This window comes from Cibotium barometz, chromosome 17, assembly GCF_041138505.1.
Source record: "Cibotium barometz isolate CiBa-2024 chromosome 17, ASM4113850v1, whole genome shotgun sequence".
NCBI lineage: Eukaryota > Viridiplantae > Streptophyta > Polypodiopsida > Cyatheales > Cibotiaceae > Cibotium > Cibotium barometz.
In genome coordinates this window covers 25750801-25822889 of record NC_141062.1, presented here as the reverse complement: position 1 = coordinate 25822889, position 72089 = coordinate 25750801, and positions in this window count along the sequence as shown.

The window sequence follows — 72089 nt, the reverse complement described above, 5'->3', positions numbered from 1 at the left end:
CTTTTATAATAAAAATTTCCATTATGCATCTTTCTATGCATAGAAAGTAAACTCAATGAAAACAACACTTTTATAATAAAACTTTCCATGCATCTTTCTATGCATAGAAATTGATTTTTATACTTAATATCCTTGATATCCATGAATATTCATAGGTGAATATGTACATGGAGTAAATTAGAATATTTCTTTTAGAAGTTTTATCAATTTGTTTGTTAATGATTCTAGGATAAAGAAAGGCTGAATTGTAAGGAAGAGAAGGGGGTGGCCTTTTCATCAAGGCATAGCATCAGAATTTAATTTAATCAACTATAAAAAACAAGAAGATTAAGAAAACCATAGATTTAAAATTCAAAAGTAAGAAGAATTTAGCTTACATAGAGTTTGTAAGCTTTCCTTTGGCTTGAGTGATTGATGGTTCTACTCTTGTTTGGATTAAGAGTGGCCACCAATTACTTTGGAGAAGATTAAGCCAAAAACAATTGAATTATCAAGAAAATTCAATGCAATTGGCTCTGGGTAGGAGTAGAGTAACAGTGCATAAACACTATTAACCTTTTACAAAGGGGAAGGCTTCTACGTATAGGAAAAAATGAGCCTCTAACCAAGAAAACTGATTCTAGATATTTCCAGATCAATTTGGTCAATTTTTGACCATTTTTGGGTCAAATTAGCTTACTTTTTGGATCTAGTTGAAACAGGAGAGAGGAGAGATAAAAATATCTCATTATTTATGAGTTTTAAACTCCTCCACACATGTGAAATAGGAACCTCCATCATGAGGGGAGATCCCCACAGTGAGGTGTCGAAAATGCATCATTTCCTCTAAATATCTCTTCTTTTTTAACTAATAAACCTTGTCCTTAGTCAACTCTTCATCTTATGTGAGTATTTACTCATTTTTGGGAGATTTTCTTCGTTGAAGATGAGAAAGATCAACAACCGGATCCATATAAAAGAGCCATGGACTCATCCGTTGAGGACTAGCAAGGTCAATCAACCAGATCCATGCCCAAATTCAGAAAACAACTCTTACTTCTTGTTTCAATATCTTTCGTGACACACGCATGGGTATCGTCGGCGACTGTACCCTCTAGGATCCTTCGTAGGTGACCTAGTGCTTCACTCATAGGCCGCTTCTTGGTCCCTCATCCACTGTACCAGAAGCTCACCATTTTAATCCAACCAAGGCTGGTAAAGACCTACGCGAGACGTCCTCCAGTGACTCTCTGTCAGTTGTTGTAACTTTATCAGATTAGGTCTCCATGACCTTATTCACAAGACGGTCAAAATGCTTCCCAAGCATTCTTGACATAAAATAGTCATTTAAAAACAAGTCATAAAAATAGTTTCTATAACAAACTCTCGTCTTTCCATATTGTTCCACATCAATTCTCATTTATTTCATATTTATTCCCATATTCATCACATCATTTTCCATTTCATCACATCATTTTCCATTTCATCACATCTTTTCTCATTTATCTGCCTCAGATCTCATCCACTCGCATCTACCCATATCCACATCTCATCACATCACATTCATTCACATCTCATCTCCATTCAAACCACATCACATTCATTCACATCTCATCTCCATTCAAACCACATCACATTCACTCACATCACATCTCATTCATGTTACCTCACATCTATCCTGATTCACATCCCATCACATTCACATTCATTCATATCCATCACATTCACATTCATTCATATCCATCACATTCACTTTCATTCATATCCATCACATTCACATTCATTCAGTACACCCCTAGGCTGCACTGATGAACACCCAGTACGAGACCATACTGCGAGTCCATACGGCCACTCTATGCGAGACTATGTAGTAGCTGCAAACCTAGCATTAGCTTGCATATTGTGTAGAAGCTATTGCTTGACTGTACTTGCTGTACATGTAACCATGCCCGACTGTACTTACTGTACTTGTAGCCATGCCTTAGAGCCCTCACCGCCTTCCTCACATAGCACCCCCTAAACAGCCATCTCTTAGACGTCCTTTTTTCAGTCACCCCACCGTTGTGAGGAGAGGGTGTCCTTAACTCTTCACCCCCTTGCCCCGTGTGAAGGGTCTTACAGCCCTCACCCCCTTCAAGTAAAGCGTTTTTGCCCTTAGGGACATCTCACAATCCCCCCCCATTTGCATAGACTTTAATAAGAGGTTTTTGAGCTTAGAGGAGGCTCACACGTTGCGATTTGTCACTCATAGAGTGAGAAAATGATCTCGAAATCGAGATCCACGAAGCATAGTGATCACAGCGTCAAGCACTACAAGGCGGTGATCAAGATGGCCCCATCCTGGAAACGCCAAAATGTCACCTCGGGAGACGCATGCAACAATCAGACTAGAGAAAATGCTCCTAATGCGACTCCAATCCTCTTGTTTGCAAGCTCCACAAGGGAATCGTGGCCAGGCTTGGTCATCATTTAAAAGGAGTTTTTAATTATTCTTTAATATTAATATCAATAAATCAAGAAAGAAGATGTGATTTTTTTCATTGAAAAATGTTAGAAATTCTAGGAATCTATTATTTGAAATGATGTTGTATTTTGTAATCAATAGTTAGTATTGAAATTGATATTTTTAAGAAAAAGAGTACAGGTATTTTCTCCTTGCTTGGACACTAACTCCGTTTCCATGCTTGTGTAGCCAAGCGGTGTCGTTAGCAAGGCCCGGAGTCAGCCCATGGTATCTCTCATACCATTAGGAGGATGAGGTTCGCCAATTGAGGTGAGTGATTGTGATGCCGCCTAGTTTTGAGGGCCCAAGTTAATGCGGTGAATAAGCACACCCTAGTACATAGACATCCCTCTGAGGGGCGGCAGGATCGAGCGATGGAGCCTCAGCAGCCAGCTTGAGTCCTCGTCGCTAGATACCGATGACGAGGTGTATAGTCCCGTAGGGTTTGCCCAGTATGTAGAGGCTCGAAGGCCGAATTCTAGATCATCGGCAGTATAAAGGAAACGAATAAGAGAGTCGGTTTGTTGGCTTGTATGGAATTGATTCTTGTAGAAAATTTTTTTTAATATATATCTTGTCTTTGGCATTATTATACTGTGAAAAGAGGCTGTTTTAACGAACCTTGTGAAAGGGCCGTAATTAAGAAACATGTTTATTTATGTGTCAAACAGTATGGTAGGATTAATTAGAAAACAAATTGACGCATGAGTAGAGTGGAAAGTGGGAGGATGGAATGCCTCGATGACGACGACGACACCATTCTACGGACAGGTGGACCCGATTCTTTCCAACAAATTAAAGGCCTATGCTAGATAAATAGGTTCTCGGGTAACTCTATTCTAGAAGACTAGGCCAACAGCTGTGCCTTGCATGGATGAGAAAAAATGCGTTTTCTCTAGGAATCAAGATTAGTAGTTTCCCGAATTATGATTTACATTGTGGAAGATATTGGAGCAAGGAGTAAGAGTCGTTTTCTAAATTCGGGCATGGATCTGGTTGATTGACCTTGCTGGTCCTCAACAGATGAGTCCATGGCTCTTTTATATGGATCTGTTGGTTGATCTTGCTGATCTTTGACGGAGATTCCATTTTGATTTTTATAAGTGAATATATTGCCGGGTACTGTGAGCTAGGAACTTTTGAAAAGGCCCCTGAGTGGACATGTGGTCAGCATTTTGGTTGCCAATGATGCCATAAGTACACCGATGAAGGAAAAATTAGAAATTAGGATTCAACCGGATATTTTGGAAGATTATGATCAATGATACTATAGTTTCATTAAAAGATTGTTTTAAAGACACCTCAATCTGTGAAAAAGGCAATTTCATATTCGGTGTATAAGTGGTGTGACTAGTTTTAAGTTTGCATGAATATTCGGCTAGGGGGCCTGGAAACTCTTTTCCATTGTACCCGGGACAAAACCTAACCAAATTCTTAAATGGATCCCATCACTATAGTGGTTGGGCGGTTGGCTAACCCACGGGAGGACTAGATGGGGTTAGGCTTTGGACTGATGGATCCCATCACTACAGTGGTTGGGCGGTTGGCTAACCCACGGGAGGACTGGATGGGGTTAGGCTTTGGACTGATGGATCCCTAATATGAGACTCAATTCTATTATGGTACGATAGATGAAGTAAATCGCGAATAAAAATTGTTCTATTGAAAAGAGTCAACGGCGGCTGTGTCTCTCAATGAGGAAAAAAGCGTTGGTCTCTATGATCCAAGTGCAAGTCTTCTCCTTGATCTGACTATGGGAACTTACGAGTTCGGTCAGGTTAGTTCAATAAGTTAAGACTCTTGACTACATTAGAGTAAAAATATCCTGGAGGAATCGCCTATGCTTTTCGGGGAAGAAAAGACTAATCCCTTGGTTTTGGAAGAACCGAGGGATTAGTCTCTTGTCCGAAAATACGTGGGGAGGCCTTGAGTGAAGGACCCTGCCCCGCGCAAGAAGTGCTACTTCCGCTACTAGCACTCCAGGATTCGTTGCGCGGAGGAGACATGGATCTTTTAGCTGGTATTATCAAAGCAAATTGGCTTAAGTGAATCAGCCGAGAAGCCAAAAATGTCAAAAATTTATGAAGTAATAACAGTAAAAAAATAAAAATGTGTGATGAAATACAAATTGATATTCAAACTGAATTTCATAATTTAGTAATTGGGTCTTCAGATGGAAGTACCACAATTGCATGGAATCCCTGACTTGCTTGAGGCCTATACATGATGGTATTTACCTTATAATTCCAAGGATCGTGACTACCCGTATATATCGATGGTATAACTGCAGCACTTTACTAGCAGTATATATGAGTAAATCTAAGACCTTGAAATTATAAGCAAAAAATGCTATTTAGATGATAAACTCGAATGTGGTTGTTATGATTTTAAAATTCTGGTTGAGAACTGATGAGAGTTGAATTGGATTCTGATTGAAAAAAAGATGATTCCTGAATTTTGGTTGAAAAGCGATAAGCTGAGCAAAACCACAATGAGGATGAATGGGATGAGTCCCTGTGATGATGTTCGTAACCGGAATGACGATAATGATTTCAGCAAATCACTATGAGATTAGTGGATTATGCTGACAGATTGCTACTTAACACTTGACCCAGTGGATCAAGTTAAGGGATGACAAATTAAAAACCTATATAATTGAAATTCCCATATGGAGGAATGTTCAGATGGAAATTTTGTCTAATGGACCATTATTGTGTTGAGGATATGAATGATATGATGTGAAAGAAGTTTTATCCTGATGATGAGTTCTATATAAGGGATCTTTATCCCAGTATTCTGTTTGGTTCACCAGACTGTAAGGAACCCTAGAATCAGTTGGATCTTAAGGGAAAGAGTTGTCCTCTAGTTTGCGAGATGAGGACATCTCGCATGTTTTAAGTGGGGTAGGATGTAAGATTCCTCCCTCCAGCTGTGAAGGTGTCCAGGTGTAAGAACCTCCCCTTTTGATCTTATAATTATTCCCCTCTTTGAAATAAAAGAAAGATCCTATTTTACCTTGTTTTGGCCTGGAGAGAGAAAATGTCTAGAGGGAGGTAATTTAAAATTAAGATATTTATGGATATAAAAATTATCCTAGTGTCTAAAATGATTTTCCCTGAAATAAATTGGAATTAATTGAAAATAGGTATAAAGGACCTTAGCCTAAGGGTTCAGATTTTTAGAAAATTTTGGGTTATGGTTCAATTAAGGTTCCTATGGACCAATAAGATTAATCCAAATGTAGGGACGAGATAAATTGAAGAATAAAAGAAAAACCCTCCCAAAAATGAGTAAATGCTCACATAAGATGAAGAGTGGACTAAGGACCAAAGAAAACAATAAAAAAACTAATTTTTGACACCTTAGTGTGGGGATCTCTCCTCATGAAGTAGGTACCTTTTTTCTCATCATTACCTTTAAATTTTAATTAATAAAATGAGATATTTTTATCTCTCCTCTCTCCTATTTCAAAACTAGATCCAAAAAGTAAGCTGAACTGACCCAAAAATGGTTTAAAATTGACCAAACTCATGTGGAAAATTCTAGAATCAGTTTGCTTGGTTAGAGGCTCAATTTTTTCTATAAATAGAAGCCTCCCCCTTTGTAAAAGCTTAATGGTGTTTATGCACTGTTACTCTGCTCCTATCCTGAGCCATCTGTCCTGAGCCATCTACATTGAATTTTTTAATAATTTAATTATTTTTGGCCTAATCCTCTCCAAAGTGAATTGGTGGCCACTCTTACTTCAAACAAGAGTAGAACCCTCAATCCTTGAAGCCAAAGAAGAGCTTACAAGATCCATGTAAGCTAATTTTCTTACTTGTTTAATAAAGAGTCTATGGTTTTCTTAATTTTTATGTTTTGCAGATGTTGAATTAAATTCAAATGCTATGCCTTTGATAAAAAGGCCACCCCCTTCTCCTCTTTACATTCCAACCTTTCTCAATTCTAGAAAGACTAACTAAAGGATTAATTAAACTCTTTTTATTGTTTATTGTCTTAAATTTTAAAAATTGAGTAGATTAGAGTTCTATAAATCTATTTTGGGTGAATTTAAGCTAAATAAATAATGATAAAAATGAGAAATGGTCAGCCATACAAAGGAGGTTATGGTAAAATTTTTCATAATTTTGTGGAAAAGAAAGTTTATTTTTATGTTATTCCAAAAGAGTAATTCCCACCATTTTTGCATCTAAAAGAAATATTCTAATTACTCCATGTACATATTCGCCTATGAATATGCTTGGATATCATTGATATTAATTATTAAAATAAAGAATGATAAAAATGAGAAATGATCAGCCATACAAAGGAGGTTATGGTAAAATTTTCTAGAATTTTGTGGAAAAGAAAGTTTGTTTTTATGTTATTCCAAAAGAGTAATTTCCACCATTTCTGCATCTAAAAGAAATATTCTAATTACTCCACATACATATTCACCTATGAATATGAATGGATATCACTGATATTAATTATTAAATTTGATTTTTATGCATAGAAAGATGCATAAAGGAATTTTTTAAATTACAAAAGTGTTATTCTCATTAAAATTGATTTTTACGCATAGAAAGATGCATAAAGGAATTTTTTTTATTACAAAAGTGTTATTCTCATTAAATTTGATTTTTATGCATGCAAAGATGCATAAAGAATTTTTTTTAATTACAAAAGTGTTATTCTCATTAAAATTTGAATTTTATGCATAGAAAGATGCATAAAGAAATTTTTTTAATTACAAAAGTGTTTTTCTCATTAAAATTGATTTTTATGCATAGAAAGATGCATGAAGGAATTTTTAAATTACAAAAGTGTTTTTCTCAATAAAGTTGATTTTTATGCATAGAAAGATGCATAAAGGAAATTTTTTTAATGATAAAAGTGTTATTCTCATTAAATTTAATTTCTATGCATAGAAAGATGCATAATGGAAAATTTTATTATAAAAGTGCTATTTTTATTAAATTTAATTTCTATGCATAGAAAGATGCATAATGGAATCTTTTTTATTATAAAAGTGTTATTTTCATTAAATGTGATTTTTATGCATATAAAGATGCATAAAGGATTTTTTTTATTACAAAAGTGTTATTCTCATTAAATTTGATTTTTATGCATAGAAAGATGCATAAAGGATATTTGTAATTACAAAAGTGTTATTCTCATTAATTTTGATTTTTATGCATAGAAAGATACATAAAGGAAATTTGTTTATTACAAAAGTGTTATTCTCATTAAATTTGATTTTTATGTAGAGAAAGATGCATAAAGGAGTTTTTTTTATTACAAAAGTGTTCTTCTCATTAAAATTGATTTTTATGCATAGAAAGATGCATAAAGGAATTTTTTAATTACAAAAGTGTTATTCTCATTAAGTTTGATTTTTATGCATAGAAAGATGCATAAAAAAGGAATTTGTTTTATTATCAAAGTGTTATTCTCATTAAATTTGATTTTTATGCATAGAAAGATGCATAAAAGAATGTTTTTTTTATAAAAGTGTTATTTTTATAAAAATTGATTTTTATACATAAATAGATGCATAAAGAAATTTCTTTTTATTTTAAAAGTGTTATTCCTATTAAAATTGATTTTATGCATAAATAGATACATAAAAAGATTTTTTTAATAAAAGAGTTATTCCCTTTAAAGTTGATTTTTATGCATAAATAGATGCATAAAGAATTTTTATATCAAAATTAGAATTCTCTTAAATTCTATGAGTATTTGATAAATGAATAATTAAATACTCTAAGAGAGAAATTTCTATCATTTTATATTCACACGGATTGTAAAAAGAGAATTCAAGAAATCTATCGAGATTGAAATGTTTAGATAAATGATTAATCTATTTCTCATTGGAATTTGTAACTAATTTAGAAATCAGTTAAGTGAATATTCAAAGAAATAAATTCAGTAAAATAGTAACTGAATGATCTAACCTTTTCGAGAAAGATAGATCAGGAAAAATCTTATCCGACTCGAACCCTAAATTAGACTATGACCAAGACCAAACTCTTTCGTCAGTTTTGAGGAAAGAAGATGTGACCAGTTTTGAGGAAAGAAGATGTGACCAGTTTAGAAAAATACACTCAAAACTCCCGCCTAATCTGAAACTAAGTTTAAGACCCTTCAAATTGATCTGTGGATCAAGGTTAAAGAATTCAAGGAATTCTGGTATGAAATTCAGAACTCCGATCGAGATGTTTTGGGGATACTGATTCCAGAAATACTCCTTGTATTCAAAAGAAAATCAAACTTAAACCTTGCATAGAAATGAGATGTGATGTGAATAGATGTGATGAGATGTGAATGAATGGATGGATATGGATGTGTATGTGAAGAATGGATGTGAATGTGTATGTGAAGAATGGATGTGGATGTGTATGTGAAGAATGAATGTGGATGAGTATGTGAAAGAATGGATGTGGATGTGTATGTGAAAGAATGTGATGTGACATGAATATGTGTAAATGTGAAGTGATAGATATGAATGTATGGATAGATGTGAGCAGTCGTACATGTGAACGATGAGATGAGATGTGTACGAATGAGATGAGATGTGTATGAATGAGATATGATGTGGATAGAAGTGATGTGATATAATGTGGATAGAATGCATGTGATGGGATGGTTATGAGAATGAATGTGGTGGATATGAATGAATAAATGTGATGGATATGAATGAATGTGATGTGATGGATGTAAATGGATGTGATTTAAATGAATGTGATGGACGTGAATAGATGTGATGTGATGTGAATCGAGATGTGAGTGAATGAAAGGTGATGTAAACTGGGATAGATGTGATATGTGATGTGAATGAATATGATGTGAAGAGATGTGGATATGGGTAGATGTGAAGAGATGTGGATATGGGTAGATGTGCGAGTGGATGAGATCTGATTACGGATAAATGAGAAAAGATGTGATGACTAGATGGAAAATGATGTGATGAGAATGGAAAATGATGTGATGAGAATGGAAATACTTATGAAATAAATGAGGATTAATGTGGAAAGACGATATTTGTTATAGAAATTGTATTTATGACCTGTTGTGAATGAGGTCGTGGAGACCTAGCTGATAAAGTTGCAACAGTTGACAGAGAGTCAGCGGAGGACGTCTCGCGTAGCAAGATCGTCGGCCGAGGTCTTGACCAACATCGGTTCGATTTAAATGGTGAGCTTCATTAGGACCTCAATGGAAGGCTCCTTGGGCCCTTTTATTTGGCAGTTTAAGGGAGTCAAACCTTTTCTCTTAAGAAGAAACATTTTCTAATTAGAAGCTTCAAAACGGCTACTTTATTCGAATTTGAATTTTGGGGGAAAATGGAATTTAAAATCTAGCGGATAAAACCATATCATGTAACATATCTATGGAAAGCTCTTGATGCGTAGATCACGGATCTATAATCTCCGCTCAGATCGGAGCTTGTATGTAGAAGTTATGGAGGTCCGAAAATTGTAAAATTGCCCCCCCCCCCCTTTGGAAAAAAAGTGCACCCTTTGACCACTCTTACACCTCTCTTAAAAACCCAACATTTCAGTCCACATGGCAACCCCCCATTTGGCTATTTCTTAATCACCTTGATTAGGCTTGGGCAAATTAAAGGGCCCAAGAAGACCCCATTCACTTCCTAATGCCGGTACGGTGGATGAGGGACCAAGGAAGCGGCCTATGAGTGAAGCGCTAGGTGACGTGCGAAGGATCCTAGATGGTGCTAACCATACAGTGCTCGGGCTCTCTGGGTTGCTGCCACACGTACATCGTGGAAGATAATGGAACAAGGAGCAAGAGTCGTTTTCTGAATTCGGGCATGGATCTGATTGACCTTAATGGTCCTCCTCAATGGATGAGTCCATGGCTCTTTTATATGGATCTATTGGTGATCTTGCTGATCTTCGACGGAGATTCCATTTTGATTTTTATAAGTGAATATATTGCCAGGTACTATGAGCTAGGAAATATTGAAAAGGCCCGTGGACGAGTGGTGAGCGTTCTAGTTGCCAATGATGCCATAAGTACACTGATGAAGGAAAAATTGAAAATTAGGATTCAACCGGATATTTTGGAAGATTATGATCAATGATACTATAGTTTCATTAAAAGATTATTTTAAAGATAGTTGGATCTGTGAAAAAGGCAATTTCATATTGGGTGAGTAAGTGGTGTGACTAGTTTTAAGTTTGCATGAATATCTGGCTAGGGGGCCTGGGAACTCTTTTCCCTAGTACCCGAGAAAAAACCTAACCAAATTCTTTAATGGATCCCATCACTACAGTGGTTGGGTGGCTCGCTAACCCATGGGACTATAGGCTGGACTGATGGATCCCTAATATGAGACTCAATTCTGTTATGGTACGATAGATGAAGTAAATCTCAGATAAAAATTGTTCTGTGGGAAAGAATCAATGGCTGTGCCTCTCAATGAGGAAAAAAGCGTTGGTCTCTATGATCCAAGTGCAAGTCTTTTCCTTGATCTGATTATGGAAACTTACGAGTTCAGTCAAATCAGTTCAGTTAGTTGACTCTTGACTACGTTACAGTAAATCCCAGATAAAAATTGTTCTGTGGGAAAGAATCAACGGGTGTGCCTCTCAATGAGGAAAAAAGCGTTGGTCTCTATGATCCAAGTGCAAGTATTTTCCTTGATCTGACTATGGAAACTTACCAGTTCGGTCAAATCAATTCAGTTAGCTAAGACTCTTGACTACGTTAGAGTAAAAATATCCTGGAGGAATCGCCCGTACTTTTCGAGCGAGGAAAGTTTTTTCGGGTTCGGTTTTGGAAGAACCGAGAGTAGTCTCTTGTCCGGATATATGTGGGCGAGGCCCCAAGTGTACCTACATGTAAACTGCCTCTTGATTCCCTACTTTCTTAGGAAATCGCTGAACTCATTGGAGAAATATTCTCCTCCACCATCTGATCTTAGCATTTTATTTGCATACCTTTTTCCTTCTCGACCAAGGCTTTAAATCTCTCAAAATGAGCAAACACCTCACTTTTATCCTTCATGAAATAAACCCACACTTTCCTACTGTGGTCATGAATGAATGTAACATAGTACCTCCAACCTGTAATTGTTGTAGTCTTGGTCCCCATACATCTGAATGTATGACATCCAATGGCCTTGCACTGACATGCTTTTCATGTGGGAAATCAGGAAAAATGCATTCAAATCACCCATCAAATCTGAAACTAAGTTGACTTTTGATTTTGATCTGAGGATCAAGTTAACAGAATTCGAGGAATTCTGTTTAGAATTCAGACTTGGATCTAGAAGTATTGGGATACGGATTTAAGATTTATTCATGGTATCAAAACAAAATCAAAACTGAAAACTTGCATATAGAAATCGTGTTTTCTTAAAGGATTGTCTTACGCCAGAATGCTGGAGGGAGCATTTGGCATACGTGTTTATCTAAGGGAAGTTCGGTTGCAATAGCTAGCGGGGAGTGTTCAAGGGACAGCTCACACGCGGTAAAAACCTGACCAGCCTAAGTATGGTGAAAAATGGTGTGCTTCCGGTACGATGGGCGAGGACCGATGAAGCGGTCTTTGAGTGAAGTGCCAGGACACCTAAGGAGGATCCTGGAGGGTTCTGACCAGGCGATGCATGGGCTCGCGGCGGCGGATACCCATGCGTATGTCGTGGAAGATATATATATGTATGTTGACGAAATGATTATTGTAATCTATTTACTGGATCTCATTGCTGACCAGCTGGTCCCAACACGGAGAGTCCAAAGTGGTACTGGTTTTGTGAAACAAGGGGTTGAATGGAAATTTTGAGTTATGAAATCTGTGACCATATCTATTTTGTCAATGGATTATTTTTATATTGAAGTTTTAAAGAGGAGTGTGTGTGTACCTATTTTCTAAAGCTAAAGTTAAGAAAGGCATTCAATTATGGGTGGGTGAGTACTTGTTTGGTTCTACCGATTCCAGTGGTAGGGTGGTGGCTAAGGGTGGTGGCTAACCCATGGGCCGCATAGGCTAGAATCAGTGGAGTTTTAATAATCAAATTGAAAAATCTTAGGATTATGCTAGGATTTGAGTAGTTAGTTAATTCCCTGATAAATTTCTCAATTGAGTGGAATCAACGGATGTGCCTGATCTTGATTAGGAAAAAAGCCTTGAATTGCTCAGATGATCAAATTATATCAGCAATAGTTTCCTTCTATCTGGTTTATTCAGGTGAAGGATAGTTTAGATTTTGATCTCGTTAGAAAAATTCGTTATGAAAATTCAAAAAGGGCATGGGAAATTTTCCCAGTTTCGGTTTTCGGAGTGACTAGCCTAGTCTCGTGCGCCCGGACATTCATGGGCGAGGCCCCGAGTGAGAAACCCTACCCCGCGCGCATGAGGGGGCTGCTTCCGCTGTCAACTACCGGGAGTCAGGTGCACTGTGAGGGGGCAGAGGGACCTCACAGCTGATATCAGAGCGCTCTTGTAAATTGAAGTAACATCAGCAAAAAATGCCTAAATTTTAATAGAAATCTGAGAAAGAAATGTTTTTCGCTTGTTAATACTATGTGAATGAACTTCAAAATTGAAAGACTCATAAATTGAATTGGAAATTTATAGATGGATACCCCGAACCTATCAGGAATTCCTGGACTCTCTCAGAGTCAAGATATGATAGCTTTTGCATTTGATCACCTCATCAACTCTGCTACGACCCGAATGAGCAGAGTGAGACTCGCTCGCCATTTTGAGAGTCTTTACTTTCCTGATCCTCTTGAGCGATGTCGGTATATGTGGTTCTGTGGAGGACGATGTATTAATGTCAGTACCAGTCAGCGTCAAAGGCTCAGGCAAAATATTTTCTTGGCCATGATTCTGATAAGGCTAGGGCTTGTTCAACATGTTCAACTCTTTGATCATTCACTAAGGAACTTAAGAACTTCATGCTGATTTTTTAGGCTTCTTAGCCGCTTTATCCCAAGAGATAGAATTACAGTCCCTCTTTGTGTAATGAATCGTGTGTACCATGGCATGTCTCCTTCGTAATTTTGCTTCTTTAATGCGAATACAATTGAGGCAGTGATTTTGGGAGCCGTGATGCTCTATGTATATATTAAAAACTTTTGATAATAAATGATATTTTGCAAAAATAATTCCATTTTGTTTTCATGATTGTGAAATTGGTTGATGAAATTATCAGGGTAAATCTTCTTGTAAGATGTATGATGAAATAACTATATGTTTAAATATAAAGTTCAAAAATTAAATAATCATAAAGCTATTATCAAAGTTAAGGTGACAAAAATTTCGTTTTGTCAGAGTCATGAGGCGCGCAGCCCGTAGCCCGTGCAAGGCAAACAGATCCTCTAATTGACGAGGAGTTAGATCTGGATGTTCGCAAAGCCCTGCACAGATCACAGCAGCCTGGTCCCTTCAAGGGTGAAGGGGAACAGTTAGGTGAAGTTGTAGAAAAGTGGATTGAGGCCATGGAGGAATATTTTGATGTAATTGGCTACAATGAGAGAAGCAAGATGGCTCTCGCCAAGTTAAAGATTGTGGAAATGGCCAGGGTTGTGTGGAGGAATCACTGCGAGACAAACCGTCTTGACCGAAATACCCAAACCTGGACCGATCTCAAGGCTTACCTCAGAAAGAGGTTTTGTCCCCCAGGCTTTCTTGAAACTAAGATGAATGAGTTCTTGAAAATAAAGCAGAAAAACCGGACAATTGAGTACCATCAGGCTTTTGCTCTTCTCCTTAAATATTCCCCTCAATTGGATGAAGAGCAACTGATGGCACGGTTCATTCGGGGAATAAACGAGCCATTGGATACTTTAGTCAAGAATGCCAAACCTATCTCAATGGTGGCCAAAGCAGTAAGAATGACAAAGGATTTTGCCAAAGCCTTTGTAGTAAAGGTCGCGCCGAAGCCTGCACCCTCTAGCTTTAAAAGATTCCAAACCCAGGGAAGTACTTCAAGCTTTCCACCCCCGAAGAGGCAGCAAGGCCCGAATCAGAATCAAGATGCAGGAAGATTCCGAAATGAAGGAAGACCCTTTCCCCAGAATACTTTCTCAGGAGCCCCACCTCTTTCAAGAAATCAGAGGGATGAGCTCAGAAGTGAAAACTGATGTTTTAGATGCCAAGGTTTTGGTCACCAGTTGAAAGACTGCCTGACTCCTGCCATGTCAAGGGGACGGGGAAGTCAAGGACCCCGAGTTCAGAGACCAACCCCTTCATACCAGGGTCCATCTCGCCCAAGCTAGGGAAACCCCAGAAGAACTCCAACTCTCTTATCCATCTGCCTCTGTCCCATAGTAACCTCAGGACTCCTTCCGAGAACTGGGGCAACCAAAGAGAAAGAGTTCCGCCTCAGACTGCAGCAGCCAGAGCAGTCACAAATTCAGATGTAGTAGAAGAAGAAAGAGGGGAGATCAGAATCAAGATGCAGGAAGATTCCAAAATGAAGGAAGACCCTTTCCCCTGAATACTTTCTCAGGAGCCCCACCTCTTTCAAGAAATCAGAGGGATGAGCTCAGAAGTGAAAACTGATGTTTTGGATGCCAAGGTTTTGGTCACCACTTGAAAGACTACTCGACTCCTGCCATGTCAAGGGGACAGGGAAGTCAAGGACCTTGAGTTCAGAGACTAACCCCTTCATACTCGCCCAAGCCAGGGAAACCCCAGAAGAACTCCAGCTCTCTTGGCCATCTGCCTCTATCCCAGAGTAACCTCATGACTCCTTCCGAGAACTGGGGCAACCAAAGAGAAAGAGTTCGGCCTCAGACTACTGCAGCAGCCAAAGCAGTCACAATTTCAGATGTAGTAGAAGAAGAAAGAGGGCAGATCTATTCTGCAATTGAAAACCAAGGGCCTAACCGTCAGTTCTCAGTCATCCATACTCCAGCAGAGTATCAAGGTAAGCCTTTTAAGCTTTTGATTGATTCAGGCAGTTCTCATTCATTCATTTCCCCTGGATGCTTGCGTAAGCTAGTCTTAGAACTGAAATCAGGGAAACCTATGCAAGTTGAATTGGCTAGTGGGAAGATTCTTTTCACTCACCATGAGACTGATCTTATCCAGTTCAATCTAGATGGTAATGTGACCGACTGTCAGTTCAAAGTCTTACCTCTGGGAGTTTTCAACGGGATCCTTGGAATGGATTGGCTCCACAAAAATCAAGCGAGATACACTGTCACAATGTCACAATAGGGAACCATTTCCTTCCATGACCTTCACGGGAACAAAGTTCAAGGAACTGGAGTTTCTAGATCCCCAGACCTTCAGTTAGTAAAAGCTTCTAAGTTGTTGAAAGGACTTAGAAAGAAGCAGCAAATTTATGTTGTCAAAATGAACCCAGTAGACTCAAAGCTTAAGGCTAAAGAACCAGAATGGTTAAATGAATTTGATGATCTATTCCCAGCAGAGCTAATTGAAATACCTCCAATTCGAGAAGTAGAGGGAGAATGGCAGTGGTTCCATTCAATTGTTCAAGATGATGGGATGGGAGGCCTTGAGAATGGCAATGCAAGCATGCTCCCATTTCAAGTGATGGAAGGCCCTCAGAATGGCAATTTTGCCATTCTCCCCTTCAATCAAGGTGATGGGTGGCTTTAAGAATGTCATCACTGCCACTCTTCCTTGAATGTGTAAGAGATATGTGTGGTGCCAAAGAGTGCAAGGAAGAGGTAGAGAGTGAGTCACATGAACAAGAGAAAAAGCATGCATAATAGAAAAAAAAGATAGACTAAGGGTCTAATATCAAAGATTGATTTGTATGGTCACTTATAAAAGGTGAAGTCAATGGTCAAAAGGTAACACATGGAAATCACAAGGTTGCACATGTAGTGTGAGCATTAATAAACACATCATTAGGAAATTTTTGAGCTCATTTTGGGGCCCTGTAAGGAAGTTTTGACCGGAATATTCCCTCCAAAAAGGGGCACTGGATAAAATTTTTGCAAACGAACTCCAAATTTGTCGGACCTCACATATTTAGATTCTACTTCTTCAAAAGATATCCATTGATATATAACACGATAGGGTTCGGAGAAGGGACAAGATAGATACCTCGAAGATTCCTTTTTGCCTAAGAAAGATTCACGTAACCTGTAAGGCGCGAAGCGCCTTTTCTACGTAACGTGAATCTTTCCTAGGCAAAAAGGAATCTTCTAGGTATCTACCTTGTCCCTTCTCCGAACCCTATCGTGTTATATATCAATGGATAGCTTTTGAAGAGTAGAATCTAAATATGTGAGGTTCGACAAATTTGGAGTTCGTTTGTAAAAATTTTATCCAGTGTCCCTTTTTGGAGGGAATATTCCGGTTAAACTTCCTTACAGGGCCCCAAAATGAGCTCAAAAATTTCCTAATGGGTTGGCACTAGGGTGCACAAAAGCATGGATTGGAGTCCTTCCCAAGACTATAAATATAGGTGTATGGAATTTGATTATTGTAATGAGATTATGGAGTTTGTGCCTTAATCATTGTGTCATTGATTAATTCTTATCTTAATCTCATATTAGGATTTTCTTAGTTTTACAATATGGACTTAATCACTTGCTATGAGCCGCCCTAGATTCATGTATTCTAACATGGTATTAGAGCCACCTAGGGCTAGCTATAGTAGGTAATTATATTAGTTAGGAAGCTTAGTATTTGGTTAAGGGTTTATCACATTATTAGGGATTGATTACCATTGTTTTACCTTTTTCAAATTAGGTTTAGAGTGTGTAGATCTACATTATCCTAGAAGAGGAGTAAGCTTCTTGTCGTTGCAGGAGCTTAGATACGGCCAGCCAATCAAAAAGTAAGGAAAGGACTCCACAATAGCATCAGCTTCAAAAAAGCCACGTTGAAGAGAAGAATCCCCCTTGGCACTGGCTGCGAGAAGAGTGGTTGTGATGTGTGTAAGCAACATCGCACTACGATAACCTCGACTCAAACAACAATTGCACAATGAATAGTAGACAGCTATGGTGCGCAGCTAGAGCAATAGCAGTAGACGTCCGTGACATACTAGAGCAACCACCCAAGGAGCCAAAGAGAAGGTGGCAACTAAGAGCAGGGAAGAAAGACTACAAGAAGTGGTGGGCGAGAAGGTGTGTGTGCAGGGCATGACCATCGATGCTGCACAGGAGATAAGAGATCTACCGCCGCTGTAGAGAAAATGGCCACATACCTTACTGAGCAATAGAGAAAATGCAAAGCAGTTGTGAGAGAGAGAGTAGCACTACAACAAGAAACCCCAATAGGTCCAACAGCACAATGAGAGTGATGATGTGGTTATGGAAGAAGGAAGAAGATGCGTCAGTAAAACAACTTCAACTTACAGATAAGCCATAACAAAGTCACCACCATCAACAAAGGCACCACCACCATCAACAAAGTCAACAAAGTCATGTTCATGGATGAAATGTTTTTATCAAAATATGTGACCTTTGTAAATGCGGCCAAATGAGCACTCAAAAAATTCCTCACTACCCAAGCCAATGTTGTAAAGGCCACCAAATGAGTAAGCCAAAAATCATTTTGAAATGTTGTAACACTCGACCACCTGCTGCTGCTGCTGAGAGTAGCCAAAGATGCACCCAGGGGGAGTGGAAAACAAACCACCTCTTGAGCTTGTAAGATTCCTCCCCAGCCCCTCAAGATATCCAGTTTCTTCCCCTGTAATCGATCCCCTTTTCAGAATAATAAAAGATCTTGTTTCTACCTGTTTTGGCCTAGAGAAAGAAAATATTCTAGAGACAGGTAATTCAGTTTTTAGATATCTTGGGATGGAAAAATATCCCTTCTTATTAAAATAAACTCCCCCGAAACAGAAGTTTAAAAAGAAATTCCTAAGGTGCATTAGAAATAAATTATAATGTGCAAAAAAGACCTTAGCCTAAGGGTCTAGATTTTTTGAAAATTTTGGATTAAGGTTCTTATGGACCAATAAGATTAATCCAAATGTAGGGAAGGGATAAATTGAAGAATAAAAGAAAAACCCCCCAAAAATGAGTAAATGCTCACATAAGATGAAGAGTAGAAAATAATTAAAAATTTGAATTTTGACACCTCGGAGTGGGGATCTCCCCTCATGAAGTAGGCACCTTTTTCTCATCATTACCCCCAATTCTTAATCAATAAAATAAGATATTTTCATCTCTCCTCTCTCCTATTTCAAAACTAGATCCAAAAAGTAAGCTGAACTGATCCAAAAATGGTCAAAAATTGACCAAACTAATCTGGAATTTAATTCTAGAATGAGTTTGCTTGGTTAGAGGCTCACTTTTTCCTATAAATAGAAGCCTCCCCTTTGTAAAAGCTTAATGGTATTTATGCATTGTTACTCTACTTCTGTCTTAAGCCATCTACATTGAATTTCTTAATAATTCAATTGTTTTTGGCCTAATCCTCTCCAAAGTGAATTGGTGGCCACTCTTGCTTCAAACAAGAGTAGAACCCTCAATCCCTCAAACCAAAGGAAAGCTTACAAGCTCCATGTAAGCTAATTCTCTTACTTTGTTTAATGAAAAATCTATGGTTTTCTTAATTTTTATGTTTTGTAAATGGTAATGGAGACATGCTTCCATTTCAAGTAATGGAAGGCCCTTAGAATTGTAGTTTTGCCATTCCCCCCTTCAATCAATGTGATGGGTGGCTTTTACAATGGCATCACGGCCATTCTTCCTTGAATATAAAGGATAATGAAATTAGTGCCATTCCCCCCTTCAAGGTGATGGGAGGCCTTGAGAATAGCACCAATTCCATTCTTCTTTTAATAAAAGGGAGAATGGTAGTGGTGCTATTTCCCCCTTCAAGGTGATGGGAGAATGGTGGTGGTGCTATTTCCCCCTTCAAGGTGATGGGAGGCCTTGACAATGGCACAAGCGCCACTCTTCTTGGAATAAAAGGGAGAATGATACCACTGCTATTCTTTCTTGAATATAAGGGAGAATGAAACCAGTACCATTTTGCCTTTCAAGGTGATGTGAGGACTTGAGAACCTCACCACTCCCATTATTCCTTCAATATAAGGAAACATTGTAGTGGTGTGATTCTCCCCTTCAAAGTGATCGGAGCCCTTGAGAATGGCACCACTGCCAATCTTCCTTGAATGAAAAGGGAGAATGGCATCAGTGCCATTCTCCCCTTCAAGGTGATGAGAGGCCTTGAGAATTGCAGCTACTACAATTATTCCTTGAATGTAAAGGAGAATGACAGTGGTGCCAATCTACCCTTCAAGGTGATGGGAGGCCTTGAGAATGGCATTACTCTACCATTCTTCCTTGAAAGTAAGGGTTACTGGAAGTGGTGCCATTCCCCCCTTAAATCAAGGTGATGGGAGGCCTTGGGAATAGCATCATTGCCATTCTTCCTTGTATGTAAGGAATAATGAAAGTGGTGTCATTCCCCCCTTCAAGGTGATGGCAAGCCTTGAGAATATCACCACTACCATTCTTCATTTAATTAAAGGGAGAATGATAGTGGTGATGGACCCATGTTAACGTGATGGAAGGCCTTGAGAATGGAGCCACTGCCATTCTTCCTTTAATGTAAATGGTAGAATGGCAGTGGTGCTGTTCTTCCGTTCTTTCAAGGTGATAGGATGGGGGATGTTAAGAATGGCACCACTCCCATTCTCTCCTTTAAGGTGATGTGAGGCCCTAAGAATAGGAGTGGTGACATTTCTCCATTCAATCAAGGTGATGGGATGCCTAGAGAATGGCACCACTACCATTCTTCCTTGTATGCAAGAGAGAATGATAGTAGTACCATTCTCCACTTCAAAGTGATGGGAGGTCTTGAGAATGGCACCACTGCCATTCTTCCTTGAATGTAAGGGAGAATGGCAGCAGTTTCATTCTCCCCATGAAGGTGTTGGGAGGCCTTGAGAATGGAGCAAGTGCCATTCTTCCTAGAATATAAGGGAGAATGGCACAACTTCCATTCTTTCTTGAATGTAAAGGAGAATGGAACCACTTTTATTCTCCCGTTCAACGTGATGGGAGGACTTGAGAATGGCACCAAACTACGATTGTTCCTTGAATGTAAGGGATAATGCCACTGGTGCCATTCTCCCCTTCAAAGTGATGGGAGGCCTTGAGAATGGCACCACACTGACATTCTTCCTTGAATGAAAAAAGAGATAATGGTAGTGGTGGTTCCATTCTCCCCTTCAAGGCGATGGGAGGTCTTGAGAATGGTAAAACCACTACCATTCTTCCTTGAATGTAAGGGAGAATGGCAGTGGTGCCAATCTACCCTTAAAGATGATGTTATGGGAGGCCTTGAAAATGGCAGTGGTGCCATTCTCCCCTTCAAATCAAGGTGATGGATAACTTTGAAAATGGCATCACTGCCATTCTTCCTTGAATGTAAGGGAGAATAGTAGTGGTGCCATACCCCCCCTAAGGTGATGGGAGGCCTTGAGAATGGCATCACTGCCATTCCCCCCCTAAGGTGATGGGAGGCCTTGAGAATGGCATCACTGCCATTCTTCCTTTACTGCTGTAAGGGAGAATGGCAGTGGTGCCATTCTCCCCGTCAAGGTTATGGGATGGGGGGACTTGAGAATGGCACCATTGTCATTCTCCCCTTTAGGTTGATGGGAGGCCTTGAGAATGGCACTAGTACCATTCCTCCCTTCAATCAAGGTGATGGGAGGCCCTAAATATGGCACCATTGCCATTCTTCCTTAATGTAAGGGAGAATGGAAGCGGTGCCATTATCCACTTTAAGGTGATGGGAGGCCTTAATAATGGCATCACTGCCATTCTTCCTTGAATGCAAGGGAGAATGGAAGTGGTTTCATTGTCCCTATGAGGTTGATGGGAGGCTTTGAGAGTGGCAAGGAAGAATGGCATTGATGTGAGGTGTTGAGAATGGCACCACTCCCATTCTTGCTTGAACGTAAGGGAGAATGGGAGTGGTTCTATTCTGTCCATGAAGGTGATGGAAGGCCTTGAGAATTACACCACTTCCATTCTTTCTTGAATGAAAGGGGCGAATGGGAGTGGTGTCATTCTCCCCTTCAAGAAGGTGATGGGAGGCCTTAAGAATGGCAGCCACTGCCATTCTTCCTTGAATGTAAGGGATAGTGGAAGTGGTTCCATTCTACCCTTTTAAGATGATGGGATGGGAGGCCTTGAGAATGGAAATGGAGACATGCTCCGATTTTAAGTGATGGAAGGCCCTCAAAATGGTAGTTTTTCCATTCTCCCCTTCAATCAAGGTGATGGGTGTCTTTGAGAATTTCAGCACTGCCATGCTTCCTTGGAATGTAAGGGATAATGAAAGTGGTGCCATTTTCCCCTTCAAGGTGATGGGAGGCCTTGAGAATAGCACCAATTAAAGGGAGAATTGAAGTTGTGTTACTCCCCCCTTCTCAAGGTGATGGGCCATTCTTTCTTGAATGCAAAGGAGAATGAAACCAGTACCACTCTTCCCTTCAAGGTGATAGGAGGACTTGAGAACCTCACCATTGTGCCATTATTCCTTGAATGTAAGGGAAAATGGCAATGTTGTCATTCTCCGCTTCAAAGTGATTGGAGCCCTTGAGAATGACACCACTACCAGTCTACCTTGAATAAACGGGGAGAATGGCACCAGGATCGGAACCCTTGAGAATGATACTACTGCCGGTCTTCCTTGAATAAAAGGGGAGAATGGCAGTGGTGTCATTCTTCCCTTCAAGGTGATGGGAGGCCTTGACAATGTTAGCAACTACCATTCTTCCTTGAATGTAAGGGAGAATGATAGTGGTTCCAATCAACCCTTCACGGTGATGGGAGGCCTTGAGAATGGCATCACTGCCATCATTCCTTGAAAGTAAGGGTTAATGGAAGTGATGCCATTCTCCCCTTAAATCGAGAGGATGGGAGGCCTTCAAAATGGCATCACTGCCATTCTTCTTTGAGAATATCACCACTGCCATTGTTCATTTAATTAAAGGGAGAATGGCAGTGGTGCCATTCCCCCCTTAAGGTGATGGGAGGCCTTATGAATGGAACCAGTGCCATTCTCCCTTTAATTAAAGGGAGAATGGCAGTGGTGCCATTCCCCCCTTAAGGTGATGGGAGGCCTTATGAATGGAACCAGTGCCATTCTTCCTTTAATGTAATGGAGAATGGAAATGGTGCCATTCTCCCCTTCAAGGTGATGGGATGGGGGGCATTAAGAATGCAACACTTCCATTCTCCTCTTTAGGGTGATGTGAGGCCATCAGAATGGGAGTGGTGCCATTTCTCCATTTAAGAGGCCTTGAGAATGGCACCATCGCCATTCTTCCTTGTATGTAAGGGAGAATGGCACCATTGCCATTCTTCCTTGTATGTAAGGGATAATGGTAGTGATACCATCTCCACTTCAAAGTGATGGGAGGTCTTTAGAATGGCACCATTGCCATTCTTCCTTGAATGTAAGGGAGAATGGTAGTGGTTTCATTCTCCCCATGCAAGTGATGGGAGGCCTTCAGAATGGCACAAGAGGCATTCTTCCTAGAATATAAGGGAGGATGGCACCACTGCCATTCTTTCTTGACTGTAGAATGTAATCACTTCTATTCTCCCCTTCAAGGTGATGGGAGGACTTGAGAATGGCACCACACTGCAATTGTTCCTTGAATGTAAGGAAGAATGTAACCACTTCTATTCTCCCCTTCAAGGTGATGGGAGGACTTGAGAATGGCACCACACTCTGCAATTGTTCCTTGAATGTAAGGGAGAATGCCAATGGTGCCATTCTCCTCTTTAAAGTGATGGGAGGAGTTGAGAATGGCACTACTGCCATTCTTCCTTGAATGAAAGGGGAGAATGGTAGTGGTGGTTCAATTCTCCCCTTCAAGGTGATGGGAGGCCTTGAGAATGGCAGCAACCACCATTCTTCCTTGAATGTAAGGGAGAATGGTAGTGGTACCAATATACCCTTATATATGATGGGATGGAAGGTGTTGAAAATGGTAGTGGTGTCATTCTTCCCTTTCAAGTGATGGAAGGCCCTGAGAATGGCAGTAGTACCATTCTCCCCTTCAATCAAGGTGATGGAAGCTTTTGAAAATGGCATCACTGTCATTTTTCCTATAATATAAGGGAGAATAGTACTGGTACCATTCCCCCCTTAAGGTGATGGGAGGCCTTGAGAATGGTACCACTGCCATTCTTCCTTTAATGTAAGGGAGAATGGCAATGGTGCCATTATCCCCTTTAAGGTTATGGAATGGGGGGCCTTGAGAGTGACACCACTTTAGGTTGATGGGATTGTTGAGATATCGAGCTCATCTAGTGAGGCGGTGGACACTAATGACCTGCCTGGGGGATAGGCCCCACACTTACACCACTGGCATGGTTGGTGAGATCATGGGTGATATGTGGCCAGTGGGATGATAGGCTGTGTAACAGCCATTCTAGAGACAAGCATAGTTATAGCGCCAGCTCATTAGTTGGGTTCACACTATAGAGAACCCTAGTATGTATTTGGTTGTGTACTCTTATCTTTGTATATGGTGTCTTGAGTGTTGTGTGAAGAAGAAGATTTTCAGCCTCTCACCTTGTGTGTTCTCTTTTAGGGTTTTGTGAGTGTGTGTGTGTGTTTGCAAGAGCTCAAGCTCTCTTCTCCCCTGCATCTTTTCAGAGATGCCTTGAGAATGGCACTAGTGCCATTCCTCCCTTCAATCAAGGTGATGGGAGGCTCGGAATATGGCACACTGCCATTCTTTCTTTGAATGTAAGGGAGAATGGAAGTGACACCATTATCCACTTCAAGGTGATGGGAGGCCTTGATAATGGCATCAGTGCAATTCTTGCTTGAATGTAAGGGAGAATGGCAATAGTTTCATTCCCCCTATGAAGTTGATGGGAGGCTCTGAGAATGGCACCGGTGCCATTGTTTCTAGAATGTAAAGAAGAATGGCATTGATGTGAGACCTTGAGATTGGAACCACTTTTATTCTTCCTTAAATATAAGTGAGAATGGGAGTGGTTCTGTAAGATTCCTCCCTAGCCTCTCAAAATGTCCAGCATCTTCCCCTGTAATCAATCCCTCTTCAGAAATATAAAAGACTTGTTTCTAACTGTTTTAACCTAGAGAGAGAAAATATTCTAGAGAGAGAATATTTAGATTTTTAATATTTTTGGATAGAAAATTATCTCATCTTATTAAAATAAGTTCCCCTGAAACAGAAATTCAAAAAGAACTTTCCAATGTGTAATTGGAATTAATTGAAAATGGGTATAAAGGACCTTAGCCTAAGGGTCTAGATTTTCAGAAATTTTTGGATTATGGTCCAATTAAGGTTCCTATGGGCCAATAGCATCAATCCATGTGTAAGGAGGAGATAAATCCAATTTGTAAAAGAAGATACCCAAAAATGAGTAAATACTCACATAAGATGAAGAGTTGAAAATGTACAAGGTTTATTAGTAAAAAACTATGAGCAATATTAAAAATATGAGATATTTTGGGTATCCAAAAATGAGTAAATGCTCACATAAGATGAAGAGTTGAAAATGTACAAGGTTTATTAGTAAAAAAACTATGAGCAATATTATAAATATGAGATATTTTAGGTATAATGATTCCATTTTGACACATATGTAAGGAAGGGGAGTTCTTTAAAGGAGGTGCATATTTCACATAAGATGAAGAGTTGAAAATGTATAAGGTTTATTAGTAAAAAACTATGAGCAATATTAAAAATATGAGATATTTTGGGTATAATGATTCCATTTTGACACATATGTAAGGAAGGGGAGTTTTTTAAAGGAGGTGCATATTTCACATGCTTGAATGAGTTTTAAACTCATAAAAATTGAGATATTTCATCTCTCCTCTCTCCTAATTCAAGTCTAGTTACAAAAAGTTAGCTCAACTGACCTAAAAATGGTCAAAAATTGACCAAACTGAGTTGGAAAATTCTAGAATCAATTTGTTTGGTTAGGAACTCACTTTTTCCTATAAATAGAGGCCTTCCCCTTTGTTGAAACTCAACAATGTTTAATGCATTGTTACTCTACTTCACCTAAGCCAAGAACCGTGAATTCATTAATAATTCACTAGTTTTTGACACTTCCCTCTTTCTTCAATCCCCATTGGTGGCTCCATCAACATACTTAACCAATTGATTGGTTAGGGGCCTCTACCGTGAATCAAGCAATTTATAAGGTAAATAGTGAATATTGATCTTTTCTATAATTTCTCAATGTTTCTCTCTTCTCAACCCCTCTCAAGCTTGAGAAGCTTAATTGGTATGGTTTTTAAATGCTATTGAAGTTAATTGATGATGAATAGTAGTGAAGAGTTACATAATTTGATGAATGCTATTGAAGTTAATTGATGGTTTTTATGTAATTTCTCTCTCTCACTCAAGAAATGGTAATACTCATGACCCATTCTCAATCCAAATGAAGCTTTTCATAAAGCTTTTCCTTAATCCAAGACTCTATGCTTGAGACCAAATTAATGGTTTTTTTCTATGCTTTTAGTTTATGTATTTCATGATTATTTTTTATTCAATCCATTATGGATTAATGATCCAATTAGGAATCATTCTAATCATTCCCTTAAAGATAAGCTTTATCTTTTAAAATAATTGAGATTTATCAGTCATAGCAGCGGAGCTATGGCAAAATTTTGTAAAAATTTACACATAAAATAATTTCATTCAAAGCATGAAAAGAGGACTTCCTACCATATTCTAGGAATTATCATCCTAGATTAATTAAAAGAATTTCATTGTAATCATGGAGAAATTGAATTTTTATATTATGCATAAAGGATAATTTTTTATATCAAAAGTGTTACTTTTATCATTTTTATTTTCATGCATAGAAGTATGCATAAAGGATAAATTTTTATATCAAAAGTGTTACTTTTATCAATTTTTATTTTCATGCATAGAAGTATGCATAAAGGATAAATTTTTATATCAAAAGTGTTATTTTTATCATTTTTATTTTCATGCATAGAAGTATGCATAAAGGATAAATTTTTATATCAAAAGTGTTACTTTTATCAAATTTTATTTTCATGCAGAGAAGTATGCATAAAGGATAAATTTTTATATCAAAAGTATTATTTTAATAATTTTTATTCTCATGCATAGAAGTATGCATAAAGGATAAATGTTTATATCAAAAGTGTTACTTTTATCAATTTTTATTTTCATGCATAGAAGTATGCGTAAAGGATAAGTTTTTATATCAAAAGTGTTATTTTTATCATTTTTATTTTCATGCATAGAAGTATGCATAAAGGATAAATTTTTATATCAAAAGTGTTACTTTTATCATTTTTATTTCATGCATAGAAGTATGCATAATGGAGAAATTTTTATATCAAAAGTGTTACTTTTATCATATTTGAATTTCATGCATAAAGGTATGCATAAAAGTTGATTATTTTATTATAAAAGTGTTACTTTTATTATAATTGAATTTCATGCATAAAGGTATGCATAAAAGTTGATTATTTTATTATAAAAGTGTGACTTTTATCATAATTGAATTTCATGCATAAAGGTATGCATAAAAGTTGATTATTTTATTATAAAAGTGTGTCTTTTATTATATTGAATTTCATACATAGAGGTATGCATAAAAGTTGATTATTTTATTATAAAAGTGTGACTTTTATCATAATTGAATTTCATGCATAAAGGTATGCATAAAAGTTGATTATTTTATTATAAAAGGGTGACTTTTATCATAATTGAATTTCATGCATAAAGGTATGCATAAAAGTTGATTATTTTATTATAAAAGGTTGAATTTCATGCATAGAGGTATGCATAAAAGTTGATTATTTTATTGTAAGAGTGTTACTTTTATCATATTGGATTTCATGCATAGAGGTATGCATAAAAGATATTCTTTTCATACTAAAAGTGTGATTTTCATCATAAATAGATTTTATGCATAACTTAGATGCATAAGAGAAATTCTTTTATTCTAAAAGTGTAATTTCTACCAAATTGAATTTATGCATAAGAAGATGCATCTTCTTATGCATAAGAAGATGCATAAAAGTTTGAATTTTATGCATAAGAAGATGCATAAAAGTTTGATTTCTAATTCAAAGTGTCATTCTCATCTAAATTGAATTTATGCATAGGAAGATGCATAAAAGAATAAGATTTCAATTCAAAAGCGTTATTCTCATCCAAATTGAATTTATGCATATAGGAAGATGCATAAAAGATGGATTTTAATTCAAAAATGTCAATTCTCATCCAAATTGAATTTATGCATAGGAAGATGCATAAAAGATTGAATTTTAATTCAAAAGTGTCATTTTTGTTTAAAATGAAATTATGCATAGGAAGATGCATAAAAGATTGATTTTTAATTCGAAAGTGTTAGTCTCCTTAAATGGAATTTATGCATAAATAAAAATGTAGATAAATCTTATATCAAATAAAAGAATTCTCTTGTATTCTATAAAAAGATATGAAATGTGATAAGACGTGATAAGAGGTGTATGAGATGTGATAATATGTGATAAGATGCGTATGGGAAGTGATAAGAGGTGTATGAGATGTGATAAGATGTGTATGAGATGTGATAGGATATGATAAGATGTATATGGAATGTGTAGGGCGAGAATGGATGTAATATGGATGTAGATATGGATATGTATGTATGAATGTGAATGTGAATGTAGATGTGGATGTGTATGTATGAATGTGAATGTGGATGTGGATGTGGATGTATGGATATGAATGTGGATGTGAATGTATGGATGTAGATACGGATGTGGATGTATGTATGTGGAAGTGGATGTATGAATGAGGATGTGAAAATGGATGTATGCATGGATGTGTATGTAGAATAATGAATGTGAATGTGTATGGAAAATAATGTGTCGTCGATATGAGTGAATGGATGATGATGAATACATATGAATGGGATGTGGAATAAGTAATGTGGACTAAGGAGGATAAAATGGAAAGACGAGAGTTCGATATAGAAACTGTATTTTGTGAACTGTTTGTAAATGAATGTTTTATGTCAAGAATGCTAGGGAAGCATTTTGACCGTCTTGTAGATTAAGGTCAAGGAGACCTAACTGATAAAGTTGCAACTGCTGACGGAGAGTCAATGGAGGACGTCTCACGTAGCAAGGTCGGCCGAGGTCTTGACCAGCCTCGGTTCGATTTAAATGGTGAGCTTCCGGTACGGTGGATTAGGGACCAAGGAAGCGGCCTATGAGTGAAGCGCTAGGTCACCTATGAAGGATCCTAAAGGGTGCTGACCATACGGTGCTCGGGCTCTGGGTCGTCGAAGATACCCACACGTGCATCGTGGAAGATATTGGAACAAGGAGTAAGAGTTGTTTTCTGAAACCGGGCATGGATCTGGTTGATTGACCTTGCTGGTCCTCAACGGATGAGTCCATGGCTCTTTTATATGGATCCGTGGGTTGATCTTGCTGATCTTCCATGAAGATTCCATTCTATTATATGAATATATTGCCGGTTATTATGAGCTAGGAACTATGGAAAAGGCCCCTGAGTGAAAAGAGCGTTCTGGTTGCCAATGATGCCATAAGTATACCGATGAATGAATGACTGGAGATAAGGATTCAAACAGAGACTTTGAGGATTATCATCAGTGACATAATGGTTTCATTAAAGGATTGTTTTAAAGTTAGCTGATGCTAAGAAAAAGGTAATTTCATATTGGGTGTGTAAGTGGTGTGACTAGTTTTATGTTTGCATGAACTTTCGGCTAGGGAACTCTTTTCCTTGGTACCCGGGAAAAAACCTAACCAAATTCTTAATTGGATCCCATCCCTACAGTGGTTGGGCAATTTTTAACCCATGGGACTGGATGGGGTTAGGCTGGACTGATGGATCCGTAAATCGAGACTCAATTTCTATTATTACGATAGATAAAGTAAATCTCGGTTAGTAATTGTTCTATGGATAGGAATCAACGCTGTGCCTCTTGATGGGAAAAAAAGCGTTGATCCCAATGATCCAAGTGCAAGTTTCTTCCTTGATCCGACTGAGTATCTTTATAGGTGCAGTCGGATCAGCGTGATCAGTAATGATCTTGACTACGTTAGAGTAAAAAGTTATCCTGGTGGAATCGCCGTGCTTTCCGGGTAAGGGAAGTTTTTCCGGGTTCCGACAGATTAGTCTCTTGTCCGGATATCCGTGGGGACGAGGCCCCGAGTGTGGGTCCCTGCCCCGCGTATGAAGTGCTACTTTCGCTGCTAGTACCCCGAATCCGTCGCATGGTGGGGACAGGGACCTCACAGTTGGTATCATTGAAAGCTAATAAGGATAATTAAATTCTTAGCTGAAATTGGTAATAAGAATTCAGAAACAGCATTTTCATAATGTATTTTCATTCCGTAAGCTTCTTTAATGAAGAAATTTTAATCAAAGAAATTGTTTTTATAGATGGAAGTTCCCCATTTATCTGGTATTCTCGACCTCACCCAGTCTCAAGATATGATTGCATTTGCCTTCGAGCATCTCATCTTTTCGGCTTCAACTCGAACAAGCCGAGCAAGACTCGCACACCATTTCGAGGAATTATATTTTCCTAACCTAGTGGAGAGACAACAGCATAAGTGGTTTGCAGGGCTATATATCCATGCCTCTTGCAACCGGCGTGCAATGCTGAGGCAGAACCTCTCATTGGGGCCATGATTTTGATAAAGCTGAAAATGACGCATGGTGTCATTCTATATCTTTCAACGCCTCAAAATTTCAGACTTGCTTGCCAAGTTTATAGACTCTTCAGTCGATTTATCCCTAAGGAGAAAATAATAGCTCCCTTCACAATTAGAGAAATTATGTAACAGGGCATCAGTACCGTCGTCTTATGCATCTCTCGAGGAGATTTTGAATTTTGGAGCCGAGCCACTCTATGTACTTATTGCAACTTGTATATAAATATACAAGTTGTTTTTTTATTTAAGTGATTGTTTACGGACGATCGGATAAAGAAAAATCTGTTTATCAGACTTATGTCATAGATCTCCAATAAGATCAACTGAGGAGCCAATTATGTCAAAAGTTATCAAGACGCACAAAAAGGTTGTAATTGTGTGATATAATTCATACAATTTGTTATTCAAACTGAAATTCGTAACTTAGTAATTAGAACTTCAATTGGAAGTACCGCAATTATATAGAGCCCTGACTTGCTTGAGACCTAGACATGATGGTATTTACCTTATAGTTTCGAGTATCATGACTATCCGTATATACCGAGGGTATAACTACAGCTCTTTACCGACAGTATATACGAGTAAATCTAAGACTTGAAATTATAAGCATTAATGCTATCCAATTGATGCATTCGAATGTGGTTGATATGATTTTTAATTCTGTTGAGAATTGATGAATTGATTTGGATTCTGATTGAAAAATGATGATTTTTGAAATTTAGTTGAAATATAATAACTTGAGCGAAACCACAATGAGGATGAATGGGATGAGTCCCTGTGATGATACTAATAACTAGAATGATGATAATGATTTCAGCAAATCACTATGAGATTAGTGGTTTGTGCTGTCAAATTGCTACTGTTAACACTTGTCGTCACGGTAGATCAAGTTAAGGGATGACAAATTGATAACTTAACTGAAATTCCCGTGGAGGAATGTTCAGAAGGAAATTTTTCGGTCTAATGGACCATTATCGTAGGAATATGATCTAAATGAATTATTATTTAATGATGAGTTCTATATAAAGAATATTTATCCCAGTATTCTGTTGGGTTGACCAGAATCTAAGGAACCCAGAATAAATTGGATCTTAAGAAAAAGAGTTGTCCTCTACTTTGCGAGATGAGGACATCTCGCACCTTTTTAAGTGGGATAGAAGTTTGTAAGATTCCTCCCCCCAACCTTCGAGGTATACAGGAGTAAGAATCTCCTTTTCTGATCTTATAATTATTCCCTCTCTAAATAAAAGAAAGATTCTGTTTAAAAAGGGAAGACACTTTACCCAGAATACCTTCTCAGGAGCCCACCTGTTTTAAAGATTCAGAACGATGAGTTCAGAAGTGAGAACCAGTGTTTTGGATGCCAAGGTTTTGACCATCAGTTAAAAGACTGCCTGACTCCTACCATAAAAAGGGCACAGGGAAGTCTAGAACCCAAATTCAGAGACCAACTCCTTCATACCAATCTAATCAGGGTCCGTCTCTCGGACAAGATTGCTTAACTCCATTAACTAGGTCCGACCGATTGATCAGGGTCCAGATGACTAGTCAAATGCTTGGCGACTTAGAGCAACAGATGCAGGCAATTCATAAAGATATAAACGCTGCCCAGGATCGACAGAGACAATATACAGATAAGAAGAGGATAGTCTGAGAATTCAAAGAAGCAGTTATAGTCTTCATTTGAATACGGACCAAAAGAATTTCTTTATCTCTAGGGGAGTATAAGTAGTTATCCCCCAGCTATTGTGGATCAAAGAAAGTAAGTGACTTAGCCTAAGAACTTCTTTTATCTCCTCATCTCAAAGTTCTTAATACCTTCTATAGAAATATGTACCAAACCCAAATCATGGAAAGACGGTAAAACTTCAGTGGCAAGATACCGTTGGCTTCTAGGTTACACTAACTCCTTCCTTTATATAAGTCGTAACTTTTACTTATCGCTCACAGTAATCTTACTTCCATCGATCTCCCTTCTTCTTAATCTCCTTCATGGCTTGGCAATAGGAATTAGTTTTATCCATGATGATTTCTCACCTTCAAGACGCAAGCGAGTCTGTGAAGAAGGATTTTTTAGAACAGTATGAGCGCTCACTTTTTCCTCACTTGGGAACTTCTGTAGCTCAGACCAAATGGCGGACCTATCAAGACATAACTAGGGTAAGACCCTAGGGCATTAGGAACTCAATGGAGTCTTTTTGGGCCCTTTAATTTGCCATGAGGTTATGGAAACGTTTAACTTTTTGACAAATAGGAGCCCGCCATGTAAGCAAAAACCAATGGTTTGTAAGAGAGGTGTAAGAGTGGTCAAAGGGTGCACTTTTTCCCCCAAAAAGGGGAGGGGGCAATTTTATAATTTTCGGACCTCCATAACTTCTATATACAAGCTCCGATTTGAGTGGAGATTACAGATCCGTGATCTACGCATCAAGAGCTTTCCATAGATATGTTACATGATATGGTTTTATTCGCTAGATTTTAAATTCCATTTTCCCCCCAAAATTCAAATTCGAATAAAGTAGCCGTTTTGATGCTTCTAATTAGAAAACGTTTCTTCTTAAGAGAAAAGGTTTGACTCCCTTAAACTGCCAAATAAAAGGGCCCAAGAAGACTCCATTGAGTTCCTAATGGTCAGCAACACTTTCATAACAACGTCCGCTTGGCCATGGTTATTGAAGCTTTGGGTTTGGGTCCCCGATACTACTGCGTCATGAGATCAAGACATCTTGGGTTTTCTGAGCGGGTCTTCTTACTGGCGTGTTTTCTTCCTCATCAGAAGATATGCCTTTATCCCGTTTTTGGCTTGCCTCTCAGAGGTCCTTTTGTTAGATCACCTCATACCACTGAGATAGGTGCGGCAATAACCAACATAATTATTCCTATAGATGAGTTACCTTATACGTGCGCAGCTTGTGAGTGCTGCTTTTGTGATCATATGATGGACGGGCTTATGGAAGTGTAAAGAGTTCTTCTATCTTTACTGTATAGTTCCAAGAATGAATAAAGTTTAAATCTTGTTCTTGTCTTGACCCTTACTCTCTTTGAGACTTTTCTTGGTGGTCAATCTTAATTAAAAATTTTCTCTCGATCTTATACTTGTGCATCTTGCGAAATTACCCCAGTTTGCGAGATGAGGGCATCTCGCATTTTTCAAGTGGGAGAGAATGTAAGATTCCTCCCCAGCCTCTCAAAATGTCCAGCATCTTCCCCTGTAATCAATCCCTCTTCAGAAATATAAAAGACTTGTTTCTAACTGTTTTAACCTAGAGAGAGAAAATATTCTAGAGAGAGAATATTCAGATTTTTAATATTTTTGGATAGAAAATTATCTCATCTTATTAAAATAAGTTCCCCTGAAACAGAAATTCAAAAAGAACTTTCCAATGTGCAATTGGAATTAATTGGAAATGGGTATAAAGGACCTTAGCTTAAGGGTCTAGATTTTCAGGAATTTTTGGATTATGATCCAATTAAGGTTCCTATGGGCCAATAGCATCAATCCATGTGTAGGGAGGAGATAAATCCAATTTGTAAAAGAAGATACCCAAAAATGAGTAAATGCTCACATAAGATGAAGAGTTAAAAATGTACAAGGTTTATTAGTAAAAAACTATGAGCAATATTAAAAATATGAGATATTTTGGGTATCCAAAAATGAGTAAATGCTCACATAAGATGAAGAGTTGAAAATATACAAGGTTTATTAGTAAAAAAACTATGAGCAATATTAAAAATATGAGATATTTTGGGTATAATGATTCCATTTTGACACATATGTAAGGAAGGGGAGTTCTTTAAAGGAGGTGCATATTTCACAAAAGATGAAGAGTTGAAAATGTACAAGGTTTATTAGTAAAAAACTATGAGCAATATTAAAAATATGAGATATTTTGGGTATAATGATTCCATTTTGACACATATGTAAGGAAGGGGAGTTTTTTAAAGGAGGTACATATTTCACATGCTTGAATGATTTTTAAACTCATAAAAATTGAGATATTTCATCTCTCCTCTCTCCTAATTCAAGTCTAGTTACAAAAAGTTAGCTCAACTGACCTAAAAATGGTCAAAAATTGACCAAACTGAGTTGGAAAATTCTAGAATCAGTTTGTTTGGTTAGGAACTCACTTTTTCCTATAAATAGAGGCCTTCCCCTTTGTTGAAACTCAACAATGTTTAATGCATTGTTACTCTACTTCACCTAAGCCTAGAACTGTGAATTCATTAATAATTCACTAGTTTTTGACACTTCCCTCTTTCTTCAATCCCCATTGGTGGCTCCATCAACATACTTAACCAATTGATTGGTTGGGGGCCTCTACCATGAACAAAGAATCAAGCAATTTGTAAGGTAAATAGTGAATATTGATCTTTTCTATAATTTCTCAATGTTTCTCTCTTCTCAACCCCTCTCAAGCTTGAGAAGCTTAATTGGTATGGTTTTTAAATGCTATTGAGGTTAATTGATGAATAGTAGTGAAGAGTTACATAATTTGATGAATGCTATTGAAGTTAATTAATTAATGATAGTAAAGAATTACATAAATTTTTATTTATGTTTAAATTCTAATGGTTTTTATGTAATTTCTCTCTCTCACTCAAGAAATGGTAATACTCATGACCCATTCTCAATCCAAATGAAGCTTTTCATAAAGCTTTTCCTTAATCCAGATTAATCTATGCTTGAGACCAAATTAATGATTTTTTTCTATGCTTTTAGTTTATGTATTTCATGATTATTTTTGATTCAATCCATTATGGGTTAATGATCCAATTAGGGATCATTCTAATCATTCCCTTAAAGCTAAGCTTTATCTTTTAAAATAATTGAGATTTATCAGTCATAGCAGCGGAGCTATGGCAAAATTTTATAAAAATTTACACATAAAATAATTTCATTCAAAGCATGAAAAGAGGACTTCCTACCATATTCTAGGAATTATCATCCTAGATTAATTAAAAGAATTTCATTATAATCATGGAGAAATTGAATTTTTATATTATGCATAAAGGATAAATTTTTATATCAAAAGTGTTACTTTTATCATTTTTATTTTCATGCATAGAAGTATGCATGAAGGATAAATTTTTATATCAAAAGTGTTACTTTTATCAATTTTTATTTTTATGCATAGAAGTATGCATAAAGGATAAATTTTTATATCAAAAGTGTTATTTTTATCATTTTTATTTTCATGCATAGAAGTATGCATAAAGGATAAATTTTTATATCAAAAGTGTTACTTTTATCAAATTTTATTTTCATGCATAGAAGTATGCATAAAGATAAATTTTTATATCAAAAGTGTTATTTTTATCATTTTTATTTTCATGCATAGAAGCATGCATAAAGGATAAATTTTTATATCAAAAGTGTTACTTTTATCAATTTTTATTTTCATGCATAGAAGTATGCGTAAAGGATAAGTTCTTATATCAAAAGTGTTATTTTTATCATTTTTATTTTCATGCATAGAAGTATGCATAAAGGATAAATTTTTATATCAAAAGTGTTACTTTTATCATTTTTATTTCATGCATAGAAGTATGCATAATGGATAAATTTTTATATCAAAAGTGTTACTTTTATCATATTTGAATTTCATGCATAAAGATATGCATAAAAGTTGATTATTTTATTATTAAAGTGTGACTTTTATTATAATTGAATTTCATGCATAAAGGTATGCATAAAAGTTGATTATTTTTTTATAAAAGTGTGACTTTTATCATAATTGAATTTCATGCATAAAGGTATGCATAAAAGTTGATTATTTTCTTATAAAAGTGTGTCTTTTATTATATTGAATTTCATACATAGAGGTATGCATAAAAATTGATTATTTTATTATAAAAGTGTGACTTTTATTATAATTGAATTTCATGCATAAAGGTATGCATAAAAGTTGATTATTTTATTATAAAAGTGTGACTTTTATCATAATTGAATTTCATGCATAAAGGTATGCATAAAAGTTGATTATTTTATTATAAAAGTGTGTCTTTTATTATATTGAATTTCATACATAGAGGTATGTATAAAAGTTGATTATTTTATTATAAAAGTGTGACTTTTATTATAATTGAATTTCATGCATAAAGGTATGCATAAAAGTTGATTATTTTATTATAAAAGTGTAACTTTTATCATAATTGAATTTCATGCATAAAGGTATGCATAAAAGTTGATTATTTTATTATAAAAGTGTGTCTTTTATTATATTGAATTTCATACATAGAGGTATGCATAAAAGTTGATTATTTTATTATAAAAGTGTGACTTTTATCATAATTGAATTTCATGCATAGAGGTATGCATAAAAGTTGATTATTTTATTGTAAGAGTGTTACTTTTATCATATTGGATTTCATGCATAGAGGTATGCATAAAAGATATTCTTTTCATACTAAAAGTGTGATTTTCATCATAAATGGATTTTATGCATAACTTAGATGCATGAGAAATTCTTTTATTCTAAAAGTGTAATTCCTACCAAATTGAATTTATGCATAAGAAGATGCATAAAAGTTTGATTTTTAATTGAAAGTGTCATTCTCATCTAAATTGAATTTATGCATAGGAAGATGCATAAAAGAATAAGATTTCAATTCAAAAGCGTTATTCTCATCCAAATTGAATTTATGCATAGGAAGATGCATAAAAGATGGATTTTAATTCAAAAATGTCAATTCTCATCCAAATTGAATTTATGCATAGGAAGATGCATAAAAGATTGAATTTTAATTCAAAAGTGTCATTTCTGTTTAAAATGAAATTATGCATAGGAAGATGCATAAAAGATTGATTTTTAATTCGAAAGTGCTAGTCTCCTTAAATAGAATTTATGCATAAATAAAAATATAGAGAAATCTTATATCAAATATAAGAATTCTCTTGTATTCTATAAAAAGATATGAAATGTGATAAGACGTGATAAGAGGTGTATGAGATGTGATAATATGTGATAAGATGCGTATGGGAAGTGATAAGATGTGATAAGAGGTGTATGAGATGTGATAAGATGTGTATGAGATGTGATAGAATATGATAAGATGTATATGGAATGTGTAGGGCGCGAATGGATGTAATATGAATGTATGGATGTAGATACAGATATGTATGTATGAATGTGAATGTGAATGTGGATGTGGATGTGTATGTATGAATGTGAATGTGGATGTGGATGTGGATGTATGGATATGAATGTGGATGTGGATGTGGATGTGGATGTATGGATGTAGATACGGATGTGGATGTATGTATGTGGAAGTGGATGTATGAATGAGGATGTGAAAATGGATGTATGCATGGATGTGTATGTAGAATAATGAATGTGAATGTGTATGGGAAATAATGTGTCGTCGATATGAGTGAATGGATGATGATGAATACATATGAATGGGATGTGGAATAAGTAATGTGGACTAAGGAGGATAAAATGGAAAGACGAGAGTTCGATATAGAAACTGTATTTTGTGAACAGTTTGTAAATCGGAATGTTTTATGTCAAGAATGCTGGGGAAGCATTTTGACCGTCTTGTAGATTAAGGTCAAGGAGACCTAACTGATAAAGTTGCAATTGCTGACGGAGAGTCAATGGAGGACGTCTCACGTAGCAAGGTCGGCCGAGGTCTTGACTAGCCTCGGTTCGATTTAAATGGTGAGCTTCCGGTACGGTGGATTAGGGACCAAGGAAGCGGCCTATGAGTGAAGCGCTAGGTCACCTGCGCGAAGGATCCTAGAGGGTGCTGACCATACGGTGCTCGGGCTCTGGGTCGCCGAAGATACCCACACGTGCGTCGTGGAAGATATTGGAACAAGGAGTAAGAGTTGTTTTCTGAAATCGGGCATGGATCTGGTTGATTGACCTTGCTGGTCCTCAACGGATGAGTCCATGGCTCTTTTATATGGATCTGTGGGTTGATCTTGCTGATCTTCCACGGAGATTCCATTCTATTATATGAATATATTGCCGGTTATTATGAGCTAGGAACTATGGAAAAGGCCCCTGAGTGAATAGGTGGTGAGCGTTCTGGTTTGCCAATGATGCCATAAGTATACCGATGACTGGAGATAAGGATTCAAACAGAGACTTTGAGGATTGTCATCAGTGACATAATGGTTTCATTAAAGGATTGTTTTAAAGTTAGCTGATGCTAAGAAAAAGGCAATTTCATATTGGGTGTGTAAGTGGTGTGACTAGTTTTATGTTTGCATGAACTTCCGGCTAGGGGGCCTTGGAACTCTTTTCCTTGGTACCCGGGAAAAAACCTAACCAAATTCTTAATTGGATCCCATCACTACAGTGGTTGGGCAGTTGGCTAACCCATGGGACTGGATGGGGTTAGGCTGGACTGATGGATCCGTAAATCGAGACTCAATTTCTATTATTACGATAGATAAAGTAAATCTCGGTTAGTAATTGTTCTATGGATAGGAATCAACGGCTGTGCCTCTTGATGGGGAAAAAAGCGTTGATCCCAATGATCCAAGTGCAAGTTTCTTCCTTGATCCGAGTGAGTATCTTTATAGGTGCAATCAGATGAGCGTGATCAGTAATGATCTTGACTACGTTAGAGTAAAAAGTTATCCTGGTGGAATCGCCGTGCTTTCCGGGTGAGGGAAGTTTTTCTGGGTTCAGTTTTGGGAAAACCGACGGATTAGTCTCTTGTCCGGATATCCGAGGACGAGGCCCCGAGTGTGGGTCCCTGCCCCGCGTATGAAGTGCTACTTCCGCTTCTAGTACCCCGAATCCATCGCATGGTGGGGACAAGGACCTCACAGGTTCTATTCTACCCATGAAGGTGATGGAAGGCCTTGAGAATAACAACACTTCCATTCTTCCTTGAATGAAAAGGGAGAATGAGAGTGGTGTCATTTTCCCCTTCAAGGTGATGGGAGGCCTTGAGAATGGTAGCCCCTTCAAGGTGATGGGAGGCCTTGAGAATGGTAGCCCCACTACCATTCTTCCTTGAATGCAAGGCACAATGGCAATTGGTTCCATTATTCTACCCTTCAAGATGAAGGGATGGGAGGCCTTGAGAATGGAAATTGAGGCTTGAGAATGGTAGCCCCACTACCATTCTTGCAAGGCACAATGGCAGTTGGTTCCATTATTCTACCCTTCAAGATGAAGGGATGGGAGGCCTTGAGAATGGCAGTTGGTTCCATTATTCTACCCTTCAAGATGAAGGGATGGGAGGCCTTGAGAATGGAAATTGAGGCATGCTCCCATTTCAAGTGATGGAAGGCCGCCCTTAGAATGGCAATTTTGCCATTCTCCCCTTCAAGGTGATGGGTGGCCTTGAGAATGGCATCACTGCCATTCTTCCTTGAATGTAAGGGATAATGAAAGTGGTTCCTTTCCCCCCTTTAAGGTGATGGGAGGCCTTAAGAATAGCACCAATGCCACTCTTCCTTTAGTAAAAGGGAGAACGGGAGTGGTGCCATTCTTCGCTTCAAGGTGATGGGAGGCCTTGAGAATGGTCACCAACTGCCATTCTCCCTTGAATGTAAGGGAGAATGGTAAAGGTGCCATTCTCCCCTTGAGAATGGCAAAGGTGCCATTCTCCCCTTGAGAATGGTCTCGCCACTGCCATTCTCCCTTACATTCAAGGGAGAATGGTAGTGGCGACCATTCTCAAGGTGCCATTCTCCCTTGAATGTGAGGGAGAATGGCAAAGGTGCCATTCTACCCTTCAAGGTGATGAGATGGGAGGCCTTGAGAATGGCAGTGGTTCCATTCTTCCCTTTTAGGTGATGGAAGGCCCCGAGAACGGCAGTGGTTCCATTTCCCCATTCAATCAATGTGATGGGAGGCTTTGAGAATGGCATCATTCCCATTCTTCCTTGAATGTAAGGGAGAATGGTAGTGGCGCCATTCCCTCCTTAAGCTGATGGGAGACCTTTGAGAAGGGCACCATTGCCATTATTCCTTTAATTGAAGCAAGAATAGCAGTGGTGCCATTCTCCCCTTCAAGGTATAGGAAGGGCACGACTGCTATTCTCCCCTTTAGGTTGATAGGAGGCCTTGAGAATGGCACTACTGCCATTCCTCCATTCAATTAAGGTGATGGGAGGCCCTGAATGTGGCACCACTGCCATTCTTCCTTGAATGTAATGGAGAATACGGAAGTGGTGCCATTATCCACTTCAAGGTGAAGGAAGGCCTCGATAATGGCATCACTGCCATTCGTCCTTAAATGTAAGAGAGAATGGCAGTGTTTTAATTCTCCCTATGAAGTTGATGGGAGGCTCTGAGAATCGCACCGCTGCCATGGTTTCTAAAATGTAAGGAAGAATGGCATTGATGTGAGGCCTTGAGAATGACACCACTTCCATTCTTCTTGGAGAATGGGAGTGGTTCTATTTTGGGCATGAAGGTGGAGGCCTTGAGAATAACACCACTTCCATTGTTTCTAGAATGTAAGGAAGAATGGCATTGATGTGAGGCCTTGAGAATGACACCACTTCCATTCTTCTTGGAGAATGGGAGTGGTTCTATTTTGGGCATGAAGGTGGAGGCCTTGAGAATAACACCACTTCCATTCTTCCTTGAATGAAAGGGGAGAATGGGAGTGGTGTCATTCTCCCCTTCAAGGTGATGGGAGGCCTTGAGAATGGCCACCACACTACCATTCCTCCTTGAATGTAAGGGAGAACAGAAGTGGTTCCATTCTACCCTTTAAGATGATGGGATGGGAGGCCTTGGAATGACAATGGAGGAATGCTCCCATTTCAAGTGATGGAAGGTCCTCAAAATGGCAATTTTTCCATTCTCCCCTTTAATCAAGGTGATGGATGGCTTTGAGAATGGCAGCACTGTTATTCTTCCTTGAATGTAAGCGATAATGAAAGTGGTGCCGTTCCCCCCTTCAAGGTGATGGGAGGCCTTAAGAACAGCACCATTTCAATTCTTCCTTTAATAAAAGGGAGAATGGCTGTGGTGTCATTCCGGCCTTAAGGTGATAAGAGGCCTTGAGAATGGAACCACTGCCATTCTTCCTTTAATGTAAGGAAGAATGGCAGTGGTGCCATTCTCCCCTTCAAAGTGATGGGATGGGGGTCTTAAGAATGGCACCACTTTCACTCTCCCCTCTAGGGCGATGGGAGGCCCTGAATGGCAGTGGTGCCATTTCTCCATTCAATCAAGGTGATGGGAGGCCTTGAGATTGGCACCACTTTCACTCTCCCCTCTAGGGCGATGGGAGGCCTTGAGATTGGCACTACTTTCACTCTCCCCTCTAGGGTGATGGGAGGCCCTGAGAATGGCAGTGGTGCCATTTCTCCATTCAATCAAGGTGATGGGAGGCCTTGAGATTGGCACCACTGCCATTCATCCTTGTATGTAATGGAAATAACACCACTGCGATTTATCCTTGTATGTAATGGAAATAGCACCACTGCCATTATTCCTTGAATTAAAGGGGAGAATGGGAGTGGTGTGGTGTCATTCTCCCCTTCAAGGTGATGGGAGGCCTTGAAAATGGCAGCCCCGCTATCATTCTTCCTTGAATGTACAGGAGAATTGCAGTGGTGCCATTCTACCCTTCAAAACAATGGGATGGGAGGCCTTGATAATGGCAATGGAGGAATGCTTCCCTTCTTTCAAGTGATATAAGACCCTCATAATGGCAATTGTGCCAATCTCCCCTTCAATCCAGGTGATGGGAGACCTTAATAATGGCATCACTACCATTCTTCCTTGAATGTAAGGGAGATTGGAAGTGGTTCCATTCCCCCCTTCAAGGTGATGGTGGGAGGCCTTGAGAATGGTAGCCCCGCTATCATTCTTCCTTGAATGTAGGGGAGAATTGCAGTGGTGCCATTCTACCCTTCAAAACAATGGGATGGGAGGCCTTGATAATGGCAATGGAGGAATGCTCCCCTTTCAAGTGATATAAGACCCTCATAATGGCAATGGAGAAATGCTCCCCTTTCAAGTGATATAAGACCCTCATAATGGCAATTGTGCCAATCTCCCCTTCAATCCAGGTGATGGGAGGCCTTAATAGTGGCATCACTGCCATTCTTCCTTGAATGTAAGGGAGATTGGAAGTGGTTCCATTCCCCCTTTCAAGGTGATGGGAGGCCTTGAGAATGGCACAAGTGCTAATCTTCCTAGAATATAAATAAGAATGGCACCACTACCATTTTTGGCTTCAAGGTGATGGGAGGACATGAGAACCCCACCACTACCATTATTTCTTGAATGTAAGGGAAAATGAAAGTGGTGCCATTCTCCCCTTCAAAGTAATAAGAGCCCTTGAGAATGGCACCACTGCTAGTCTTCCTTGAATGAAAGGGGAGAATGGTAGTGGTGCCATTCTTCCCTTCAACGTGATGGGAGGCCTTGAGAATGGCAACCACTACCATTATTCCTTGAATGTAAAGGGAGAATAGCAGTGGTGCCAATCTACCCTTCAAGGTGATGGGATGCCCTAAGAATGGCATCACCGCCATTCTTCCTTGAATGTAAGGGTTAATGGAAGTGGTGCCATTCCCCCCTTCAATCAAGGTGATGGGAGGCCTTGATACTGGCATCACTCCATTCTTCCTTGAATGTAAGGGATAATGGAAGTGGTTCCATTCCCCCCTTCAAGGTGATGTGAGGCCTTGATAATGGCTTCACTCTACCGTTCTTCCTTGAATGTAAGGGAAAAAGCAATGGTTTAATTCTCCCTACTATGAAGTTGATGGGAGGCTCTGAGAATGCCACCATTGCCATTGTTTCTAGAATGTAAGGAAGAATGGCATTGATGTGAGGCCTTGAGAATGGCACCACTTCCATTCTTCCTTCAATGTAAGGTTCAATGAGAGTAGTTCTATTCTACCCATGAAGGTGATGGGAGGCCATGAGAATAACACCACTTCCATTCTTCCTTGAATGAAAGGGGTTGCGAATGGTAGCCACTGCTATTCTTCCTTGAATGTAAGGGAGAATGGTAGTGGTTCCACTCTATCCTTCAAGATGATGGGATGGGAGGCCTTGAGAATGGTAATGGAGGCATGCTCCCATTTCAAGTGATGGAAGGCCCTCAAAATGGTAGTTTGGCCATTCTCTTCTTCAATCAAGGTGATGAATGGCTTTGATAATGGCATCACTGCCATCCTTCCTTGAATGTAAGGGATAATAAAAGTGGTTCCATTCTCCCCTTCAAGGTGATGGGAGGCCTTGAAAACATGGCCTTTGAAAGCGCATGCTCTTCTATTTGCATGCATTAAGGGTGCTTCCATCATGTTTCTCCCACTAATGACATTCTTCCTTTAATAAAAGGGAGAATGGCAGTGGTGCTATTACCCCATTCAAGGTTATGGGATGGGGGGCGTTGAGAATGGCACGCCTGCTATTCTCCCCTTTAGGTTGATGGGAGGCCTTGAGAATGACAGTACTGCCATTCCTCCCTTCATTTAAGGTGATGGGAGGCCCTGAATGTGGCACCACTACCATTCTTCCTTGAATGTAACGGAGAATGGAAGTGGTGCCATTATCCACTTCAAGGTGATGGGAGGCCCTGAATGTGGCACCACTGCCATTCTTCCTTGAATGTAACGGAGAATGGAAGTGGTGCCATTATCCACTTCAAGGTGAAGGAAGGCCTTGATAATGGCATCACTGCAATTCGTCCTTGAATGTAAGAGAGAATGGCAGTGTTTTAATCCTCCCTATGAAGTTGATGGAAGGCTCTGAGGATCGCACCGCTGCCATGGTTTCTAGAATGTAAGGAAGAATGGCATTGATGTGAGGCCTTGAGAATGACACCACTTCCATTCTTCCTAGAGAATGGGAGTGGTTCTATTATGTGCATGAAGGTGGAGGCCTTGAGAATAACACCACTTCCATTCTTCCTTGAATGAAAGGGGAGAATGGGAGTGGTGTCATTCTCCCCTTCAAGGTGATGGGAGGCCTTGAGAATGGCCGCCGCCACACTACCATTCCTCCTTGAATGTAAGGGAGAATAGAAGTGGTTCCATTCTACCCTTTAAGATGATGGAATGGGAGGCCTTGAGAATGACAATAGAGGAATGCTCCCATTTCAAGTGATGGAAGGCCCTCAGAATGGCAATTTTTCCATTCTCTCCTTTAATCAAGGTGATGGATGGCTTTGAGAATGGTAGCACTGTCATTCTTCCTTGAATGTAAGCGATAATGAAAGTGGTGCCATTCCCCTATTCAAGGTGATGGGAGGCCTTAATAACAGTACCAATTCAATTCTTCCTTTAATAAAAGGGAGAATGGCTATGGTGCCATTCCCGCCTTAAGGTGATGAGAGGCCTTGAGAATGGAACCACTGCCATTCTTCCTTTAATGTAAGGAAGAATGGCAGTGGTGCCATTCTTCCCTTCAAAGTGATGGGATGGGGGTCTTCAGAATGGCACCACTTTCACTCTCCCCTGTAGGGTGATGGGAGGCCCTGAGAATGGCAGTGGTGCCATTCCTCCATTCAATCAAGGTGATGGGAGGCCTTAAGAATAGCACCACTGCCATTTATCCTTGTATGTAATGGAAATAGCACCACTGCCATTATTCCTTGAACGAAAGGGCAGAATGGGAGTGGTGTCTTTCTCCCCTTCAAGGTGATGGGAAGCCTTGAGAATGGCATCCCCGCTATCATTCTTCCTTGAATGTAAGGGAGAATTGCAGTGGTACCATTCTACCCTTCAAAACAATGGGATGGGAGGCCTTGATAATGGCAATGGAGGAATGCTCCCTTTTCAACTGATATAAGACCCTCATAATGGTAATTGTGCCAATCTCCCCTTCAATCCAGGTGATGGGAGGCCTTAATAATGGCATCACTGCCATTCTTCCTTGAATGTAAGGGAGATTGGAAGTGGTTCCATTCCCCCCTTCAAGGTGGTGATGGGAGGCCTTGAGAATGGCACAAGTGCTAATCTTCCTAGAATATAAATAAGAATGGCACCACTACCATTCTTCGCTTCAAGGTGATGGGAGGACATGAGAACCCAACCACTACCATTATTTCTTGAATGTAAGGGAAAATGAAAGTGGTGCCATTCACCCCTTCAAAGTAATGAGAGCCCTTGAGAATGGCACCACTGCTAGTCTTCCTTGAATGAAAGGGGAGAATGGTAGTGGTGCCATTGATTCCCCTTCAAGGTGATGGGAGGCCTTGAGAATGGCAACCACTACCATTATTCCTTGAATGTAAGGGAGAATGGCAGTGGTGCCAATCTACCCTTCAAGGTGATGGAAGGCCCTGAGAATGGCATCACTGCCATTCTTCCTTGAATGTAAGGGTTAATGGAAGTAGTGCCATTCCCCCCTTCAATCAAGGTGATGGGAGGCCTTGATAATGGAATCACTCCATTCTTCCTTGAATGTAAGGGATAATGGAAGTGGTGCCATTTCCCCCTTCAAGGTGATGGGAGGCCTTGATAATGGCTTCACTCTAACGTTCTTCCTTGAATGTAAGGGAGAATGCAGTGGTTTAATTCTCCCTATGAAGTTGATGGGAGGCTCTAAGAATGCCACCACTGCCATTGTTTCTAGAGTGTAAGGAAGAATGGCATTGATGTGAGGCCTTGAGAATGGCACCACTTCCATTCTTCCTTCAATGTAAGGTTCAATGGGAGTAGTTCTATTCTACCCCCATGAAGGTGATGGGAGGCCGTGAGAATAACACCACTTCCATTCTCCCTTAAATGAAAGGGGAGAATGGTAGTGGTTGTGTCATTCTCCCCCTTAAAGGTGATTGGAGGCCTTGCGAATGGCAGCCACCACTGCCATTCTTCCTTGAATGTAAGGGAGAATGGTAGTGGTTCCATTCTATCCTTCAAGATGATGGGATGGGAGGCCTTGAGAATGGCAATGGAGGCATGCTCCCATTTCAAGTGATGGAAGGCCCTCAAAATGGTAGTTTTGCCATTCTCTTCTTCAATCAAGGTGATGAATGGCTTTGATAATGGCATCACTGCCATCCTTCCTTGAATGTAAGGGATCATAAAAGTGGTTCCATTCTCCACTTCAAGGTGATGGGAGGCCTTGAAAACAGCACTAATGATATTCTTCCTTTAATAAAAGGGAGAATGGCAGTGGTGCTATTACCCCCTTCAAGGTTATGGGATGGGGGGCGTTGAGAATGGCACAACTGCTATTCTCCCCTTTAGGTTGATGGGAGGCCTTGAGAATGGCAGTACAGCCACTCCTCCCTTCATTTAAGGTGATGGGAGGCCCTGAATGTGGCACCATTGCCATTCTTCCTTGAATGTAATGGAGAATGGAAGTGGTGCCATTATCCACTTCAAGGTGAAGGAAGGCCTTGATAATGGCATCACTGCCATTCTCCTTGAATGTAAGAGAGAATGGCAGTGTTTTAATCCTCCCTATGAAGTTGATGGAAGGCTCTGAGGATCGCACCGCTGCCATGGTTTCTAGAATGTAATGAAGAATGGCATTGATGTGAGGCCTTGAGAATGACACCACTTCCATTCTTCCTAGAGAATGGGAGTGGTTCTATTATGTGCATGAAGGTGGAGGCCTTGAGAATAACACCACTTCCATTCTTCCTTGAATGAAAGGGGAGAATGGGAGTGGTGTCATTCTCCCCTTCAAGGTGATGGAAGGCCTTGAGAATGGCCGCCGCCACACTGCCATTCCTCCTTGAATGTAAGGGAGAACAAAAGTGGTTCCATTCTACCCTTTAAGATGATGGAATGGGAGGCCTTAAGAATGACAATGGAGGAATGCTCCCATTTCAAGTGATGGAAGGCCCTCAGAATGGCAATTTTTCCATTCTCCCCTTTAATCAAGGTGATGATGGCTTTGAGAATGGTAGCACCATCATTCTTCCTTGAATGTAAGCGATAATGAAAGTGGTGCCATTCCCGCCTTAAGGTGATGAGAGGCCTTGAGAATGGAACCACTGGCAGTGGTGCCATTCTCCCCTTCAAAGTGATGGGATGGGGGTCTTAAGAATGGCACCACTTTCTTTCACTCTCCCCTTTAGGGTGATGGGAGGCCCTGAGAATGGCAGTGGTGCCATTTCTCCATTCAATCAAGGTTATGGGAGGCCTTAAGAATAGCACCACTGCCATTTATCCTTGTATGTAATGGAAATAGCACCACTGCCATTATTCCTTGAATGAAAGGGCAGAATGGGAGTGGTGTCATTCTCCCCTTCAAGGTGATGGGAAGCCTTGAGAATGAAAGGGCAGAATGGGAGTGGTGTCATTCTCCCCTTCAAGGTGATGGGAAGCCTTGAGAATGGCATCCCCGCTATCATTCTTCCTTGATGTAAGGGAGAATTGCAGTGGTACCATTCTACCCTTCAAAACAATGGGATGGGAGGCCTTGATAATGGCAATGGAGGAATGCTCCCTTTTCAACTGATATAAGACCCTCATAATGGCAATTGTGCCAATCTCCCCTTCAATCCAGGTGATGGGAGGCCTTAATAATGGCATCACTGCCATTCTTCCTTGAATGTAAGGGAGATTGGAAGTGGTTCCATTCCCCCCTTCAAGGTGGTGATGGGAGGCCTTGAGAATGGCACAAGTGCTAATCTTCCTAGAATATAAATAAGAATGGCACCACTACCATTCTTCGCTTCAAGGTGATGGGAGGACATGAGAACCCCACCACTACCATTATTTCTTGAATGTAAGGGAAAATGAAAGTGGTGCCATTCACCCCTTCAAAGTAATAAGAGCCCTTGAGAATGGCACCACTGCTAGTCTTCCTTGAATGAAAGTCCTTGAATGAAAGGGGAGAATGGTAGTGGTGCCATTGAGTCCCCTCCAAGGTGATGGGAGGCCTTGAGAATGGCAACCACTACCACTATTCCTTGAATGTAAGGGAGAATGGCAGTGGTGCCAATCTACCCTTCAAGGTGATGGGAGGCCCTGAGAATGGCATCACTGCCATTCTTCCTTAAATGAAAAGGTTAATGGAAGTAGTGCCATTCCCCCCTTCAATCAAGGTGATGGGAGGCCTTGATAATGGCATCACTCCATTCTTCCTTGAATGTAAGGGATAATGGAAGTGGTGCCATTTCCCCCTTCAAGGTGATGGGAGGCCTTGATAATGGTTTCATTCTACCGTTCTTCCTTGAATGTAAGGGAGAATGCAGTGGCTTAATTCTCCCTATGAAGTTGATGGGAGGCTCTAAGAATGCCACCACTGCCATTGTTTCTAGAAAGTAAGGAAGAATGGCATTGATGTGAGGCCTTGAGAATGGTATTGATGTGAGGCCTTGAGAATGGCACCACTTCCATTCTTCCTTCAATGTAAGGTTCAATGGGAGTAGTTCTATTCTACCCCCATGAAGGTGATGGGAGGCCGTGAGAATAACACCACTTCCATTCTTTCTTAAATGAAAGGGGAGAATGGCAGTGGTTGTGTCATTCTCCCCCTTGAAGGTGATTGGAGTCTTCCTTGAATGTAAGGGAGAATGGTAGTGGTTCCATTCTATCCTTGAATGTAAGGGAGAATGGTAGTGGTTCCATTCTATCCTTGAAGATGATGGGATGGGAGGCCTTGAGAATGGCATCGGAGACATGCTCCCATTTCAAGTGATGGAAGGCCCTCAAAATGGTAGTTTTGCCATTCTCTGCTTCAATCAAGGTGATGGATGGCTTTGAGAATGGCATCACTGCATTACTTCTTGAATATAAGGGATAATAAAAGTGGTTCCATTCTCCCCTTCAAGGTGATGGGAGGCCTTGAGACTAGCACCAATGACATTCATCCTTTAATAAAAGGGAGAATGGAAGTGGTGCTATTACCCCCTTCAAGGTTATGGGAGGCCTTGAGAATGGCACAAGTGCCATTCTTCCTAGAATATAGGGAAGAATGGCACCACTGCCATTCTTTCTTGAATGTAAGGGAGAATGGAACCAGTACCATTCTCCCCTTCAAGGAGGTGATGGGGAGGACTTCAAAACTTTACCATTGCCATTATTTCTTGAATGTAAGGGAAAATGGCAGAAGTGGTGTCTTGTCCACTTCAAACTGATCAGAGCTCTTGAGAATGCCAGTCTTCCTCGAATGAAAGGGGAGAATGGCAGGGGTGCCATTCTCCCCTTAATAAGGTGATGGGAGGCCTTGAGAATGGAAGCACAACTACCATTCTTACTTGAATGTAAAGGAGAATGATAGTGGTACCAATCTACCCTTCAAGGTGATGGGAGGCCTTCAGAATGGCATCACTACCATTCTTCCTTGAAAGTAAGGGTTAATGGAAGTGGTGCCATTCTCCCCTTCAATAAGGTGATGGGAGGCCTTGGGAATGGCATCACTGGATCCTTGAATGTAAGGGATAATGGAACTGGTGCCATTCCCCCCTTAAGGTGATGATAGGCCTTGAGAATGGAACCACTGCCATTCTTCCTTATTATAAGGGAAAATGGCAGTGGTGTCGTTCTCCCCTTCAAGGTGATGGTATGGGGGGGGCCTTAAGAATGGCACCAGTTCCATTCTCCCCTTGAGGGTGATGTGAGGCCCTAAGAACGGGAGTGGTACCATTTCTCCATTCAATCAAGGTGATGTGAGGCCTTGAGAATGGCACCATTGCCATACTTCCTTGTATGTAAGGGAGAATGGAATCATTGCCATTATTCCTTCTATGTAAGGGTGAATGGTAGTGGTAGCATTCTCCACTTCAAAGTGATGGTCTTCAAAATGGAACCACTCCCATTCTTCCTTGAATGGGAGGACTTGAGTATGGCACCACTACCATTCTCCCTTACATTCAAGGAACAATCGCAGTGGTGCCATTCTCAAGTCCTCCCATTACCTTGAAGGGGAGAATAGAAGTGGTTTCTTTCTCCCCATGAAGGTGATGGAAGGCCTTGAGAATGGCAAAAGTGCCATTCTTCCTAGAATATAAGGGAGAATGGCACCACATTTATTCTTTTTGGAATGTAAGGGAGATTGGAACCACTTGTATTCTCCCCTCCAAGGTGATGGGAGGACTTGAGAATGACACCACTATGATTGTTCCTTGAATGTAAGGGAGAATGGAAGTGGTGCAATTCTCTCCATCAAAGTGATAGCAGGCCTTGAGAATGGCACTACTACCATTCCTCCTTGAATGAAATGGGATAATGATATGGTAGAGGTGCCATTCTCCCCTTCAAGGTAATGGGAGACCATGAGAATGGTAGCCACTACCATTATTCCTTGAATGTAAGGGAGAATGGAGGTGGTTCCAATCTACCCTTAACGATGATGGGATGGGAGGCCTTGAAAATGGGATGGGAGGCCTTGAAAATGGTAGTAGTGCCATTCTCCCCTTTCAGGTGATGGAAGGTCCCCCTGACAATGGCAGTGGTGCCATTCTCCCCTTCAATCAAGGTAATGGAAGCCTTTAAAAATGGTATCACTACCATTCTTCCTTTAATGTAAGGGAGAATAGTATTCATTCCATTCCCCCCTTAAGGTGATGGGAGGCCTTGTGAATGGCACCACTACCATTCTTCCTTTAATGTAAGGGAGAATGGAAGTGGAGAATGGCAGTGGTGCCATTCTCCTCTTCAAGGTGATGGGATGGGGGACCTTGAGAATAGCACCACTACCATTCTTTCCTTTAGGTTTATGGGAGAATGGAAGTGGAGAATGGCAGTGGTGCCATTCTCCTCTTCAAGGTGATGGGATGGGGGACCTTGAGAATAGCACCACTACCATTCTTTCCTTTAGGTTTATGGGAGGCCTTGAGAATGGCACTAGCTCAATTCCTCCCTTAAATCAAGGAGATGGGAGGCCTTGAATATGGCACCAATGCAATTTTTCCTTGAATGTAAGGGAGAATGGAAGTGGTGCCATTATGCACGTCAAGGTGATTGTGAGGTTCCTCCTTAGCCCCTAAAAGATGTATAAGTTCTCCTCTCGGTCCCTTGTAATCATCCCCTATTTCAGAATGCAAGAAAACATTGTTTTTCTTTTTTTTTGGTCTACAAAGAGAAAATATTCTAGAGAGAGGTAATACAATTTTGAGATATTTTTGGATATAAAGTTATCTCTTTTATTTAAAATGAATTTTCCCTAAAACAGAAGTTCAAAAAGAGTTTTCTAATATGCATTAGAAATTAATTGAATATGTGCATTAGACACCTTAGCCTATAAGGGTCCACATTTTCAAAAATTATGGATTAAGGTCCAAAGAGTGTTCTAAAGGGCCAATAGGGTTTATCCAAGTGTAGGAATAAGAAAAATGCAAGAATAAAAGAAAATCCACCAAAAATGAGTGAATTCTCACATAAGATGAAGAGTTGACTAGCACAAGCACTTAATAGTAAAAAAATGGAGATTTATTGATAAAAAATAGAATTTTGACACCTCAAGAGCTCATGAAGGAGGCACCTAGAATCTCATCATTACCCCCAATTTTTAATTCAAAAAAATGAGATATTTCATCTCTCCTCTTTCAAACTGAATAAAAAAAGTGGGCCTAACTGGTCCAAAACTTGTCCAGATTGGATCAAACTGAAGCTAGAAGCCTCTAGATCCCAGTTGGACTTGGTTGGTGGCCTCCCTCTCCTATAAATAGAACCCCATTTCTTTGTATTTTTATCTTAGTGTATTTACATGCTAGTGTAATTTTTAGTTTAGTGTATTTCTATTATCCCTCTACCTTGCCTCTCATCCTCTCCAAAGTGAATTAGTGGCCACTCTTGCTTCAAACAAGAGTAGAACCCTCAATCCCTCAAGCCAAAGGAAAGCTTACAAGCTCCATGTAAGCTAATTCTCTTACTTTTTTTAATGAAAAATCTATGGTTTTCTTAATTTTCATGTTTTGTAAATCTTTGAATTAAATTTAAATGCTATGCCTTTGAGGAAAAAGGCCACCCCCTTCTCTTCTTTGCATTCCAACCTTTCTTAATCCTAGAAAGATTAACTAAGAGATTAATTAAACTCTTCTTATTGTTCACTCTCTTGAGTTTAAAAAATTGTATATATTAGAGTTCTATGAATCTGATTTGGGATAATTTAAGTTAAATAAAGAATGATAAAAATGAGAAATGGTCAGTCATACAAAGGAGGTTATGGCAAAATTTTCTAAAATTTTGTGGAAAAGAAAGTTTATTTTTATGTTATTCCAAAAGAGTAATTTTCACCATTTCTGCATCTAAAAGAAATATTTTAATTACTCCATGTACATATTCACCTATGAATTTGCATGGATATCACTGATATTAATTATTAAAATTGATTTCTATTTATAAAAAGATGAATAATGGAAATTTTTTTATTATAAATGTGTTATTCTTATTAAATTTAATTTCTATACATAGAAAGATGCATAATGGAAAATGTTTTATTATAAAAATGTTATTCTCATTAAAATTGATTTCTATGCATAGAAAGATGTATAATGTAAAATTTTTTATTATAAAAGTGTTATTCTCATTAAATTTGATTTTGATGCATAGAAAGATGCATAAACAAATTTTTTTATTACAAAAGTGTTATTCTTATTAAATTGATTTTTATGCATAGAAAGATACATAAAAGATTTTTTTTAATTACAAAAGTGTTATTCTTATTAAATTTGATTTTTATGCTTAGAAAGATGCATAAAGGAATTTTTCTTATTACAAAAGTGTTATTCTTATCAAATTTGATTTTTATGCTTAGAAAGATGCATAAAGGAATTTTTTTATTACAAAAGTGTTATTTTGATTAAATTGATTTTTATGCATAGAAAGATGCATAAATGAATTTTTGTTTCTTTACAAAAGTGTTATTCTTAATAAATTTGATTTTTATGCTTAGAAAGATGCATAAAGGAATTTTTTAATTACAAAAGTGTTATTCTTATTAAATTTGATTTTTATGCATAGAAAGATGCATAAAGGATTTTTTTATTATAAAAGTGTTATTCTTATTAAATTTGATTTTTATACATAGAAAGATGCATAAAGGATTTTTTTATTACAAAAGTGTTATTCTTATTAAATTTGAATTTTATGCTTAGAAAGATGCATAAAGAATTTTTTTAAATTACACAAGTGTTATTCTTATTAAATTTGATTTTTATGCATAGAAAGATGCATAAAGGAATTTTTTAAATTACAAAAGTGTTATTCTTATTAAATTTGATTTTTATGCATAGAAAGATGCATAAAGGAATTTTTTTAATTATAAAAGTGTTATTCTCAAAAAATTGATTTTTACGCATAAAGAAATTCTTTTTATTTTAAAAGTGTTATTCCTATTAAATTTGATTTTATGCATAAATAGATGCATAAAAGGATTTTTTTAATATAAAAGTGTTATTCCCATTGAAGTTGATTTTTATGCATAAATAGATGAATAAAGAATTTTTATATCAAAATTAGAATTCTCTTAAATTCTATGTTTAAATTCTATGAGTATTTGATAAATGAAAAATTAAATACTCTAAGAGAGAAATTTTTATCGTTTTATATTCATACGGATTGTAAAAAGAAAATTCAAGAAATCTATCGAGATCGAAATATTCACATAAATGATTAATTTATTCCTCATTGGAATTCGTAACTAATTTAGAAATCAGTTAAGTGAATATTCAAAGAAAGAAATTCAGTAAAATAGTAACTGAATTATCAAATCTTTTCGAGAAAGATAGTTCAGGAAAATCTTATCCGACTCGAACCTTGAATCAGACTATGACCAAGACCAAACTCTTTCGTCAGTTTCGAGGAAAGAAGATGTGACCAGTTTAGAAAAATACACTCAAAACTCCCGTCAAATCTGAAACTAAGTTTGAGACCCTTCGAATTGATCTGTGGATCAAGACCCTTCGAATTGATCTGTGGATCAAGGTTACAGAATTCGAGAAATTCTAGGGATATTGATTCAAGAAATACTTCTTGTATGGGGATATTGATTCAAGAAATACTTCTTGTATTCAAAAGAAAATCAAACTAAAAACTTGCATAGAAACCCTGTTTTCTTACGCCAGAATGCTGGAGGAGAATAACTCTTTTGAAATAAATCTTTTATGAATCTTTGTATGCATAAATCATTTTTAATGAGAATAACTCTTTGGAGCATAATTCAAAAAAATTTGAAAATCTGGACCCTTAGGCTAAGGTCCTTTATACTTATTTTTTATTAATTTCAATTGCACATTGGAAAGTTCTTTTTGAATTTTTGTTTCAGGGGAAACCATTTTAGATACTAGGAGGATTTTTATATCCAAAAATATCTCAATTTTGAATTACCTCTCTCTAGATATTTTCTCTCTCTAGGCCAAAACAGGATCTCTTTTAGTTCAGAGAGGGGAATAATTTTTAAATTAGAAGGGGAGGTTCTTACACCTGCACACCTCAAAAGCTGGAGGGAGGAATCTTACATCCTACCCCACTTAAAAAATGCGAGATGTCCTCATGTCACAAAATTAGAGGATAACTCTTTTCCTTAAGACCTAAGTGATTCTAGGGTTCCTTATAGTCTGGTGAACCCAACAGAATCCAGCGATAAAGATCCCTTATATAGAACTCATCATTAGATAACAATTCACTCAGATCATAACATTCGAATCCTTATCACAATAATGGTCCATTAGACCGAACTTTCTATCTGAACAGTCCTCTATGGGAATTTTCAATTATACAGATTTTTAATTTGACATCCCTTAACTTGATCCAGGGTCAAGTGTTAACATTAGCAATCTGTCAGTACAATCCACTAATCTCATAGTGATTTGCTGAAGTCATTAACGTCATTCCAGTTATGAACATCATCACAGGGACTCGTGCTATTCATCCTCATTGTGGTTTTGCTCAGCTTATTACATTTCAACCAAAATTCAGGAATCGTCATTTTTCAATCAGAATCCAAATCAACTCATCAGTTCTCAACCAGAATTTAAAAATCATATCAACCACATTCGAATTCATCATCTGGATAGCATTTATGCTTATAATTTCAAGTCTTAGATTTACTCGTATATACTACCAGTAAAGAGCTGCAGTTATACCCTCGGTATATACGGGTAGTCACGGTCCTTGGAACTATAAGGTAAATGCCATCATCTCTAGGTCTCAAGCAAGTCAAAAATTCCATGCAATTGTGGTACTTCCATCTAAAGACCCAATTACTAATTTATGAATTTCAGTCTGAATAACAATTTGTATGAACTTTATCACACAATTACAACCTTTTACTGCTTCTTCATAAATGTTTGACATTTTTGGCTTCTTGGTTGATCCACATTAGCCAAATTCGCTCTGATACCAGGTGTAAGATTCCTGTCCCCACTGCACAACGAATTCAGGGGTGCTAGCAGTGGAAGTAGAACTACTTGCGCAGGGCAGGGTCCCACACTCGGGGCCTCACCCAACGGATATCCGGACAAGAGACTAATCAATCGGTTCTTCCAAAACCGACCCCAAAAAAACTTCCCTTACCCGAAAAGCACGGGTGATTCCTCGAGGATAACTTTCCTCTAACGTAGTCAAAAGCCTTAACTAACTGAACTAATGTAGTCAAAAGCCTTAACTAACTGAACTGATCTGTGTGACCGAACCCGTAAGTCCCATAGTCAAATCAAGGAAAAGATTGCACTTGGATCACAGAGACCAACACTTTTTTCCTCATTGAGAGAGGCACAGCTATTGATTCTTTTTCATAGAATAATTTTTGTCCGGGATTTACTTCATCTATCGTACTATAACAGAATTGAGTCTCAATTTAGGGATCCATTAGTCCCATCCAGTCCCATGGATTAGCCAACTGCCCAACCACTCTAGTGATGGGATCCAATTAAGAATTTGATTAGGTTTTGTCCCGGGTACCAGGGAAAAGAGTTCCAAGGTCCCCTAGCCGGATATTCATGTAAACTTAAAACTAGTCACACCACTTACACACCCAAAATGAAATGCAAACTTAAAACTAGTCACACCACTTACACACCCACCAATATGAAATTGCCTTTTTCACAGAATCAACTATCTTTAAAAATAATCATTTAATGAAACCATTGTGTCACTGATCATAATCCTCAAAATCATTTAATGAAACCATTGTGTCACTGATCATAATCCTCAAAATCTCCGGTTGAATACTTAATTCCAATCATTCCTTCATCGATGTACCTATGGCATCATTGGCAATAGAACGCTCACCACCTGTCCACTCAAGGGGCTTTTTTGATAGTTCCTAGCTCATAGTAACCGGCAATATATTTACGTAACAAAATGGAATCTCCATTGAAGATCAGGAAGATCAACCAACAGATCCATATAAAAGAGCCATGGGCTGAATCGTTGAGGACTAGCAAGTTCAATCAACTAGATCCATGCCCTAATTTAGAAAACACGACACAGTGCGGCGACCTCGAGCATCGTATGGTCAGCACCCTCTAGAATCCTTCGCAGGTGACCAAGGGCTTCACTCATAGGCTGCTCTGCCTTGGTCCCTCATCCACCGTACCGAAAATCGAACCGAGGCTGGTCAAGACCTCGACCGACCTTGCTACGCGCGAGACATCCTCCATTGACTCTCCGTCAGCTGTTGCAACTTTATCAGATTAGGTCTCCACCACGACCTCATTCACAAGATGGTCAAAATGCTTCTCCAAAATTCTTGATGTAAAACAGTCATTTGAAAACAGTTCAAAAATACAGTTTCTATAACGAACTCTCATCTTTCCACAAAGCTCCACATCAAACTATATTATTTAATTCCACAATCAATTCATAAGTATTCCTATTCTCATCCAATCACATCATTTTTATCTCATCACATCTTTCCTTAATTTATCCTCATCACTCACATCTTTCCTTAATTTATCCTCATCACATCTCATCCAGTCATATCTACCCATATTCACATTTCATCACATCACATTCATTCACATCACATCCATTCAGACCACATCACATTCATTCACATCTCATCCATTCAGACCACATCACATTCACTCAAATCACATCTCATTCATTTTACCTCACATCCCGATTCATTCACATCTATCCCGATTCACATCCCATCACATCACATTTATTCATATCCATCATATTCACATTCATTCATATATTCATGTCACATCTCTCCTCTTTACATCACATCACATTCTTTCACATACACATCTTTATTCATTCTTTCACATACATCCACATCCGTTCTTGCACATACTCATTCACATCCATTCTTCAAATACACATTCACATCCATTCTTCACATACACATCCTTATCCATTCTTTCACATACTCATTCACATCCATTCTTCACATACACATCCTTATCCATTCTTTCACATACTCATTCACATCCATTCTTCACATACACATTCACATCTATTCTTCACATACACATCCTTATCCATTCTTTCACATACTCATTCACATCCATTCTTCACATACACATTCACATCCATTCTTCACATACACATCCTTATCCATTCTTTCACATACTCATTCACATCCATTATCATCACATACATTTACTCACATCCCATATCATTCATTTACATTCTGATTCACATGACATCACATCTCATCCATTCATTCACATCTATCTGATTCACATGACATCACATCTCATCCATTCTATTCACATCACATCCTTCCATCCATTCACATCTATCTGCTTCACATCACATCTCATCACATCTATCTGCTTCACATCACATCTCATCACATCTATTCACCTCACATTCTCATCACCTCTATGCACATCACATCCATCCATCCATTCATTCTCATCTATCTGATTCACATCACATATATTCACCTCACATCTCATCACCTCTATTCACATCACATCCAACTATCCATTCACATCTATTTGATTCACATCACATCTATTCACCTCACATTCTCGTCTCTATTCACATCACATCCATCCATCCATTCATTCACATCTATCTGATTCACATCACATCCCATCACATCTATTCACCTCACATCTCATCACCTCTATTCACCTCACATCACATCTATTCACCTCACATCTCATCACCTCTATTCACATCACATCCATCCATCCATTCACATCTATCTGATTCACATCACATCTCATCACATCTATTCACCTCACATTCTCATCTCTATTCACATCTCTCTATTCACATCACATCCATCCATCCATCCATTCACATCTATCTGATTCACATCACATATCCCATCCCATCTATTCACCTCACATTCTCATCTCTATTCACATCACATTCATCCATCCATTCATTCTTATCTATCTGATTCACATCACATCCGATCACATCTATTCACCTCACATTCTCATCTCTATTCACATCACATCCATCCATCCATTCATTCACATCTATTTGATTCACATCACCTCTCATTACATCTATTCATAGAATTTAATCAAAGAATTTAAGAGAATTCTAATTTTTGATATAAAGCTTCTTTACGCATCTATTTATGCATAAAAATCAACTTCAGTGGGAATAACTTTTTTATAAAAATCCTTTTATGCATCTATTTATGCATAAATTCACTTTTAGGAAAAATAACACTTTTGAAAGAAAAATAAATCTTTTATGCATCTTTCTATGCATAAAATCAATTTTAATGAGAATAACACTTTTGAAATAAAAATAAATCTTTTATGCATCTTTCTATGCATAAATCAATTTTAATGAGAATAACACTTTTGAAATGAAAAAAAATATTTTATACATCCTTCTAAGCATAAATTCAATTTTAATGAGAATAACAATTTTGAAATGAAAATAAATCTTTTATGCATCCTTCTATGCATAAATTCAATTTTAATGAGAATAACACTTTTGAGATAAAAATAAATCTTTTATGCATAAATCAATTTTTATGAGAATAACTCTTTAAAAAAAATCTTTTATGCATCTTTGTATCCATAAATCAATTTTAATGAGAATAACTCTTTTAAAATAAATCTTATATGCATCTTTCTATGGATAAATCAATTTCAATGAGAATAACACTTTTGAGTTAAAAATAAATCTTTTATGCATCTTTCTATACATAAATCAATTTTAATGAGAATAACACTTTTGGTATTAAAAAAATCTTTAATGCATCTTTCTATGCATAAATCAATTTTAATGAGAATAACACTTTTGGGATAAAAATAAATCTTTTATGCATCTTTCTATGCATAAATCAATTTTAATGAGAATCACACTTTTGGGATTAAAAAAATATTTTATGCATCTTTCTATGCATAAATCAATTTTAATGAGAATAACACTTTTGGGATAAAAATAAATCTTTTATGCATCTTTCTATGCATAAATCAACTTTAATGAGAATGACACCTTTGACATGAAAATTTATTTTTTATGCATCCTTCTATGCATAAATTTAATTTTAATGAGAATGACACTTTTGAAATGAAAATAAATCTTTTATGCATTCTTCTATTATGCATAAATTCAATTTTAATGAGAATAACACTTTTGAGATAAAAATAAATCTTTTATGCATCCTTCTATGCATAAATTCAAATTTAATGAGAATAACACTTGAAATGAAACTAAATCTTTTATGCATCCTAGTTCTATGCATAAATTCAATTTTAATGAGAATGACACTTTTGAAATGAAAATAAATCTTTTATGCATCCTTCTATGCATAAATTCAATTTTAATGAGAATAACACTTTTGAAGTGAAAATAAATCTTTTAGAATGCACAAACGAAGGGGATTACTCTTTTAGAAGAACCTAATGATAAACTTTAGTTCGATGCCACTATTATATAGGCCCAAACCATCATCACAGGTTTATCAAAGTTCTAAGTGGATGGAATGCACAAAGTATGTGAAGCATGCCAATTGGGTAAAATAGTATAAGCATGCATTTCTCTAAATGATAGGAATGCCAACCATTGGATGTTGTGCATTCTAATGTTTGGGGACAAATAAAAGTGGCTATAGTTCTGTTGTTTTGGGGACCAATCAAAATGACTTAAATTAAAGAATATTACTATTATGTATCCTTCATTGATGCGGCCACACTAGGAAGGTGTGGGTTTCCTTCATGAAAGAGAAAAGTGAAGTGTTACGAACTTTTAAAGCTTCAAGGCAATGGTTAAGAGAAAGATAAATGCATGTACATAAAATTCCTGAGATGAGATAAGGGATAATATTTCTCCAATGATTTCAATAATTACCCAAGAGAGCATGGGATAAAGTGCTATGTGATGTAAGGTACACCCCATAGTAAATTGAAGTCACAGAAAGAAAGAACTAGCATATTACATAAATTGCTCATGCATTGATAAATGAGAAAGGGATTCCTTATTATTTTTAGGCTGAAGCAATGTAATTTATATTATGATCAGAACCCCCACTATAGCAGTTCATGGCATAAAGCTTCAATTATATTTTAATGGCAGAGAACCATATTTGGCACACTTGAAAGTTCTTAGCTGCATATCCTGTGTACATGTTTGAGATGAAGTGAAACAAAATGGATCACAAGGTAGAAAAATATGTCTTTATTAGATACGATGAGTGAGCTAGGATGTTGTTTTTGATGAGCTGGTATTCTTTAGTAAAAAACAATATGGTTATAGTGAGGACAAGCAATCGTATATGCTTATTAGTGGACCAAGGGAGTCCTCTAGCAATGGGTCCACTGTTATACCTTGTTTAGGAAATTTGAGGAAGAATGCCAAGAATATGGCTATAGTGAAGAGCCGTAATCATATATGCTTATTAGTGGACCAAAAGAGTCCTCTAGCAATGGTCTATTGCTATACCTTGTTCAAGAAATTTGTGGAAGAATGCCAAGAATTTTGACACATCATTTGGTGGTACTACAGGTGCTAAAAATTCAACAAATTCACATGAATCATGAAAGGGAAAAGATAAGGTAGATTAGTCTTTCATAATGCTTGAAGTTTTTTTAGTCCATTCATCCTATTGATTGAGATAGTGGCTTAGAACATAGCCTTGATGAGGAGTTTGGGATCCTATTACTACACTCCTGGCAATGATCTAAGTGTGTGCAGGTTTAAGAGGGGAAAATATATATGTGTGTGTGTGTGTATTGTATATGTAAATATATATGTGTATATATGTATATATATGGTGTATATGTATATGTATGCATATATGTGGTGTATATATATATGTATATGTATATATATGTACATATAGATATATATGTATATATATCTGTGTGTATACATGCACATGTATATATGTATGCATACATGTATATGTATATGTATATGTATATAAGTACTTAAAATTTATTCAGTATTATTCTCTCCATCTCTCTTGCATTAAGTCCTTTATGCTGATTTTGCTGTTTGTGTGAATGCATAGGTTGTATTTTCTTCACTATACAAGTGAAAATATACAAATATATAGATATTTATATTTATATAAATATAAATGTAAATTTTTATAGAGATGATATAAATATAATCTCACACACACACATGCACATGGGTGCACACATGAGCATGCATGCACGTACACACACGTGTGCATATATACACACATGCACACACACAAAAGGACACACACATATGCACACCACATACTCACACTACATGGAGATTTATAAAATAACATACCCATATTGGCCTTATTTGGTGGTAATTTATAATCTTATATTTTTAAAAACTAAGAAATTGAGCCAATAAAGCACTATGATGTTTGCATCATATTCTATAGAGAATATTGAGACTATCTAAAATATAAACTAACTTGAGCTGTACAATTAATTAACCATTGTTGGCTATGTTGGTTTTAGACCAATTATAAACATTTGATATATGACTATCATTGGATATATCTCTTTATTGTTTGCTATATTAGTTGTAGACCAATTATAAACGTTTGATATATATCTGACTATCATGGGTCATGGATATAACTCGTCCTCCTTTAAAAAGGTGTAAGAACAAGAAGATTGAAAAACCTAAGAGTAGTAAAAATGGATCAATTGTGCATGAACCTCATAATATTACTTTGTACAAATTTAAGAGATATAGGAAAAAAAACAAGGTAATTTTTCTATGCAAATTTAGGAAAATGGATTTGTAACTTTACTATTTTGGTTGGATACATCAACAACTTCAAAATATTGTAAAAGATTAAGATTTAGATGAAAGTATAAAAAGAAAGATTCATGCCTAAATGACATGATTGTTTATTGATTTCACATGCTAGACCCACCAACCCCCTGAGCACATGCTTCCTTAACCCTGGAATGTGTATTCTTTGGATGTATTGGGTTATGATCACAATCATGGTTATACTTGCACAAATGTGCAAACACATACATGCACACATGTTCAGAATGCAGGCTCACTGGGAAATGTTGGAGCTATATATAGCATGCCCAACCTAACCCCAGTGTGCTTTCCATGAAAAGATGCAGGGGGGAAGAGAGCTTGAGCTCTTGCAAGCACACACACACACTCACAAAACCCTAATAGAGAACACACAAGGTGAGAGGATGAAAATCTTCTTCTCTACTCAACACTCAACACACTATATACAAAGATAAGAGTACACAATAATATGAAAGGTACTCAACCAATACATACACGGGTTCTCTATAGTGTGAACCCGACTAAATGAGCTGGCGCTATAACTATGCCAGTCTCTAGAATGGCTGTCACACAGCCTGTCATCCCACTGGCCGCATATCACCCAAGATCTCACCAACCATGCCAGTGGTGTAAGTGTGGGGCCTATCCCCCAGGCGGGTCATCAGTGTCCACCGCCTCACTAGAGCTCGATATCTCAACACTCCCCCTCGAGCTCAACTCCATCTCATGTACACCAAACAAGTGAAGCCCTGAATCTGCGGAGCTTTTCTGTACCCAATGCTTTGGTGAAGATGTCAGCTACCTGATCCTCTTTGCTGACATAAACAAGGTCAAGGTCTCCTGCCAAGACCTTCTCTCTGACGAAGTGGTAGTGGACCTCTATGTGCTTCGTACGAGCATGAAAGACTGGGTTCCTGGCCAACTGTATACTGCTAATGTTGTCACAGAAAATGACAACTTGTCTATCCACTGATAGACCCAAATCTGCAAGTAGCTTTCTCAACCAAGCTACCTCACATGCTGCCATAGCAGCTCCTCTGTACTCGGCCTCTGTACTCGATAGAGCAACCGTAGGCTGCTTCTTGCTGCTCCAAGTCACAGCAGCACTTCCCAAAGAAAACATGAATCCACTGGTAGATCTTCTATCTGAGATACTACCAGCCCAATCAGCATCTGTGTACCCATGTACACATATCTCTGTCCCAGTCTCATAGAATAGTCCACAATGCAAAGTAGACCTCACATACCTCAGTATGCGTCTCACTACATCCAAATGCGGTTTCCGTGGAACCTGCATAAACTGACTCACCAACCCAACAGCATAGCTCAAATCTGGTCTGGTGATCGTCATGTAGATCAAACTTCCTACTATGCGTCTATACATAGTAGGATCCTCCAAGATCTCTCCTGAATCTGCACTCAACTTGCCATTCTGATCCAATGGCACAGAAATAGGCTTACAGCCTGTCATACCATACTTGGACAACATGTCCAAGCCATACTGTCTCTGCAGTAATCCAATACCATGTGGTGACCTAATCACCTCAATGCCCAAGAAATATCTGAGCTCCCCCAGATCCTTCATCTCAAACTTCTGTCTTAGCAGAATCTTTACATCAAAGATCTCTGCATCATGGTCCCCCGTAATGATCAAGTCATCTACATAGATGACAACAAGCACAACTCCTCTATCACCATGTCTCACATACAATAAGAAATCTGCGTTGGCTACATGAAAGCCAATAGTGACAAGATATTCAGAAATCTTGTCAGACCATGCTCTTGGTGCTTGCTTTAAGCCATACAAGGCTTTCTTCAACCTGCAAACATGCTCGGGGTGACCCACATCCTCATATCCTGGTGGCTGCAACATATACACCTCTTCTTGCAAATCCCCATGCAAGAATGCATTCTTTACATCCATCTGCTGATGTAAAGACCATTGCTTTGATGCAGCCACTGCTATCACAACTCTCACCGTTGCCATCTTGGCAACTGGGCTGAAAGTTTCCTCATAGTCAATCCCATATGTCTGCGCATATCCTTTGGCTACCAATCTAGCCTTGTACCTGTTTATGCTTCCATCACTGTTATGTTTAACTTTGTACACCCACTTGCATCCAATGGCTTTCTTGCCTTCAGGCAATTGCACTAAATCCCAAGTTTCATTTCCATATAGTGCATCCATCTCCTCATCCATAGCTTTCTCCCAATGCACATTTCCAACAGCCTCATCAATGCATGTGGGCTCAACAACCTGCACAACCTTTGCCATATATGCATAGTGATGTGTCACATAACCATCATATGTAAATCTCTGCACAGGGTTCTTCACTCTCCCTAATCTTCGCAGCTTTTCATTCATGGCTTCCATAGCCTTCTTTACACCAGGTGTTCTCATAGCTGGGATCCCAAGCTCCTCATCAAGACTCATATCTGAGCCACTAGACTCTCCATCAACATGAGAATGCCCTGCAGAAATGTCAGGCATACCAAGGGGCTCAACCACTTTCTCTTTTCCTTTTCGTGATGTAGTAATCACATTTGCAAGGCTGGTATTATGACGCAGCCTGCCACTCCATGGTCTATCAACAGACCCACTAGATAAGGACTCTCCTGGTCCACTCAGAGTGTGTGATTGCTGACCTGCATTCTGTGCAACCACACTTCCACTCACATCAGCCCCAACAGCTTCTTTTTCAGCAGCATACCAGCTGCTCATCTCATCAAACACAACATCCCTGCTTACCCTCAACTCACGTGTAGTAGCAGGGTTATAACACCTGTATCCCTTTTGCTCAAGGGAATATCCAATAAACACACATTTTTCAGCTTTCGGATCCAGCTTAGTTCTCAGCTCATCTGGCACATGCACATATGCAATGCATCCAAAAACTTTCAGATGAGACAAATCTGGTTTTCTGCCAGTAAACCTCTCCTCTGGAGTTACATCATGTATGGATGCAGTTGGAGTCCTGTTCATGATGTATACTGCTGTAGAAACAGCCTCAGCCCAATAGCAATGCGGCATATTCTTCTCTTCCATCAATGCTCGCGCAATCTCAGCAATGTGCCTGTTTTTCCGCTACAGCAACTCCATTTTGCTGCGGAGTATATCTGCATGTGAACTGTCTCCGAATACCATTCTTCTTCAAGAATTCAGAGAACTCATTGGAGAAGTACTCTCCCCCTCCATCTGACCTTAGGCACTTTACATATTTCCTTGTTTGCTTTTCAACCAAAACTCTGAAATTCTGAAAGTGAGTGAACACCTCACTCTTCTCTTTCATGAAATATACCCACACTTTCCTTGTGTGGTCATCAATGAAGGTCACATAATACCTGCAGCCTCCCATAGGTATGGTCTTCGTAGGACCCCATACATCTGAATGCACAACATCTAGTGCATTTCTGCTCACATATCTGTTACGTGGAAACACATGCTTTGTTTGCTTCCCAAATTGGCATGCTTCACATATTTTCTGCATACCTTCCACTTTAAATTTTGGCAGCCCTGTCACAATTCCTTTTGTCTGCATAGACTTCAATCTCTGCACATTTACATGTCCAATTCTTTTATGCCATATGTCTGTGTCTGCAACAACTCCTGAACCATTTGCAAACATTGCAGCACTCATTTCAGGCATGTCTACATTCAACGTAAACATTCTGCCCACTCTGTTGCCTTTTGCAACTAACATGCACTTGTCTTTGAAATCTTCAACATAACACCCATCAGGGTTAAACCGAACCTGCAAACCCTGCTCAATCATCTGGCCAACTGAAACCAGATTCTTTGTTATGTTCGGTACATGAAGTACATCTGCAAGGTACTTCACTTTGCCATCCTGCATAGATAATGGCACATCTCCAACGTGGGCAATTGGATGAGCAGTGTCATCCCCTGTTTCCACAAAACCTGGTCTTTCCGGGTTTTTCATCTCCTTGAACCACTCCCCATGACTCGTCATGTGGTTCGAAGCGCCTGAATCCACATACCATACATTATCTTTTTGTGTTGCATCAACATTTTGAGACATGGCATTCACGACATGCTGCATAACAAACAACCTTTCATTATCCTCATTATTTCTGCTTGAGGATGCATAGTTGTTTTGCTGCACTTTCCCATTTTGCATGTCAGCCTGCTTCTTATAACATTCTGATTGCACATGTCCAGGCTTACCACAATAATAGCATTCACGTGCATCATTATATTGCCTTTGCCAATTTCCACGGCCTCTTTGACTCCCCCTGCCTCTGAATTTGCCTCTTCCACCTGTGTGTTGTTGTTGTTGTTGTTGATTCTAGGACTGTTGTTGTTGCTGCTGCTGCTGGCCATAATTCTGATTACCTGTTCGGCCACCTCCTTGACCGCGTCCACGGCCTCCTCTACCTCGTCCTCTTCCTGAACTCGTGTAGAAGGCCTGTTGCTCTGAACTGTTTTTGCTTTGTGAAGTCTGTTGGTCTTCACCCAAGCTCTTCTCTTCGATAATCAGCATAGACACCAAATCTGTAAAGTTGGGAATGTTTTCCCGAGTCTGAATAGACGTCTTGAACGCCTTGTATTGTGGCCCGAGACCACGTAGACAGACCTCCACCTTATCATCATCATCTACTGACACACCAATAGATGCAAGGGATTCCACAATACCCTTTATCTTCAACGCATAGTCATTCACAGACATGCTCTTTTTCTCCACAGTATGAAGTTCATTCTTCAACTGTATCTTACGTGCCTTGGTATTTGTTTCATACAGCTTTACCAAGGTGTCCCACGCCTCCTTGGGGGACTTGGCATCCTGAATGTGCCCAATCATGGTGTCCTGTATACTAATGGAAAGCCAATACATAACCTTCCTGGCTCCTTGGTTCCAGTCTTTAAACTCTTTCACATCTGCAGCAGTCGGATTTATATCCGGTATCTCTGGTGCCTCTTCATGCTCGCCTTCTATGTAGTCCCAATAGCCTTTTCCCATCAGGAAATTCGTCAACCTGAACCTCCAAGCATGGAAGTTATTCTTATCCAGCTTCTCAGCCACAATCTGTGTTATGCCATCATTAGACATCTTGCCAAACACACAATTTTACCAGAAACTGCACTCTGGTTTTTCCTGCACAAATGTTGTACTTTCTGCAGCGGTACTGTTGTACTCTCAAATGTCACAACCAGTGACTTCAATGTGCATACATACACCCAATGGCAACTGTAGACCTCTTGCAGCACCCACAGTGTCTGCACAGTCAATCTGTCTTCCTGCAGTTCTTAAAACAGAGTTCTGCAGAGAATCGATGACTTACCCGCAGTGCTCGAAATCGCCTGCTTTCTGAAAAACGGAGGTCCAGACGCGCCCGAAACGCGTTTTTGGCCCGAAAAATTCAGTCCATAGGACTAAATAGTTGCCCTATAGCTTTACTCCCGCGAAGAAAGCTCCTCAATCAGAGATCGTTGCCGGTGCCTCCCGTAGAGCTCCCGACAAGGGTGTAGTCACCAACACAAATAGGGAAGAGTAGTTGAAGCTCTTACCCTCGTACCGCTTCCTGTGGTTCTCTTGCTTGCAGCTCAGCCCTTAGCACGAACCAGGCTCTGATACCATGAAAAGATACAGGGGGGAAGAGAGCTTGAGCTCTTGCAAGCACACACACACACTCACAAAACCCTAATAGAGAACACACAAGGTGAGAGGATGAAAATCTTCTTCTTCTCTACTCAACACTCAACACACCATATACAAAGATAAGAGTACACAATAATATGAAAGGTACTCAACCAATACATACACGGGTTCTCTATAGTGTGAACCCGACTAAATGAGCTGGCGCTATAACTATGCCAGTCTCTAGAATGGCTGTCACATAGCCTGTCATCCCACTGGCCGCATATCACCCAAGATCTCACCAACCATGCCAGTGGTGTAAGTGTGGGGCCTATCCCCCAGGCGGGTCATCAGTGTCCACCACCTCACTAGAGCTCGATATCTCAACATTCCACACACTTTGGGAGCTAGGCATTGTGCATCTCTCTCTCTTTCTCACTCCGTCAACATGTTGGAGCTATATATAGCCTGCCCAACCTAACCCTAGGTCTCACCTAACCTGAGTGTGGTTTTCACACATTTTGGGCTCTTGATGTATTGTGCGTCTCTCTCTTTATCACTCCGTCTCAACATGGAATCAGAGCTCTTGCAATGCTCCGTTCAATGTTATTCAGGAGATGGCTTCAGAAAATAGGTGCAACAACCACAACGCAAATCTCTAAAAAGAGCACCATATAGTGCGAATAATATCACATGAGTGGGTTAACCATAAAATTACCATAATTAATAGCTAATCTCATAGTTCAAAGCAAGGATAAGGTCAGTATGAGCTAGATTTATCCACAACAAAAATATCCAGATTTGGAGCTATTTTTAGTCTTTGCAAAATAGGATTGGTGATAATAACCTGAGGTTAATAAGAGATTAGTCAAAATTAGCATGTTTGTGTTGAGAAAACGTGGTGCTCATGCTAGATCAAGTGTGTGGAGAGGAGAGACTCACAAAATACAAGAACAATATCTTGCTTATTAAGTTGTTTATGAATACAACTAGGCCTTGCTCAATTACAAAATGCCTCATAGCTCCACGGGACCTTTAAATAGGTGAGCAATTGGACCTTAAGTCCATTCACACTCACACCCTTCTCTTCCCCTTCTACATAACCTTAGTCTCTTAATACCCCCCTTAATACCAACTATGAAAGGATGGAATAGGTGGTATTGGACATAGGATGCCTTTATAACATTAGGCGTACAAGGTTTGGAATATAGGTGTGATTACATTGAGCTTTAAAACAAATGCTCAGAGGAGTTAGAGGTTGATACAAAGTTAGCCTCTGACTCTTTGTTAGGACATTTTGAAGTGATATGTCCCGTTGATGTCCAAAGGCTTTTGGCCATTCATCTCCGGCACCAAGGTAATTGATCGAACTAAGACTGAAGATGTTGAAGATGAGGAGAGGGCACAAGCCATCAGCATGCTTCATCTTGATGAGGTACTCATCCACCATGTGGACCAGCTTCCAACTGCAAAGGAGAAATGGGATAAGCTTGATAAGCTCTATGGAGCTCGTGGTAAGAATTCCAAGATCTCACTCAAAATTGAATCTTTTAGCTTGGAACTCAAAGAGGGAGATGGCATTGGAGCCTTCATCTCTCACTTGAAGGGCCTTATGGCTCAACTTGCATTAGTGAATGCGAGAATGGATGAAGATGATGCAGTGGCTGTTTTGCTCAATGTAGTCAAGAAGGTGTACCCCACCTTGGTCACCACCCTAAAGAACATACCTAATCCCACCCTCGAAGGAGTCATCCAATCATGTCTTGATGAAGAAAAGAGGCCAAAGGGAGCAGCTGAATCTTCAAATGCAACCACTTCATCGACTATCGAACAAGCTTTGTCAAGTGGTCAAAGTAAAATGTGCCCATTGCAAAAAGGTGGGTCATTTGGCAAATAATTGTTGGATCAAATATCCCAACAAAATGAAATGTAGCAAAGTGCAAGTGGACATTGGAGCCTCCTAAATGTTAGGGAGCACCTTCAAATCATAGGAGGTGAGGATATTAGCAAGGCACAATGCAAGGTGAATAATAGGAAGATTCATAAGTGAATGGAGCCAATGGCCTTGGTGGATACCGACGACTGGGAAGATGAGGGTATATCGATGAGTTAATGAACTTCTCTAGAACAATAACTTCCAAGCTTCCTTTTCAAATCATTTTTGTAAAATCTTTTATGATTTACCAATCAAAAGTGCAATGTGTATTTTCATATATTTTCTTGGATTGTAGGGAAAGCTGTCCCATGGATGCGAAATCTTATAACACATGAATGGTCAATTCATTGTAGGCTGGGAAAATGGTTTTATGGCACACATGATTGGCGATAACAGTTGTTCAAAACTAGGGTGGTTTTATGGCACACATGATTGTAGAACATGGTTTTCACCAGTATATAAAGACATCCTACATATGAAAGTTGTGACATTATTTCTTACTCATAGCATAACAAAAGCCAGCCTCCCATGGATGCGAATTCTTCTGCGAGATAAGGATGCTCCTAGCAAGGTTGCTACGCCTCCTCCAGTCTCACAAGATGACTCAGTGTATTTCTCTGTTGGGGATACAGATAATAAATCTATCGTGTACTCTACAGAAAGACCTTGAAGATGTAGAAAAACTGATATGAAGCCAAAGCCGTGTATCAAACGATCCTTCAGAAGACCCAAAACAAGCCAACTGAAGAAAAGCCTACTCAGCAATATGATTATGAATTTTAGGAATGTTTTGTATTGAGGACTTGGGCTCAAAACAATTTGTATCTCAATGTTACTTTAATGGAAAATATCTTGCGACATTTCAATTTATCAATGTACTGGTATTATACTTCGCTCTCTCGCTCTCTCTCTCTCTCTCTCTCTCTCTCTCTCTGTCTCTCTCTCTCTCTCTCTCTCTCTCTCTCTCTCAATTTTTTTGTAAATTATTTTTAAAGCTATCTTAAATTGCTAAAATAATGAGAGGTTCAATAAGAATTCTGGATATTTAAAAAAACAAAGATATGAGAAAAAAGCTCGTATCGAGAAGAATCTTTACAAAATGAAATGTACTAATAAAGATCTATAGGCTAGGGCTACTAGGGCTCCATGCCCTTAGGATTCTCTGTCTCTGGCTCTGCATCCACATCCTTTGCCTGGGTCTCTTTTGTAGAAGCCTTCTTGCCTACGAATCGAAGCTTCTTCTTTGGAGTACCCTTATTGCCAACCTTCTCAGGGGTTCTTTGCTTAAAGATAAAATGCTTAAAAGGTGGGTGCATAGGCATTCTTTTCTTCTTTGATGTAGAGGCTTCACCTGTTGGATGTGGTGAGTCCAGATCTTTCGGTGTAATTGCATTGTAAAGTATAATATTAATCGCCTTCCCCCACACGCTCCACAACCAAAAATCAGGCATACCAAGAGACTGCATTAAAAATAAAAATGGCTCAAAATTGAATATTGTAAAAGAGCTGAAAGCAAAAAAAAATGGGAGAACGAGTAACGTAACTTACATTGCTATTAAGTTCAATGTACTTGGAAAGAATGAATTTCCATACATTGGCAATAACATGCCACCCACAGGAGTGTGAATCCTTTTGAAGAGGAACGGGTTGATTTAAAAACTTATACTATGTCTCCTTTTTTAACTGAGGATACAGAGCTTCAATGGTAGCAACAACTGCTCTCTTAGATGCTTCATAACAAAATTTCAATGTTCAAAATTAAAAGAACTTAAGTAGTATGGTACAAATCCTACTTGATGTTGCTAGTGTGAGATTAGTATTTTTTTCAAGATTATCTATTAAGTTAAATAAATGAACAAAAGTGGACTTGTTTACAAAACTAGTTGTTATTTAAAAGAATGTGTTGTTAATGGAAGTTACTAGTTTTTGTTAAAGTTAATTGAATGGGCTTCATAAATTTTCAAAAGTGAACTTTTTTATTTTCTTGGGCGATTTCACTAGTTGCTTCATTCTGAGGAAAAACAGTATTCAAGAAACAAATGTTATTCATAAAAAAACACCCTACAACATGTATTCTACCATACTTTCTTTCCTTCCACCCTCTTTGAAAATTAGAAGGATCATGTAAATGAGGATGATAAATCCAAAGAAAATTCAAATGTTATGTACTCAACTTTTGAGACTCTTTGCACATGTGTTTCATATATGTTATTTTAGAGAATAATACGTATTTGCATTTATTAGAACACCTTTAGGTCATTGTCCCCTTCAAATGAATGAAATTGAACCTTGAGAATCCCTTCCTTTTATAACATCCATGTTATAAATATATTTATTTACTCATTATTTTTATTAAGTAGAAAATGTTATTTGTATCTTAGGTAAATTCATAAGGCATTGTCATGGCTTATGTATCTCAAAACATGTCTATCAAAAAATTATAATGTAATATATACTCCCCTTTAAAAATTCAAA